Source organism: Triticum urartu, chromosome 4A (assembly GCF_056163025.1).
Source record: "Triticum urartu cultivar PI428250 chromosome 4A, HENAU_Tu73, whole genome shotgun sequence".
Taxonomy (NCBI): domain Eukaryota; kingdom Viridiplantae; phylum Streptophyta; class Magnoliopsida; order Poales; family Poaceae; genus Triticum; species Triticum urartu.
In genome coordinates this window covers 96,750,633-96,822,721 of record NC_141876.1, presented here as the reverse complement: position 1 = coordinate 96,822,721, position 72,089 = coordinate 96,750,633, and the positions used below count along the sequence as shown (strand labels likewise).

At 48.0% G+C, this 72,089-nt stretch overlaps 1 protein-coding gene and 1 pseudogene across 1 annotated transcript; both read left to right on the top strand.

Annotated features, from left to right (window-relative positions):
* Positions 1-37,808: 37,808 nt before the first annotated feature.
* On the top strand, positions 37,809-39,741 carry LOC147974952 (uncharacterized; annotated as a pseudogene).
* A 409-nt stretch (positions 39,742-40,150) lies between these two features.
* On the top strand, positions 40,151-41,033 carry LOC147974951 (uncharacterized). Its single transcript, XM_087519579.1, has 2 exons — positions 40,151-40,315; positions 40,392-41,033. The coding sequence occupies exons 1-2, from the start codon at positions 40,151-40,153 to the stop codon at positions 41,031-41,033; spliced, it is 807 nt and encodes a 268-aa protein (XP_087375705.1).
* Positions 41,034-72,089: the final 31,056 nt, after the last annotated feature.

Sequence of the window (72,089 nt, the reverse complement as noted above, 5' to 3'; positions counted from 1 at the left end):
TCTGAGAAGGAACCCGCCTTGCAATGCCGAAGACAATCTGCGCGCCAGACTATATACTTTGGCCGGACTGTTGGACTATGAAGATACAAGATTGATGACTTCGTCTCGTGTCCGGATGGGACTCTCCTTGGTGTGGAAGGCAAGCTTGGCGATACGGATATGTGGATCTCCTCCCATTGTAACTGACTCTATGTAACCCTAGCTCCCTCCGGTGTCTATATAAACCAGAGGGTTTAGTCCGTAAGACAACAAAAATCATACCATAGGCTAGCTTCTAGGGTTTAGCCTCTACGATCTCGTGCTAGATCAACTCTTGTACTACTCATATCATCAAGATCAATCAAGCAGGAAGTAGGGTGTTACCTCCATATAGAGGGCCCGAACCTGGGTAAACATATGTCCCCTGCCTCCGGTTACCATCCGCCTTAGACGCACAGTTCATGACCCTCTACCCGAGATCCGCCGGTTTTGACACCGACATCAGCCGTTAGGGCTTTATTCTCCTTGTCCAGAAATTCGCAGCGGCTAGTGGCATTTTCCAGTTCGAGCGCCACCGTGGATATCTTCTCCTCGTCTTGGCGCCGTGCAGCTTGTTCGGCTTTTAGCTTGGCCGATGCCTTTTTGGCAGCAGCATTGCTACGCCGGGCCTGCTCCTTGGCCCGAGCCAGCTCCGCTCGAAGAACTTCAACGGCGGTAGCACCATCTACAGCCACACATATTCTAGCATAAAGATTTTAGCATCATGCTTATACCACATAAAATGTATGGGGATTGCCCCGAATACATACCTTGTGACTCGTCAAGACGCATATTGATTAATGCAAGATCATCCCCTGCCACATCAAGCTTCCGTTGCAGCTCGGCAATCTCCATAGTTCGGGAAGTGGCCAAGAGGGAAGCAGCATGTGTTCAAGTTCATCAGGTTAGTCCTCAAACGGTCCTTTTTCGATCCTCTGGTGGAAACCAACCTGAGTCTCAGTGGCTACTACCTATACACAGGCACATCTTTGCAAATAAAACATATCTGATCGCAAACCTTGAAGCCTTTTAGTAGGCTCATGAAGGCTTCATTCAAACCGCTCTTCGTGGACAAAATCTTCTCAAACACTGTACCCATCAAGGTACGCTGCTCTCCCGAGACAGATGCTTTTCGCAACATGTCCCGCAATATATGTGGAGTCTTCGGTTCTTCGGAAGCCGCTCTAGGAGCACAATCATCCTTTGAAGGAATCTGCTCACCCATCTCCAGAATCACTGTCGGCTGCGAGCCAGACAGTCCGGGGCCTTTGTTATCATCAGCCCCAAGATCCTGGATGGTTGGAGATCCACCTTCGGGTACTACCTCTTTTGTCCCCTGCACAGCTTTTTGACCAACCGGGACCCTCCGCGATGACACTTCAGAGTCATCCGCCTTATTGGGCGAGGAGGTTGGAGGAGGCGTCTCGCTCTCCATCATCTGTGGGAGCAGACTTCCTGAAGAGGAGGATCGCCTAGAAAAACTCTGTGCTGACCTGTAAAAATGCATGAACGCATTACGTATATCTTTGTTAACAGCGATGGAGCGGGACGCTATCAAAGTACTCCAGATTCACTTACGGTTTGGTCGAGGGCTTGTCCCCTTGTTGGAGCCGTTCAACGACGTCCCTTTCCAACCCCAAGCCGCTCGACGGTGGCATCTTGCCCTTCTTGGAAGATTCCCCCTCCCAATCTTTGGGGCGGCCCTTTTCCTCCTACTTGGAGAAGGGATACTGGGTCCTCTTCTGCCTCTGTCTTAAGGCAAGGAAAGGTCGATTTCTCCGGACTCAATGTCCGACTTACCTCCGGAACCAAGGCCATCTTGGGTCTTCTCACTCTCCTCTTTACCCTCCCTTGCCGGCACCTGGTATGGTGCCGAGGCTAGCATCCTTGTTAACATAGGACTAGCTAAGTCTTCAGGAAGGGGAGCCGAACACCTAATCCATTCCACTTTCTTTATCCAGCCCTGAAAAAGGATGATTCGGTTAGTGTCTTGCCACTGTGTATCCGAGTATAAGGTGTTCGACGAACGGGTACTTACCGGGGTGTCCGGATGGTTGCAGTCGAGGCCGATATCTTTGGTGGTGTCCGGCCATTTCTTTCGTCTCCCGAAAAATAATTTCCACATCCCTTCGTGTGTAGTGCCGAAGAAGTGCTGAAGAGTCCGTGGCCCTTGTGGATTGAACTCCCACATGCGAAGAGGCCGTCGCTGGCACGGCAGGGTCTGGCGGACCAGCATTACTTGAACAACATTGACGACATTGATGTCCCTCTCAACGAGGCTTCGGATGTGACTTTGTAGAGTTTGCACCTTGTCTGTTGATCCCCAGTCCAACCCCTTGTTAATCCATGATGTAAGCTGAATTGGGGGGCTGGATCAAAATTCAGGCGCAGCTTCCCATTGGAGCCACGGGGCTCGGTGATATAGAACCATCCCTGCTGCCATAAGTTGGAAGATTTGGCAAAAGATCCTTTCAGCCAAACAGCACTAGCAAGCTCACTCACTATGGTGCCACCGCACTCTGCCTGCTTCCCCTCTATCACTTGCGGCTTCACATTGAAGGTCTGGAGCTATAAGACGAAGTGCGGAGGAGTTTGAAGGAAGGCTTCACATGTGACGATAAACGCAGAGATAAGAAGAATAGAGTCCGGGGCCAGATCATGAAAATCTAGCCTATAATAGAACATGAGCCCTCGGACGAAGGGGTTAAGCGCAAACCCTAACCCGCGGAGCAAGTGGGACACGAACACGACACTCTCGCCGGATCTGGGGGTGGGAATAACCTTCCCCTCTACAGGAAGCCCATGAAGGATTTCCGTGGTCAGATACCTCGCCGCCCGAAGCTTTGCAATGTCTCCCTCTGTGATAGAAGAAGCCAACCACCGGCCTTGACGGCTGGATCCGGACATAATTGGAGCTTGTGGTGATTGGAACCCGGGTGTTGGAGCTCGAGGTAGCGGGGGTTGAGAAAGAGGCAAGCGTGAAAGAAAAAGACGGGTCTGTACCCCTATATAAAGGCCGCGAATATCGAACGTCTCCTCCTGGGCCTCGAAACTTGCCTATTTCCTAGGAGTTGTACCCAAGTGACGGTTGGGTTACCCACGTCTGGGTTGATAAGAATCCCTTAAAAAAGGGAGAGACACGATCTCCACTGGGATAAGACATGACAATAAAACCACGTCTCGAGATGTGGGACGGGGGGCTAGCTAACGGTTCAAAAATAATGGCCGAGCAGGCGTGATGTCATATTACCAAAAAGTTGTCAGCGGATTGGACTCGTGAAATATTATATCCTCTACAGTTGTGTATACAGGTCCGAATACAATTATTACATCTGAAGACTATCTTGGAGTTCGGATATAAGGGAACCCGCATTACAATGCCGAAGACAATCGGCGCGCCGGACTGCTCGCCATTGAAGCCAGGTTCAGGGGCTACTGAGGGAGTCCTGGACTAAGGGGTCCTCGGGCATCCGGCCTGTTATCCGTGGGCCGGACTGATGAGCTTTGAAGACAAGAAGGCCGAAGACTCTACCCGTGTCCGGATTGGACTCTCCGTGGTGTGGAAGGCAAGCTAGGCGACCAACTATGAAGATTCCTTCTTATGTAACCGACTCTATGTAACCCTAGATCCCCCCGGTGTCTATATAAACCAGAGGGTGTATTCCGAAAAGAGGCGATACTCATTACCATAGTCATACAGGCTAGACTTCTAGGGTTTAGCCATTACCATCTCGTGGTAGATCAACTCTTGTAACAGTCATATTCATCAAGATCAATCAACCAAGAAGTAGGGTATTACCTCCATAGAGAGGGCCCAAACCTGGGTAAACATCGTGTCCCCCGTCTCCTGCAACCATCGACCTTAGATGCACAGTTCGGGACCCCCTAACCGGGATCCACCGGTTTTGACACCGACACTGGTGGTGCCGGAACGCCGCCGGGGCCATCATCACGACAACGATCTACACCAACAACTTCACCGCCGTCATCACCAACTCTTCCCCCCTCTATGCAGCGGTGTAACCCCTCTTTTACCCGCTGTAATCTCTACTTAAACATGGTGCTCAACGCTATATATTATTTTCCAATGATGTATGGCTATCCTATGATGTTTGAGTAGATCTATTTTGTCCTGTGGGTTAATTAGATGATCGTGATTGGTTTGAGTTGCATGTTTTATTATTGGTGTTGTCCTATGGTGCTCTCCGTGTCGCGCAAGCATGAGGGATCCCCGCTATAGGGTTTGCAATATGTTCATGATTTGCTTATGGTGGGTGGCGTGAGTGACAGAAGCACAGACCCGAGTAAGTAGGTTGTTTGCATATGGGAGTAAAGAGGACTTGATGCCTTATAATGCTATGGCTGGGTTTTACCATAATGATCTTTAGTAGCTGTGGATGCTTGCTAGAGATCCAATCATAAGTGCATATGATCCAAGAAGAGAAAGTATGTTAGCTTATGCCTCTCCCTCAAATAAAATTGCAATAATGATTACCGGTCTAGTTATCGATTGTCTATGTACAAATAACTTTCTCTTGACAAAAAGCTCTCTACTAAAACTAACTTAGTTGTGTATTTATCTAAACAACCCCTAGAATTTATTTACGTGTTCTTTATTATCTTGCAAAACTATCCAACAACACCTACAAAGTACTTATAGTGTCATACTTGTTCTAGGTAAAGCGAACGTTAAGCATGCGTAGAGTTGTATCGGTGGTCGATAGAACTTGAGGGAATATTTGTTCTACCTTTAGCTCCTCATTGGTTTAAACACTCTTACTTATCGAAAGAGGCTACAATTGATCCCCTATACTTGTGGGTTATCACTGAACGTGTGCTAAACTCGGAGGTGCCGTACGTTAGGTGCTTGATTGGTCGGAACAAGAAGAAGTTCGACTACATCAACCATGTTGTCAAAACGCTTCCACTTTCGGCCTACGAGGGTACGCAGACACACTCTCTCCCTCTTGTTTCTATGCATCTCCTTGATAGATCTTGTGTGAGCGTAGGAATTTTTTTGAAATTGCATGCTATGTTTCCCAACAGTGGCATCCGATCCAGTTTTATGCATAGATGATATGCACGAGTCAAACACAAAGAGTTGTGGGCGGTGATCGTTATACTTCTTACCACCAATGTCTTATTTTGATTCGGCGGTATTGTTGGATGAAGTGTCCCGGACCAACCTTACATGACCACGTTCATGAGACCGGTTCCACCGACAGACATGCAACTAGTTTTGCATAAAGGTGGCTGGCGGGTGTCTGTTTCTCCAACTTTAGTTGAATCAAATTTGACTGCGGACGGTCCTTGTTGAAGGTTAAAACAACAAACATGATAAATCACCGTTGTGGTTTCGATGCGTAGGTAAGAACGGTTCTTACTAGAAGCCCGTAGCAGCCACGTAAAACTTGCAACAACAAAGTAGAGGACGTCTAACTTGTTTTTGCAGGGCATGTTGTGATGTGATATGGTCAAGACATGATGTGATATACGTTATTGTATGAGATTATCATGTTTTGTAAAAGTTAACGGCAACTGGCAGGATCCTTATGGTTGTTGCTTTATTGTATGAAATGCAAACGCCATCTAATTGCTTTACTTTATCACTATGCGTTAGCGATAGTTGTAGAAGCAATAGTTGGTGATACGACCACGACGCTACGATGGAGATCAAGGTGTCAAGCCAGTGACAATGGATATGTTGATGGTGCTTTAGAGATGGAGATCAAAGGCACAAGATGATGATGGCCATATCATGTCACATATTTTGATTGCATGTGAGGTTTATCTTTTATGCATCTTATTTTGCTTAGTACGACGGTAGCATCATAAGATGATCCCTTACTAAAATTTCAAGGTATAAGTGTTCTCCCTGAGTATGCACCGTTGCGACAGTTCGCCGTGCTGAGACACCACATGATGATCGGGTGTGATAAGATCTACATTCACATACAATGGGTTCAAGACAGTTTCGCACATGCAGAATACTCGGGTTAAACTTGATGAGCCTAGCATGTACAGACATGGCCTCGGAACACTGGAAACCAAAAGGTGTACGTGAATCATATAGTAGATATGATCAACATAGAGATGTTCACCATTGAAGACTACTCCATCTCACATGATGATCGGACATGGTTTAGTTGATTTGGATCATGTAATCATTTAGATGACTTGAGGGATGTCAATCCAAGTGGGAGTTCTTAAGTAATATGATTAATTGAACTTAATTTATCATGAACTTAGTCTTGATAGTATTTGCAAATCTATGTTGTAGATCGATAGCTCACGATGTTGCTCCCGTTTATTTTTTATATGTTCCTAGAGGAAACTAAGTTGAAAGATGATAGTAGCAATGATCCGGACTGGGTTCGTTATCTGAGGATTATCCTCATTACTGCACAGAAGAATTATGTCCTTCATGCACCGCTAGGTGACAGACCTATTGCAAGAGCAGATGCATATGTTATGAACATTTGACAAGCTCGGTATGATGACTACTTGACAGTTTAGTGCACCATGCTTTACAGCTTAGAACCGGGACATAAAAATGTTATGAACGCCATGGAGCATATATATGAGATGTTCCAAGAGCTGAAAATGATATTTCAGACTCATGCCCGTGTTAAGAGGTATGAGACCTCTGACAAGTACTTTGCCTACAAGATGGAGGAGAATAGCTCAGCCAGTGAGCATGTGCTCAGAATGTCTGGGTACTACAATCGCTTGAATCAAGTGGGAGTTAATCTTCCAGATAAGATAGTGATTGCCATAGTTCTCTAGTCACTATCAACAAGTTACTATAACTTCATGATGAACTATAATATGCAAGGGATAACGAAAACGATTCCCAAGCTCTTCGCGATGCTGAAATCGGCGAAGGTAGAAATCAAGAAATAGCATCAAGTGTTGATGGTTAAATAAGAACACTAGTTTTAAGAAAAAGGACAAGGGAAATAAAGGAACTTCAAGAAGAATTTCAAGCAAGTTGCCACTCCCGTGAAGAAGCCCAAAGCTAGACCCAAACCTGAAACTAAGTGCTTCCACTACAAAGGAAATGGTCACTTGAAGAGGAACTACCCCAAAAACTTGGCGGATAAGAAGGATATGGCAAAGTGAACAAAGGTATATTTGATATACATGTTATTGATGTGTACTTTACTAGTGTTCATAGTAGCCCCTGGGTATTTGATACCGGTTTAGTTGCTAAGATTTGTAACTCGAAACATGAGTTGCAAAATGAATAGATACTAGTTAAGGACGAGGTGACGATGTGTGTTGGAAGTAATTCCAAGGTTGATAAGATCACCATCGCACACAACCTTTTCCTTAGGGATTAGTGTTGAACCTAAAATAAATGTTATTTGGTGTTTGCGTTGAGCATCAATATGATTGGATCAGGTTTATTGCGATACAGTTATTCATTTAAGTCAAAGAATAATTGTTATTCTATTTACACGAATAAAACCTTCTATGGTCATACACTCAATGTAAATGGCTTATTGAATCTCGATTGTAGTGATACACATATTCATAAATATTGATGCCAAAAGATGCAAAGTTGATAATGATAGTGCAACATACTTGTGGCACTGCCGTTTAGGTCATATTGGTGTAAAGCGCATGAAGAAACTCCATGCAGATGGGCTTTTGGAATCACTTGATTATGAATCATTTGATATTTGCGAACCATGCCTCATGGGAAAGATGACTGAAACTCCATTGTTCGGAACAATGGAGCGAGCCAATGACTTATTGCAAATAATACATACTGATGTATGCGGTCCGATGAGTGTTGAAGCTCACCGTGGGTATCGTTATTTTCTGACCTTCACAGATGATTTGAGCAGATATGGGTATATCTACTTGATGAAACACAAGTCTGAAACATTTGAAAAGTTCAAAGAATTTTAGGGTGAAGTGGATAATCATCGTAACAAGAAAATAAAGTTTTTACGATTTGATCACGGAGGCGCATATTTGTGTTACGAGTTTGGCCTTCATTCAAAAAAGGGTGGAATAGTTTCACAACTCATGCCACCTGGAACACCACAGCGTAATGGTGTGTTCGAACGTCATAACCATACTTTATTAGATATGGTGTGATCGATGATGTCTCTTACCAATTTACCACTATCATTTTGGAGTTATGCATTAGAGACAGCTGCATTCACATTAAAAAGGGCACCGTCTAAATCTATTGAGACGACACCATATGAACTCTGGTTTGGCAAGAAACCTAAGCTGCCGTTCCTTAAAGTTTGGGCTTGCGAAACACTACTGCAGGATGCTGCTAACGCGACACTACGATCAGAGACCCTTCGACAAACTGTGTGTGATGCCATAATCGCAAACGGTTGTGTATGAAAACCGTCAGAAATGTATAAAACATTTGCGATGACGGATGCATCACACACGGTTCAGATTTTAGTTGCGTGTGGGATGCAGGGCATACAGTTCAGCTCAGTTAACCGTTTGCGATGAGGAGGAGCAAAAGAAACGGGCAACCAGATGAAGGTGTGTGCGATGTATAGCATACGGTTCACTCGGATGAACTGTTTGTGATTAGGCAACACAAAACAAATAGTCAGCCAGATCAAAGGTGTGTGCGATATACGGCATGCGGTTCACTCGGATGAACTATTTGCATTGAGATATGAGAACAGAAATGGTTCAAATGAACAAGATGTGTGTGATACGAGGCCAACAGGTCTGTAATCGGAAACGTGTGTGAAGACTGATAACAACAAAGACGATTACTTCTAACAAGCAGTGTGTGTTGTGAGCAAACTATTGCTGGTATACAATTGTGAGTGATTGATGAAAACATCACCGACGGGTTCCATAGTTTAGTCCGTGTGAGATGTGATTTTCTTTGTCCGCACAGCATCTACGCTCTGTCTATAGAGCATCAACATATATACTTAAAAGACATCATTGCATAACCAAATTAAGCATGCAATTACAGAATTGACTACACACATAACATTTCCACACATCAAAGTAAGCAATTACATGCATACTAAAGTAGGAGAAACGATGATCTCATCATCTACTTATTGTTGCGACGTGCCATTACTTTGCTTCCGACTTGATCCCTGGCCATTTTGGGGAAGGAGGCACTTCCTCATGTCAACGATCCGCCTGTACATGTCATAGCTCGTGTACGCCTCCTTGGCCGCGTACACGATGTGAGCTTTCTCGAGTTTCTCCATCCATGCTGAGTGCCAGGCACGCTTGTCCTTGTCGCATGAATCCTTCATGTCTCTGTAGTAGGGGTTGCTACCTCTTGAGCACTGCGTTGGTTTTCCCTTGAAGAGTAAAGGGTGATGCAGCAAAGTAGCGCAAGTATTTCCCTCAGTTTTTGAGAACCAAGGTATGAATCCAGTAGGAGGCTACACACGAGGCCCTCGCACCTACACAAACAAATAAATCCTCGCAACCAACGCGATAAGGGGTTGTCAATCCCTACACGGTCACTTACGAGAGTGAGATCTGATAGATATCATAAGATAATATTTTTGGTATTTTTGTGATAAAGATGCAAAGTTAAATAAAAGGCAATGGAAATAGCTAAGTGTTGGAAGATTAATATGATGGAAAATAGACCCGGGGGCCATAGGTTTCACTAGTGGCTTCTCTCAAGAGCATAAGTATTTATGGTGGGTGAACAAATTACTGTTGGGCAATTGACAGAATTGAGCATAGTTATGAGAATATCTAGGTATGATCATGTATATAGGCATCACGTCCGAAACAAGTAGACCGGCTCCTGCCTGCATCTACTACTATTACTCCACACATCGACCGCTATCCAGCATGCATCTAGAGTATTAAGTTCATAAGAACAGAGTAACGCTTTAAGCAAGATGACATGATGTAGAGGGATAAACTCATGCAATACGATATAAACCCCATCTTGTTATCCTCGATGGCAACAATACAATACGTGCCTTGCTGCCCCTACTGTCACTGGGAAAGGACACCGCAAGATTGAATCCAAAGCTAAGCACTTCTCCCATTGCAAGAAAGATCAATCTAGTAGGCCAAACCAAACTGATAATTCGAAGAGACTAGCAAAGATAACCAATCATACTTAAAAGAATTCAGAAGATTCAAATATTGTTCATAGATAAACTTGATCATAAACCCACAATTCATTGGTCTCAACAAACACACCGCAAAAGAAGATTACATCAAATAGATCTCCACGAGAGAGGGGGAGAACATTGTATTGAGATCCAAAAAGAGAGAAGAAGCCATCTAGCTAATAACTATGGACCCGAAGGTTTGAGGTAAACTACTCACACTTCATCGTAGAGGCTTTGGTGTTGATGTAGAAGCCCTCCGTGATCGATGCCCCCTCCGGCGGAGCTCCGAAACGGGCCCCAAGATGGGATCTCACGGGTACAGAAGGTTGCGGCGGTGGAATTAGGTTTTTGGCTCCGTATCTGATCATTTGGGGGTACGTAGGTATATATAGGAGGAAGGAGTACGTCGGTGGAGCAACATGGGGCCCACGAGGGTGGAGGGCGTGCCCAGGGAGGGTAGGCGTGCCCCCCTACCTCGCGGCTTCCTGGTAGCTTTCTTGACGTAGGGTCCAAGTCCTCTGGATCATGTTCGTTTCAAAAATCACGTTACCGAAGGTTTCATTCCGTTTGTACTCCGTTTGATATTCTTTTTCTGCGAAACTCTGAATTAGGCAAAAAACAGCAATTCTAGGCTGGGCCTCCGGTTAATAGGTTAGTCCCAAAAATAATATAAAAGTGCATAATAAAGCCCAATAATGTCCAAAACAGAAGATAATATAGCATGGAGCAATAAAAAATTATAGATACGTTGGAGACGTATCAGGGGTTGATGATGGCCACGGCGAGGTGAACCAGTGAGTCCTTCTCATGCTCCTTGCTGCCTCAGATCTTTATTGGCCCTGGATGTCGATAAGATTCTGGCAGGCGATGCCCGATTTCTCGAGCGCCTTTACATCGTTAGTGATGTCCACTGTAGCGAACATGTAGTGGGGGCTATTGGCAAACCTGGCAAAACGCTCGCAAGGCCTTGTGGCCAGGCAGTAGTGGTTGTCGTGGTTCTAACTCTGACAGTGATGTAGGGGGGTGAGTATGGAGAGGCTAGATCCTAGCTATTGGGAAGTTGTTACACGTGAGGTTTACGAGTTCAGGCCCTTCTCGGAGGAAGTAATAGCCCTACGTCTCGGAGCCCGGAGGCGGTCGACTGGATTACGCGTGTATGGATTACAGGGGTGCGAACCCTTCCTACTGAGGAGGGGGGTGGCTTATATAGAGTTCGCCGACCCCCTCCTGCCCTCAGTAATGCAGGGTTTTAAAGTACATTCAAGATGGGGCGTTACTAGTAACGCCTCTAATAAAGTGCTGTAATGACCATGAAAACTACTTAACAGCTGACCGTTTGCCTACGGAGTGACTGTAGATCTCTTGGCAGTCGAGTGAATAGCTTCATGGTCGAGTGGTAGCTTCTTGGTCGAGTGTCTTGAACCCGCCGAGTGAAGTACCTTCAAGTCGATTGATGGGTGATTTCTCCCAGGGGTGTCCTAGAGTAGGACTCTTCGATCAGGTCCGTGTCCCTACCCTAGGTACATGTCTTCATCATTAGCCCCCGAATGGATCAAGGTTAGAGTGGGGAAAGGGTTGGAGATCTTTCCGACTGGTTCTTCGGGCTATGTGAGCGCCTCGTTTCGGGACAATCGCCCCGGATGACGTTGCCAACCTTTTTCAGTTGCTTTGATCCATTCCAGGCCTTCCGTCAAGTGAATTTCTTTGTTTGTGCCATACCGAGTGCCGGCGCGATCGGGGTCTTTTGTTTTTTAGCAAGTTGTTCTGCGGCCCGCGGATGTCGCGGGATTTGGATTTTGGGAAGCGCGCGGGACGGGGGCAGCCGCAGTAATCGGAAGCGATAAAGCGGAAGTTCCTCGATCTCCGCGTCGCCTTTTTCGCCACGTACTGCGCGCGCGTCTGTTGCGGGATTTGACTGGATGGCCTGGGCCTACCGGTCAGCCACTCGGGAGCGGCCCCTTATAAGTTGCCGGCTCGGGGTTTCCAAGCCGTGCGCTCTCTTCTCCTTCCTTCTTCCTCTCTCTCTTTGCCAGTCTCCCTGCTATCTCCGCTCTCACCCTAGCGCCGCGAGCCCGTGCGAGATCTCTTCGGTGACGATGGTGAAGGGAAAGACCACCGCTTTGGAGCACGCGAAGAAGGCGGCGGCGGCGGGGAAAGGGAAGAGATCTGCTCGGGGCGGATCCTCCTCCAGGACCGCTCTGCCCAAAGGTTGGATCCAGGGTGACTGGATGCCCTCAGTGCTCCAGCAAGACGATCTTGACGACATGGTCGAGGGGGGGGGGCATTCCCCACGAAGCTGCGCGTCTTCCGGAGGGAGAGATCGAACCTCAACCCCGTGACGGTGAGTGCGTGCTCCTAGCCACCCACATCGACCGAGGGTTTTCTCTGCCGCCCCATCCTTTCTTCCGGAGTTTCTTGAATTTCTTCGGAGCGCAGCTCCATCACTTTACCCCCAACTCCATAGTCTATCTTGCCGCATTCATTTCCATGTGCGAGGCCTTCCTGGGTTGCCGTCCGCATTGGGGGCTTTTCAAGCATATTTTCACTTGCCGCTCTCAGTCGGTTAAAAAGGCCAAGTCGAGTGATGAAAAGACGCAAGTGATCCAGCTGTGCGGGGGCCTGGCGATCCAGACGAGGGGGAAGAGTTGTTTTCCCTCTATCACCTTCCCGGAGTCGGTCCGCGGCTGGCAGTCGACCTGGTTTTACTGCCAGGACCAGGCAACCCCCGGACAGTCGACTGGTCTTCCTCCTTTTTCCCTCGACCGAGCCGAGAAGCCTGTCTCTCTGAAAGTCACGCCGGAGGAAAGGGCCCAGGTCAAGGTGTTGGCGGGTCGAGTGGTTGAACTTGTCCGTGAGGGGGTGACTGGGATGGACCTGTTAGAGGTCTTCCTCCAGAGGCGCATTCAACCGCTCCAGGCGCGAGACCACCCGATGTGGCTGTATTCTGGCCTTGACGACACCACTCGGATCCACCCGGAGGAGGTCACCGATGAGATGCTGGCGGGGTGGCTGTCAAGTATCACGGGGAACAAAGACAACCCCCGAGGAGCCAGAAGGGTGATTCCACTCGACAACTCATATGAAGTGGATCAGGTATGTCTTTCTGTCGGATATCTGGCCTTCTGTATTAGTCTTCTTTGTATAAGTCGACTGACTTTCGTCCTGTCCGTTGTCCTCCAGGCTACCACTGAGATGTACTCGACGCCCAGCGGGGCACAAGGGTCGACCGAGGAAGGTGAGGGGAGCGGAGGCGAGAGCGGGGACGACCAGGTCGAGTGGGAGTCCGACGACGAGGGAGAGGAGGGCGACGACATCTTCTCCAGTGAGGAGGAGGAGGAGGAGGCTGAACCCTCCCGCCCGGAGGGACGGTCCAAGCTCGCCCACGATCCAGCGCAGGAACGCGGCAAGGCGGCCGCTCCTGTTGGGCAGTCGTCGAAACGCCCTCGGACTTCTTCTCCTCCGCCGACCAGGAAGGCTCCCAAGCACCCACGAACGGCGCCATCTAAGCCGCCCAAGGCCTTGTCCAAAATGAAGATAGCTGTTCCCACCATTTCAGGGTAACAACAATACTTGCTTTCCTTTGTCGACTGTGGACGGATCCTTGGTCGATTCACTGGGCCAACTGACTAACTTTCGAGATTTGCAGTGGTGCAACTTCTGAGGTCTCCGCCAGGAACGAGGACCAAGAGATGGAGGACGCTGTCACCTCCAACCCTGGTACGATCACTGCCGACCTGCTTACGAGTCGACTGAAGAAGGTGTTGGTCGATTGAATGTTTTCCTTGCAGCTCCTCCTCATGTTATCGACCTCCCGGATGACGACGACAACACACCACTAAGGGTGAAGAGGAAGAAGAAGGTGTTGGCTGGCAAGGCTCCGCAATCCACTCCCGCGCCTGAGGCTGCGGTTCGGGATGATGGCGAACCCACTCGGGCTTCCGTGACTTTCGCTGTTCCTTTGACGAGTGTGCAGCCTTCAGCGTCGACTGCAGATCCGTCTTCGCTTTTTGCTGCGTACCCCGTCCCTGAGGACCAAGCGGCTGCTGCGAAGGAGGCTGTACGCCAAGCTGGAGTCATGATGGAACAGGTGAGAGTGGCTCGGGAGGCTTGCCAGGCGGCTTATGACGCAAGCTCGGCTCTTCAGAGCAATGTCCAGGTCAGTCGACTTCAACACTTGGTATGTTTTGATATGTCCTTTGAAGAATCTCTTTTCCGAAGGTCTTTAAGTTTGTACACCCGGTGGGTGTGTTTGCCAATTCTTGGACGAGTGGGGGCACGCTAAGTGCACCCACTGGGTGTAGTCCCCGAGACTACGATCGACTGCTGGCAGTCGACTGTAGTCTTTTTAAATTGAGTCGTAGTTGAGTTTCTTCACTCTGTCTGATCGGGTACAGTCTTTTTAAATTGAGTCGTATCGAATGGAACCTCGTCGACTGCGGGCAGTCGACGTCTTTTCTCTCTTTTTTTACTGTGGGGGCACGCTAAGTGCACCCACTGGGTGTAGTCCCCGAGACTACTGTCGAATGTTTTGCTTCGGCTGTAGTCTTAGAAACTCTGTTATTGTCTCTTAACTGCTCAGAAGCAGCTTGTCTTGGACTCGACTTTAGGGAACGGTCGAGTGGGTTAGGAACAGGTGGGGGCACGCTAAGTGCACCCACTGGGTGTAGTCCCCGAGACTATGGTGGACTGCTGGCAGTCGACCGTAGTCTTAGTATTTACTGCCTTTGTTGCTTTTCCTTTTTTACTGAAATTGTAACTCCTCCTCTTTGACTTCAGAAATCTTGTGATCTTGGAACCCGCTTGGCTGACTTGGAGAAGCAGCAAATTCAAATGAACCTTGATCTGGAGCTGGCCAGGACAGAGCTGCAGAATGTCAGAGACGGCGCCGCAGGTAAGACACCTTTGTCGACTGGTTGGTTTTTAGGCTTGAGAATCTTTTCGCTTTCTCTGACTCAATCGTCATCTTTTGCAGAAAAACTGAAAGAAGCTCTGGCGAAGAAGGATCAGGACTTGGCTGCCGCCCGTAAGGAGGCTGATGACAAGACCGCTCTGGCCGCGCAGAAGCTGGCTTCGGTCGACCAATTGGAAGGGAAGAACACCAAGTTGAAGACCGCTCTGAAGGAAGCCAACAGGGAGTGTTCGCGTTGGAAGAAGGAGCACCTCACCCTGAGCGAGAAGCTGGAAGGCCTCGCTCGCGGGAGAAACGACCTGGAGAGCTACTTGGGGAGCCTTGCCAAGAAGTTGTACCTTAAGCTTGAAGGTGCCCATTCAGTTCTGACTGGTTTTTGAGTCGACTCATTCTATGAAAATTGTCTTATCCTTGAATCTTGTATGCAGAGCTTTGCCAGAATTTTGAAGAGGAGACCAGTCAAGTGGAGCCGAGCTTGGACCCTGTTAACTCTCTTGTGAAGGACGAGGCCGCAATGAACGTGCTCCGTCTGGAGTCTCGTGTTGACGGCGTCGTGGATTACTTAGCTCGACTGAAGGTTGCCATGACGCGGATCGACTCGACACTTTGGCCGGAATCTACGCTCCAGAACGATCTCGAGTCTCTGATGACTCGACTCAATGGAATCTCTGACCGAGTGCAGGAGTGGAAGAAGTCTTCAGCTCGGTGTGGCGCTGACGTGGCTCTGTCCCTGGTCCGCGTCCATTGTAAGGAGGTGCGGGAGGAGAAGCTGGCCGCCATCCAAGTTGCCAACACGAGGAAGCACAACTTCCAGGACTTCATGGAGACATTTATTGCTGCTGCTACCCGCATCGCAGATGGGATCGACTTGGATGAGTTTGTGGCCCCTGCCAGTCCTCCTCCTCCTGAGGAATGAAAAAACTTGCCTCGGAATGCCGAGTGTATTTTGTAAACCGTTAAACTCTGCCTTAAATTTTCCTCGGAATGCCGAGTGGAAGTGTAACAGTTAAACTCTGCCGAGCCGGGGGCTCGAGTACTTTGACCTGAGGTTTCTAGGACCTTTTAGGCTTTATCCGTAATTGATTTGTCATTGAATCTCTTTGTGGATGACCCGTCGAGTGGGATTTGATCTTCACTCGAAGTAACTTTGTGTCTGTGGTGCAGCTCCGAAGGAGAAGGTGGCAGTCGACCTGCCCCTCGTCGCCCTTGGGACATGAGAAATGTTTTCACACTTAGGCGAGCGCTGGGCTGCAGCTAAGTCTCCGGGCGGGAGGTTTGCTCTCGCTCGGTAGGATTTTAAACTTAGGCGAGTGCTGATTGCAGCTAAGTCTCTTCGTAGGAGAACTTAGGCGAGTGTTGGACTGCAGCTAAGCCTCCGAGTGGGGGGTTTGCTCTCCACTCGGTAGGATTTTTCAAACTTAGGCGAGTGCTGACCGCAGCTAAGTCTCTTCGTAGGAGAGCTTAGGCGAGTGCTGGACTGCAGCTAAGCCCCCGAGTGGGAGGATCGCTCTCCACTCGGTAGGATTTTTCAAACTTAGGCGAGTGCTGACTGCAGCTAAGTCCCTTCGTAGGAGGCCTTAGGCGAGTGCTGGACTGCAGCTAAGCCCCCGAGTGGGAGGTTTGCTCTCCACTCGGTAGGATTTTTCAAACATAGGCGAGTGCTGACTGCAGCTAAGTCTCTTTGTAGGAGAACTTAGGCGAGTGCTAGACTGCAACTAAGCCCCCGAGTGGGAGGTTTGCTCTCCACTCGGTAGGATTTTTCAAACTTAGGCGAGCGCCGGACTGCAGCTAAGTCTCTTAATGAGAGAACTTAGGCGGGTGTTGGACTGCAGCTAAGCCCCCGAGTGGGAGGATCGCTCTCCACTCGGTAGGATTTTTTGAAACTTAGGCGAGTGCCGGACTGCAGCTAAGTCTCTAAACGAGAGAACTTAGGCGAGTGCTGGACTGCAGCTAAGCCCCCGAGTGGGAGGATCGCTCTCCACTCGGTAGGATTTTTTGAAACTTAGGCGAGTGCCGGACCGCAGCTAAGTCTCTAAATGAGAGAACTTAGGCGAGTGCTGGACTGCAGCTAAGCCCCCTAGTGGGAGGATCGCTCTCCACTCGGTAGGATTTTTTTGAAACTTAGGCGAGTGCGGGACTGCAGCTAAGTCTCTAAATGAGAGAACTTAGGCGAGTGCTGGACTGCAGCTAAGCCCCCGAGTGGGAGGATCACTCTATACTCGGTAGGATTTTTTGAAACTTAGGCGAGTGTCGGACTGCAGCTAAGTCTCTAAATGAGAGAACTTAGGCGAGTGCTGGACTGCAGCTAAGCCCCCGAGTGGGAGGATCGCTCTCCACTCGGTAGGATTTTTTGAACTTAGGCGAGACGGATTTGCAGCTAAGTCACCCACTGGGGGATTTCGTATGTAAACAAAAGTGACAAAAATTAATGGAACACTCTTGCCTTTGACAAAAACGAACTGCGGGAATTTTTCTTATTACATCTCGTCCAAGATTGAGCTCAAGTGTAAAAGGGGCGGAGTAGTTCCGCATTCCAAGCTCGAGGCTCGTCGATCTGGCGATCAACATTGAAGAGGTGATACGCTCCATTGTGGAGGACTCTGGTGATGATGAAGGGGCCTTCCCAAGTAGGAGCAAGCTTGTGTGGTTTCTGTTGATCCACTCGGAGGACCAAATCTCCTTCTTGGAAGGCTCGACTCTTCACATGCCGGGCATGGAATCGACGCAAGTCTTGCTGATAAATGGTCGATCTGATCATGGCCATCTCTCTTTCTTCTTCCAGGAGGTCTACTGCATCTTGCCGAGCCTGTTCTGCTTCATCTTCGGTGTAAAGCTCGACTCGGGGAGCGTTGTGAAGGAGATCACTTGGCAGAACGGCTTTGGCTCCATAAACAAGAAAGAATGGGGTTCTTCCAATCGACCGGTTAGGGGTGGTCCTTAATCCCCACAGAACTGACGGAAGTTCGTTGACCCAGGCACCTGCTGTGTGCTTGAGATCACGCATTAGCCGAGGCTTTAGTCCTTTGAGGATCAGACCATTTGCTCTTTCAGCTTGTCCATTCGACTGGGGATGGGCGACTGACGCATAGTCGACACGAGTGCCTTGAGAGGCGCAAAAGGCTCTGAACTGGTCTGAATCGAAGTTTGACCCATTGTCAGTGATGATGCTGTGAGGGACTCCATATCTGAATGTTAGTCCTCTGACGAAACTAATAGCAGTGCCAGCATCGAGGTTCTTGATGGGTTTAGCTTCAATCCACTTGGTAAACTTGTCGACCGCCACAAGCACATGGGTGAAACCGCTCCTGCCTGTTCTCAGAGGACCGACCATGTCCAGTCCCCAGACAGCGAAGGGCCAGACGAGTGGAATGGTCTTCAGGGCTGATGCGGGCTTGTGGGACATGTTGGAGTAGAACTGACACCCCTCACACTTGTCAACTATCTCCTTTGCCATCTCATTTGCTCTTGGCCAGTAAAATCCCGCCCGGTATGCTTTGGCCACAATGGTTCTGGAGGACGCATGGTGACCGCAGGTCCCCGAATGGATCTCATCAAGGATCATCTGACCTTCTTCCGGAGGTATGCACTTCTGACCGATTCCAGTCGCGCTTTCTCTGTACAACTGCGCCTTTATGACTGTGAAGGCCTTGGATCGGCGGACGATCTATCGAGCCTCTTCCTCGTCCTCTGGGAGCTCTTTCCTTAGGATATACGCGATGTATGGTATCGTCCAGTCGGGAGTGATGGCCAAGACTTCCATGATCAGGTCGACCACAGCAGGAACTTCGACTTCAGTCGGATCTGTGGCACTTTTTGGTTGTGGGGCTTCTTCTGTGAAAGGATCCTCCTGGACTGATGGCGAGCGGATGTGCTCCAAAAACACATTGCTGGGAATGGCTTCTCTCTTGGAGCCTATCTTTGCTAGATCATCGGCTGCTTGATTTTTGAGTCGGGGGATGTGATGAAGCTCTAACCCCTCGAATTTCTTTTCTAGCTTTCTCACTGCATTGCAATAACCAGTCATAGCTGGACTTTTGACGTCCCACTCCTTCATCACCTGATTAACCACCAAATCTGAGTCGCCATAGACCATGAGGCGACGGACGCCGAGTGAAATGGCCATGCGCAACCCATACAAAAGTGCTTCATACTCTGCTTCATTGTTGGAGGAATCGAAGTGAATCTAGAGAACATATCTGAGCTTATCTCCTCGGGGGGAGACTAGAACTACCCTAGCACCGGAACCATTCAGCATCTTAGATCCGTCGAAAAACATGGTCCAGTGCTCCGAGTGAACTTGAGTCGGAAGTTGTTGTTCAATCCACTCGGCGATGAAATCTGCGATTGCTTGGGACTTGATAGCCTTCTTTGCTTCAAACTTGATATCTAAGGGAAGGAGTTCAATCGCCCACTTGGCCACTCGACCAGTTGCATCTCTGTTATGCAGAATCTCTGACAGTGGGGCGTCGCTGACGACTGTAATGGAATGGTCAGAGAAGTAGTGTGCAACCTTCTTCGTGGTCATGTAAATCCCATATACAAGCTTCTGGTAGTGAGGGTATCTTTGTTTTGAAGGGGTCAAAACTTCAGACAGATAATAGACTGGGCGCTGAACTCTGAAGGCCTTTCCTTCTTCTTCCCGCTCGACCGTGAGTACTGTACTGACAACTTGTCCCGTGGCCGCAATGTACAGCAGCAGAGGCTCTTTGCTGATTGGGGCAGCAAGCACCGGCTGGGTGGAGAGCAGAGCTTTGAGTTCTGCAAACGTTGCGTCAGCTTCTGGAGTCCACTCGAACTTGTCAGACATCTTCATCAGTCGGTAGAGAGGCAACGCCTTTTCACCGAGACGAGAAATGAATCGACTTAAAGCGGCCAAGCAGCCTGTAAGCTTTTGGACATCGTGCACGCGTACAGGGCGCTTCATCTGGAGTATGGTGCCAATTTTCTCAGGATTGGCGTCGATCCCTCGTTCGGAAACGAGAAAACCGAGTAGCTTTCCGCCTGGAACTCCGAATGTGCACTTTGATGGATTGAGCTTGATATCATACCTCCTGAGGTTGGCAAAGGTTTCGGCAAGGTCAGCTCGCAGGTCGGAACCTTTGTGTGACTTGACCACAATATCATCCATGTATGCCTCCACATTCCGACTGATTTGAGTGAGTAAACACTTCTGAATCATTCTCATGAACGTGGCTCTGGCGTTTTTGAGGCCGAACGGCATAGTGACATAACAGAAGCATCCGAATGGGGTGATGAAAGCTATTTTGATTTCGTCGGGTCCATACAGACGGATCTGATGGTACCTGGAATAAGCATCTAGAAAAGACAATCTCTCGCACCCCGCAGTCGAGTCGACTATTTGGTCGATGCGAGGGAGAGGAAAATGATCTTTTTGGCAGGCCCGATTGATATGTTTGAAATCAATGCACATACGAAGAGACTTGTCCTTCTTGGGGACCATGACGACATTGGCGAGCCACTCGGAGTGGTAAATTTCTTGGATGAACTCTGCTGCTAAGAGCCGAGCCACCTCCTCGCCAATGGCTTGCTTCTTCTGGACGGCGGACCGTCGAAGATGTTCCTTCACAGGCTTGAATTTTGGGTCGACCCGTAGACGGTGCTCAGCCAGCCCCCTGGGAACTCCAGGCATGTCGGAGGGTTTCCATGCGAAGATGTCCCAGTTCTCACGGAGGAGCTGGATGAGCGCTTCCTCCTATTTGGAGTCAAGCGTCGTTGAGATGTGAGTCGGGGCAGCATCGGGGTCGGTCGGGTGAATGTCGACTGTCTTTGTTTCACCGGACGACTGAAAAGCTGATTCTGAAGCAAGCTTCTTGGCTCGTAGCAATTCGCTTGGGTCGGCAGTCTTTTGGTACTCTTGCAGCTCGACCACTGCCATCTGAGCATCTGCAATCTTTGAGCCCTTCTGAAAGCACTCTTCCGCCTTCTTCCGATTGCCTGTGACAGTGATCACACCTTTGGGGCCAGGCATCTTCAGTTTGAGGTACACGTAACACGGCCGGGCCATGAAGTGTGCGTAAGCTGGCCTGCCCAAAATGGCGTGATAAGCACTTTGGAAGTCCACAACCTCGAATGTCAACTTTTCCTTGCGGTAATTCTTTGAATCACCGAAAACCACATCTAGTGCGATCTGGCCGAGTGATTGGGCTTTCTTCCCAGGAATGACTCCATGGAAACTCATGTTACTGGTGCTGAGTCTGGACATCGGAATGCCCATTCCTTTCAATGTTTCAGCATACAGTATGTTCAGGCCACTACCTCCATCCATCAGGACTTTAGTCAGTCGAGTGCCTTCAACAATTGGGTCGACCACCAAAGCTTGCCTCCCAGGGGTGGCAATGTGCGTCGGGTGATCAGACCGGTCGAATGTGATGGCAGTCTGGGACCACTTCAGGTAACTGGGTGTTGCTGGGGCAACTATGTTCACCTCTCGGTTAATGACTTTCAGTCGACTTTTGCTTTCGACATCGGCAAAAATCATCAGGGTGGAATTGACTTGGGGGTATCCATCGTCGCTGTCTTCCTTGTCCTCGACCCTGTCCGACTCTTTTTCCTTATCCTTGGACTGCTTCCCTTGGAACTGCTGGATCAGGAGTCGGCACTGTCGAGTGGTATGCTTCGGGTAAATAAAATTACCCTCTTCATCCTTCTTGGTGTGGATGTGACTTGGCAAATCCAAAACATCATTTCCGTCTTGATCCTTGACTTTTTTGGGCTTCCAGGTGCCCTTGGGTTTTCCCTTGAAGTTTCCCTGGGCTACGGCCAGGGCCTCCCCAGGAGCGGCTGGCTCGGCCTTCCGCTTCTGCTTCCGACTGGAATTGCCTCCAGTTTCCTGGGCGACTACTTTCTGCTTGCCACTCCGGAGTCGATCTTCGTCTTCTCCGTTAGCATACTTGGTGGCAATCTCCATCATCCGATTCAGAGACATTTCTCCAGTTCGACCGAACTTCAGATTCAACTCTCTGTATTTAACACCTTCCTTGAAGGCACAAACTGCTTGATGGTCCGGCACGTTTTCAACCGAGTGATGCAGCGTGATCCACCTCTGGATGTATTCCCTCAGAGTTTCATTCGGCATCTGCACGCAAGACCGCAGCTCGGTTAGGACCGCGGGTCGCTTGCATGTTCCTTCAAAGGTTGTGATAAACACTTGGGAGAGGTCCTCCCAAGTGTAAATGCTGTTGGGTGCTAACTGATTTAGCCATGCTCTGGCCGAGCCCTCTAACATGAGAGGCAAATGCTTCATGGCCACCTCGTCATTGCCACCACCAATCTGTACAGCCACTCGGTAATCTTCGAGCCAGGTGTCAGGCTTAGATTCACCGGTGAACTTGCCGATTCCAGTCGCCAACCTGAAATTGGGAGGTATCACTGCGGCTCTGATGGCTCGACTGAAACACTCTCGTCCTGAAGCACGTACTCTGCTGCTGGCAGGCGCATCTCTGTTGTGGCCTTCTCGATGAGCTCTGTTCCTGTCAACCAAACCTTGAACGAGGATGGATCTCGCATCAAAGCCTGGGTCTCTGGGGTCGACTGGAATCCTCTGCCGAACACTATGAGGGCGCCTGCCATCTTGTCGTCGAGGCGCATATGACCCACTCCTCGGGGGAGGGGTTGGCACTCGACGTCGATCATCATGGTCGAATCGGTGATCATACTGCTCATTCCTCCTGTACTGATCATGTTGGCCACCACGTCCCTCACGCCTCGTGGGCGATCTCGGGCTGTGAGCTGACTCGACTGTATTTGTTGCGACAGACCGACTGTGGATCCTATTCCGCGATTGCGAGACTGCGGAATTCTGGTCTCCCGCCGCCTGGAGCAATGCTCTAATCTGTAACAAGCCCCTTCCCGCCTCCGACTGGGAGGGCTGAATTGATTCTGCTATACGGGCCGCAGCGGCCAAATTCTGAACTGGGGTTCGGTATACATGCGTCGGCGGGAAGAGCTGGCGTCGACTAGACTCGGGAGCCCGCCGACATGCTTGCTCGTCGAGTGCTCGCTGAAGATTCTCCAATCGAGTGCGCTCGGCCAAGTTGGCCAAACGTGCGTCCTCCAAGGCCCGGGCCTCGGGGGTCTCTCCGATGATAGGAGTGCGGAGCGCGTCCATGTTCCGGCGGCGAAGCTCCTCTCGCTGCAATGACGTGAGAGGTTCGGGGAGATACTCGTCGTGGGGATGCGACGGATCGCCCCCACCCGCGCCTCCATCAGTGCGAGGGAAACCAGGGGGACTGTGTGCTCCATCGACCGCCAGAACCTCAGCCGCTGGATCGCTGCTGTCGCACTCGGATGCGGTCTCCACGGAGCCAGTTGACAGATCGAACAGGCCGTAGAGGGATTCGACGGGCTCGATGGCCGCGACTTGCGGGGCTGCTGATTGGCGGGCCACGGCGTGCCTCACCCACCACTGAAGTCTTGACCGACCGGAGCGCTTGCGCTGGTGGGAGACAGGGCGGGGAGACGATACGGGAGCCGACCCATATTGGGTCGACGGTTGCCGCAGGAGGACGCCACGAACGCATGCGTGGAAATGTGTCGCACCGCGGGCGGGGAGCGCGTCGATGTCGAGCGGTGCCTCCTGAAGCCAGGCGGAGTCGTCGACGATGAAGGTGAGCGCCGAGACGGATCTCGCAGTCCTCCACCAAAACTCCGCAAGAAAACATGATCAAAGGGATCGAGAAAAATCACAACTTCTCCAACTAAGCGCTAAGATTCCTGCCCCACGGTGGGCGCCAACTGTCGTGGTTCTAACTCTGACAGTGATGTAGGGGGTGAGTATGGAGAGGCTAGATCCTAGCTATTGGGAAGTTGTTACACGCAAGGTTTACGAGTTCAGGCCCTTCTCGGAGGAAGTAATAGCCCTACGTCTCGGAGCCCGGAGGCGGTCGACTGGATTATGCGTGTATGGATTACAGGGGTGCGAACCCTTCCTACTGAGGAGGGGGGTGGCTTATATAGAGTTCGCCGACCCCCTCCTGCCCTCAGTAATGCAGGGTTTTAAAGTACATTCAAGATGGGGCGTTACTGGTAACGCCTCTATTAAAGTGCTGTAATGACCATGAAGACTACTTAACAGCTGACCGTTTGCCTACGGAGTGACTGTAGATCTCCTGGCAGTCGAGTGAATAGCTTCATGGTCGAGTGGTAGCTTCTTGGTCGAGTGTCTTGAACCCGTCGAGTGAAGTACCTTCAAGTCGATTGATGGGTGATTTCTCCCAGGGGTGTCCTAGAGTAGGACTCTTCGGTCAGGTCCGTGTCCCTACTCTAGGTACATGTCTTCATCAATGGTAGACGAGGATGTGGTGGTGCATGCATATCTGGGCGATGGCGACCGTGGGACGAGACCCGGCATGAGCGCGGGTGTACTCGAGGTCGAACACGACCACCTTGTACTTCTCCTCGGCAAACAACAGCTCCATGATGTGGCTGGAGTGCTCCACCCAGACCGGGTCATTGGTGTACACCACGGAGAGGTCCATGAACCTTCTGTGGGTGTCCACCACGGCACGCCTGGTGAACTGATGCTCGTCGTCGGCAGCCGCTCGGAGCGCCATTGGAGCCGCACAGGATAACCTCTAAGAATTTCTCGTGGTGGGTGTGCTTCTTGCAATGGTGGGGCGCGATCGAAAGGTTGAAGAGACACAAGGGTAGGTTAAATGGATGTTGTAATAAATGGGGGCCGGCCGGCCTATAATCTTCACGTCTTGTCACGGCGTTCATAACGGAGGATTCAAGTGCACGCTTGACAACACCGCACCGCATGCGTGAGCTCGAATAGGCACCAAATGTATCATCAGTGAGCCTGTTCCCGTGCTACCGCGCTGTTTACTGCGCAAGCTTCCCGCCCGGCTAGTTTGGCCACGCGTCGGTGGAATGACTTCGGTGATAAGTTTACCCTTGGGTGATGAGGTCAAAGTTACACAGAAGGGTGATGATGGACACTCGAGATAATTAATTCTGCACTCTACAGTGCAAACGGTGGAAGAAACCAACTGTGTGCAATAATGTCAAAGATCGCAGTCAAGTTAGCTATACAGATTGTGTGCTGTGAGATCGTCAAGGTAAACTTATTCGAGAATGGTTAATAAAATCTAAGACCATTGCATATTAAGGTCAAAATAGTGCTAGCAATATAGGAGTCTCATACGATGCCATTTCAATGATTGTACCACAAAAGCTTGAAATGTTACAAGGTTCAAATTCCAGAGTTATATGGCTCAAATTCGAAGATTACAAGGTTCAAACTGATATTAGATATGAAATTCAGCTCATCAGCTGCAAACGCTCTCGCTGATCCGCTGAACATGGATATCAGAGAGGTTCAAACTGATATCACTGCTTCTAAGTCTGGCTTCGAAACGTCACAATTTTTGCAAAGGGGTCAGCCACTGAGAAGTCATGTATGGGGTTGACATGATGACTTCCGATTACTCTGTCATCTGAAGTTCCAAAATGAAATTCAGCATTTTTGGAGCCTACCCCATTCTGCCGCAGGCGCCGGCGCTGACCAAGAAACCATTCATTTTAGCGAAATAAATGTAGGGTAAACCTCATTTCCTTCAGCACCCTTGCTCTAAGAACAAAGAACCTGGCAAATATAATCTCCTGTAAGGTCCCTCAGTAGGAGTTCAAAGTAATTTCTGAGAGATGTAGATCTAGGCATTCGACGTGACTGTTATATTGTATCACATTATCCACCACTGGGCCTAATCTTATCTGCAAAAGAAGAAAACGTGTTAGTGCCTACATGCAGCTTTGAACAGTACTACAGGCCTAGCTATTTGGTTTGTAGGATTTGTAAAATGCACTAACATTCCATCTTCGATCTGACATGATTCATGGGCATTTGATTACATTCTAGAAAAATGTAGCCTTCTTCACAAGAGGTTGGAGTGGATGAAAAGTTCCCTAAGAAAACTAGTACACATGAATCCAAAGGAGAAATGCTTATTGATTGTAACCATATGGATCAAGCAACCAATATGGGGGGACATGTATTTAAAGAAATCCTCCCAAAGAACATTCAGAAATCGTAGTACATTGTCATTGTAAACTTGGAAAAAGGTGTCACAAATTGAACTCCCTTATGGTTAACATTTAACAGGAAAGGAACATCACCTCGATATATAGCTTGTCCAGGCACGGAAAGCATCTCATTAAACTATCAACTTGCTTCATGTCGGGCCCGATAGATTCTAGTGCCAAGACCTTTAGTGTGCGCAGTTTCGGGGTCAAGCTTGTCAGAATCATTTTCTAAATGATAGACGAACAAACATCTTCAAAATTACAAATAATGTTAATTTGTTGAAGGAGAGTTAGAAGGCGGCTGTTGTACCTGAACGGGTGTGGATCCAATAACACGTTCGGCGTATTTGTCAGACGAGTAGCCCACCACTATCAATTTCTGCGCTGAAATGCCATTGATTCTTGTTGGACCTTATTGATCAACTACAACTAATCTCTCAAGTGTAGGTGTGTCCTGGATGACCATACCATGGTCCACCTTTTGTGATGTCTTCCTGCTGCACCAGCAACACACATAAATAGTCCAGAGAGTCATGGAGGTGATGTGGAAGGTACTCAACCCATTGATTGCCTGAAGACGAAGGTACTCGAGTGCAGTACAGCCACGGAGCAGGCGCTCCATGTCACCCTTCGAGAGGTAGACGACGACAAGATCGAGGTGCTTCAGTCGTCGTAGAATAAGAGCGGGCGCGTCATTAAGGGGCAAGAAATGGCAGTTCCTGAACTTGGGGATGCACAGCGTGGGCGCGAGGCAGAGTGAGGACGTTGGCAGCGACTGCATATGCCCATCATCAAAAGTGAGCTCCTCGAGCTGATCTAGGGCGGGGATCGGAACCAGTCGTCAAGCTTGGCTCGGTCCTTGCCGTTGGAACGGAACTTACCCATTCTAAGGCCTTTGGTTGGGCCAAGGTGACTGCCGAGGATCTTGGAGAACGCATCCAAGCTTTTGCGATAGCCATGGCAGAGCTCGTGGGTGTCGATGAGGTCGAGAGGGCTGGAGTTCCGTAGGGGGCACCACCGCCGGGAAAGGAGGGTTGTCCGCGCCCCATATTTGATTGGGAGGAGGGAGATGATGACTCTCAACATATCATCAGGGAGGCTGCTGATTAAGTCTAGGCCTGCTAGAGTCGCTTGCGGTTCAAGCTCGCCCCGCCTCCGCTTGTTGGCAGCCCCGTTCTCCACCTCCGGAGTCTCCTTGTCAGCGGCGCTTTCTGTTAGAAATGGGAATACATGGAATAGTTAGTTAAAACAGGGCAATAGAAAAGTGTATTGGTAACTAGAAGTTGTTAGGTAGGAATATAGTAAGAAAAGGGAATAACAATTGGTTGCTTAAATACTACCCAATTCATTTGACATTCCTGGGTAAGTCAACATATGCAGATAGTTGAAAATAAAACTTACTTCGAACAAAGTCTGGATGGATTATTTTGTCGAGGAAGTTAGCATATATCTCATGACCAGGCCCTTCTATGTGCAGTGCAATATTAGTGCCAGCTTTCAGTACATACAACTTTGCAATTTCATTCCAAAAGCCAGTGCCAAAATAGGAGTCACCACGTTCATCAAGTTTTACAGTAGCAACGATTGTAAATCCATGGTTTGTGTGAAGTATGACATCTGTGGAGCCTTGATCTATGTAAAGGGAAAAATTGTGCACTACATAATCTGTTGCAAAGCGAGGGATGTTCTGCAGAAAATGGTAGGATTGTTAAAGAAAATATGGTAACATGCAAATATGGGCCCAAATTGAAAGAACTGTACAGCAGTTGAAACCGAAGGACAAAAATCTATAATTAAACAGATAGGGTAAACATGATGTCATGGAAAAATGAGATTAATCGAAAGAACAATACATCATTAATTTGCCTAATATAGAAAGAAGAGGGGGGAAATCCCCTTTGATGTATATGGTGCATGTGGCACCTTTTATCCAAATGTAGCAATATTTAGAATATGTTCAGGAAAGTAGGCCATGCCAACCGATTTAGGGTGAGATTGAACATACGGTGCGCATCCTCAAGTTATCTGGTACGGTGAGATCGAATCTCTGGTGGCGGTTGCAAAGTCCTGAAGTGTCGGTGCACTGTACATTCTATGAATAAAAGAAAACCCTCATATCTGCTCGAATAAAAATGAATTCACGGAAATTTCCGCCGGGTGATTAAAGGAGGCAGATGAACTGGGATAAGAGATGAGATAATATCTCATTAAATTAGTTAACTCGTCATCCATGAGAAAGAACCCTCAGGACGGCAGATTCCCCAACCGAGCGGAGCTTGGTCGGCCGCGAGAAGCGTCGAGAAAGTCGATGGTCATAGGCGGCGGCAAGCGGAAGTGGGAAAATGCGGTGGGCTGTGCCGGCAGCCTGGTGGTGGCGGCAGGTGTCAAGCTAAGTGTTTACCGCCACGATGAGGATGGCAAGCGGGGTGAGGGTTTTTGTGACGTGGGGATGGTGAGGGTTTTCTTTTTTCTTTTTTGAATTGGGTGGTGAGGGTTTTCTGTCCCACAAAGAATTTTGAGGGCGACGGTTTGCTAGAGCGAACCGTGTGTGATTGATGCAACAGGCAAAATGAAAGTCATTGCACATGGTTCCAATTTTGGGAACCGTGTGTGATTGACGTACTACCTCCGTTTCCTGGTTTATTGGTCCTGCTTTGAAATTTTTACCAAATTTTGACCAAATATTTAACATACTCAGACATAGATAATAAGCGTACACGTACATATGAATAGTTCAACCATCATTAAGCATACTCAAGCGTACATAGTTCGATCCATCCCACATCTCATCTCACATGCGGCCGGCACGATCCTGAACCTTCTCCAGGTACTCGGCGTACGCGTCATGCGCCAACCTGCGAGAATACTTCTACCTGAAGGAGCCAACGGCCCGTCCTCTTGCATGCGCCAGAACACTTAGATACGCGTCATGAAGCTTGTGGTTGCAAAATGGGCATCCATAGTCGTCGTTCCAGGTCCTAATACGCCTGTTATGCACTCTCGCATAAAGCTCCCTCAGGATTCGCCTCTTGTACCTCCTCTGGGCATCTTCATCCTCGATGTCCACATTGTCAGACAACACCTATACAAATAGTAAAACAAACTTGGCATCAAATCACTGATTACATGCCGTGAAGTAGGATTAGGAATTTATGGCTATTTATTTATACATATCCAGAGATTATGGTTCGATTTTTAAGCATAGTCGTATATGTACAGACCAATCTTGAAGAAAATAATGGCACAAATATATGTCGGTCATTCAAAATCAATTGTCAAGTCCTGCCTAGGAATTATTAGCATGAACACTAACCCTAGTCGGATTACTAGCAGAAATCATTTGCACAGATGAAGCAACTAATCACTTATCACCTGTACCATTCAAACAATCAATACACTACACGGTTCTAACGAAACTTACTCAGATTTCATGGATTGGGAGAACATAACCACATGATTTCTATTCCAAAAAGGGGGAGGCAGGAGTAACTAGAGAAACCCTATGATCTATTTAACACATAAATGGGTACAGATGACTAACCAGTTGTCCGTCAACGTCGGATTCGTCACCGGAGTGGCCGTCGGAGTCCTCGCCGGAGTGGTCGTCGGAGTCGGTGTGGAACTCCACCTCCGGCTGTGGAAGCTCGACACCGTCGATGACGTCACAGTGCAGCAATAACTCGCCGGCGGTGACGGCAACCTCTGTCTCCATCTCCACGCCGTGCTACGGTGCTTTAGCAGCCCCGGCGTCGCCACTCCCTCCGATGGGGCGCTTCGGGGGCATCCTCATACACTGACGGCTTTGAGGACTGAGAGGATTGTGTGTGCGTAGCGAGGATGGGAGGTGCAGCCGCTTAGGCGCACCATTAATATGGAGTAGTGGGAGTTGTGGGAGAGAGGCGGGCAGCGGTCAAACCAATGGCTCGCCTCCCGGTGAGCCTGCGCACCGGACTACTGACATGCCTACCAAAGTTTCACACAGCTACTCGCACGCCTCTCGGTGAGCACGCCTCCATCAATTCACACACCTGCACGCACGCCTCCCCGTCTGCCTGCGCAGTGGACTGCTCGCATGCGTCCCGTCAACTCACGCCTGCTCGCACGCCACACGGGTCGCACGGCGGCACGTATATTATTTTTCTATTTGGATGATTAATGTTGCCGCTTTATTACTTAACTGAAGCATGTCACGTATCCATTATTGGTCTAACACTCACGGTTCAAATAAATAATCCGTTTGGGATATTGGTTCCCAATTATTAATAATCTCCCGTTTGTAATTAGATAAAGATTACATCAAAAATGGTCTCAAATTTGACAAAAAAAGTACAAATGCCAGTTTGTATTGGTGTCCATATGACAACACGATAAGTTTCATGAACTTCAAATAAGTTTTGGATGTACTAGAATATAAAAATCAAGATTCTCAATGTTTGAAATTTGTTGCACGGGGAGTAAACATGCACCCAGTGAGACACATGTGTTTTTGCAATCCATTTAGGTGCACTGTCACGTGTGCATGTAGCTCATGTTTAATTTTTGCAAATTATACCTGTAGAAAATCAATCAATCAATGTACTAAAACGTCTTAATGATCTCTGTGTTTTTTTTGAAAATAAAATGTCCCTCCATTGGTAACATGTATGTTCATCGCGGGATAATTAATTTAACATGCATCGTAGTTGCGGTGGATTTGCGGTGTGTGTGGGGGTGTGTGCGTCTGGGCTGGCGGGTGGCTCGCAGTACACTAAGAGTTGTGAACCACCGTGTGGGTTGGCCATTTTGTTAGGCAGGCCCGTGCCACATCAGAGTCGTGAAAATCGTTATTTAAAACATTACACGACCCTTTCATACATAAATGTTTTGGCCACATGCAGTCGATGGTTGTCCTACACGACACTCGATACTCGCGTGTGACGCTTTCTGTGGGCCCGCGAGGTTCGTCGTCCATCACTTTGACGAACAGTCGGTAGTGAGGTTAATTTGACCGGCAAGGTAGAATCTTTTTTGTTTGTGTTATGGTGGTATATAGTACGCGTCGAAGAGGTGGGAGGGGACTAACATATATACTATACGTACGCGTCCATGAACAAGTACACCTCACTCAGTGTCGGGAGTTTTTGGTTACCAAGGCACGTGCCACATCAAAATTGTGAAATTGGTTATTCAAACATCACACAACACCTTTTTGGGCCACATGGATATCCTAGCTAGGACACTCACGTGTGACGCTTCCATCTGTGGGCCCACGAGGCCATCGTCTGTGCATGCATGCGTCACTTTGACCTACATCGGGAGAGGTTAATTAATTTCACCATCGATGAGGATTCTTTTGGGTTGTACATATATTACGGCAGGAGCATATAGTATGCGGTGAAGACGGGGGAAGGGGACCATCATATGTAGTACGCTTGATATGAACCTCACTCTGTGTGGGTGCATGGTTTACGGTTTTTGAGGCATGTGGCACATCAAAGTTTTGCATTTAGAGTATTCAACATATATATGTTTGGCCCACATGCAAAGCGGTGGTGGTTGTCCTCTCGCACCCACTTATGTGGTTATCAGCGATATCGATGCTTTCCATCTGTGGACCCGCTTGGTCCGTCACTACTTTTTGCCTGACAACAAGAGAGATTAATTTGACTTAGGAGGGGATTGTTATTTTTGCTCTGGGATGACATGCATGATACAGTTTGAACACACACACATGCATGTGTATGCATGAATCCCTCCCATCGTGTCGAAGTGGCTAGTACAACGACACATCATGAACCGATCTCGCTCTGTGTGGGGAGCTAGTGTACGATTTTTGACACACGCGCCACATCAATGTTGTGTATTCAAACATGCATGCACGCATCACCGCCATACATATGCATGTACTGGTTGCCTTCGAATGATACACTCCCTCGCGTGGTTATCGGCGACAAGCCTATATATTCGTGGGCCCGCGTGGACATCCATGATCACCTTGACCAACAACATGATAGGTTACCATGGTGGATTCTTCATTTGGTTCATGTTATCGTAGTATAGGTCATGGTGAGATTCAGACCTAATTAAGTTTGAGCACATATACTATGCATGCATGCATGCATGAATCCCTGTCGTTGGCTTGAAGTGCGGTGTAACATACATATGCATCATCAACCTAACCCTCACTCAGTGTGGGGATTTCAAGTTCGAAATCATGGTGCCACATCAAAGTTTCTCCATTGTTACTCACAAACACACCTCTCCATACATATGTTTGGGCCACACGCATGCAGTGGTTGTCTTCGGGGACTAGCTACTTGCGTGATTATTGGCGAGCTAGCCCATCTCCGAAGTCACATGGACGGCCATCACTTTGACCAACAACAAGAGAGAGGTTGTATGACCAAGGTGGATTATTCTTGGTCCGTTTTACGATCCATCTTGGTGAGATATATGCCTCTCTAGCCCGCCGACTGAAAGTGTGTGTGTGTGGGGGGGTGCTACTTTGCACTTTGCTAGGTGAACCTCAGATTGGGGGGGGGCATGCATTCATAGCTTAGGATTCCCTTCGCGGCGACACGATGGGGGTGGGGGCCTGCAAGCTACTTCGCACTTTGCTAGGTGAACCTCGGTTGGGGGGAGGGGAAGGGGGCATGCATTCATAGCTTAGGATTCCCTTCGTGCGGACACGTGGGGGGGCTGCTAGCTACTTCGCACTTTGCTAGGTGAACCTCGGTTGGGGGGCATGCATTCATAGCTTAGGATTCCCTTCGTGCCGACACGAGGGAGGGGTGGTTGCTAGCAACTTCACACTTTATTAGGGTGAACCTCGGTTGGGGGGCATGCATTCATAGCTTAGGATTCCCTTCGTGCCGACACGAGGGGGGGGGCAAGCAATATCGTCCGCTTTGCGAGAGAGGTGCCACATCGATGTTGCATTTGGTATTTGAAAATCAAACCACCATTTTGATACATAAATTTGGTCCACATGCAAGTGTGTTCGTGTTCTGACCCTCTCCCGCGCCATTTTTCGACAAATGTATGAACATAAGACAAGTCAAATGACGCACCAGACACGGTTCACTCAAACTAACCGTGTGCCACACCGGTGCACCTGTCACATACACATCCGCACACTACATTGGGCTCCACGAGGCTCCCCCTCTCAAAAATATCTGCCCGACTTGAGGGTTTTTCTATTTCATAACACATGGTTGTTATCTCCTGACCGTGTGCGATGTTTCTTGTTCCCAATCCCGCCTGCATCCCTAGAAAATATCTACCCGCCATGAGAGATTTTTTGTTTCATAACACACGGTTGTTATCTCCGGACCGTGTGCGATGTTTCTTGTTCCCAATCCCGCCTGCATCCCTAGAAAATAGCTGCCTGCCTCGATGGTTTTTCTATTTCATAACACACAGTTGTATCTCCAGATCGTGTGTGATGCACTATCATCAAAATTTTCAATAGCTCCGCATTTCACTCCCGCATTTGACTCCCGCGTATTAAAATTTTCAGTACCCGCGTCATTTCCTCAAACACCCCACGCCACCCCCCTTCACACACACACACACACCAAAACCTCCTTGGGCGTGCGCGCACACACACACACACCCTCCCTCGCTCGAAACCCTAGCAAGGTCCCCGCCGCCGCAAGGCCTCCATTGTCAACATCTGCCAGTTTTCCCGTGCAGCTTACCCACCGATCTCATACTGAGGCCACCCGGACTTTCTTAGATGACACCTGCCAAACGCCCCCTTTCCCACAGATCTCCATCCCCATCCCCACCCCCCACTCCAGAGCATCGCAATCTAAGCCCGGCTATGCTTCCCGTGCAGCTTGAGGAGCGACTGGCCCAAAAGAGGTGTATAGCGGTCTCTTCGCCTGACGTCGCCGAGGAAGCTGACTACCATTACTGGTGGCAGGCACTCAAGCAGCGGGCTAGAGTATGCGGGCATGTCTCGGCCACCTGCTACGACATCGAGGTCAGTGACAGCGACGGCCTGAGGCGGGCTATGTCACAGGTTAAGTGGCCCACCCCCAACCCCTTGGGTTCAACCGCCGTCGATCTCATCCATGGCCCCGCCGCTGATCTCCTCTGGCTCGCTGTCAACAATTTGCCATTCTACATCGCCATCGAGCCCCTTTTGTCATTTCTTAAGGACACGTTCTGCGACGCTGGCTTGGGATCCACAACTTCCAAGTCAGACCTCATCAACGGCGACCATGAGGAGGGCACCCTCTCCGGATCTTCCAAGGGGAAAGAGCACATCTGCTCTTCCAAAGGGAAAGCGCCCGTCTGCGACATCAGGCAGGCACCCTACCGCCATGCTCTTCCAAGGGGAAGGAGCCCATCTGCGACAACATGGAGCGCATCCACGGTCCGTGCTCTTCCCACGGGAACGAGCCCATCTGTGACAAGTGAGGAAACCCATGATTTGTTTATTTCAGTTGTTCACATTGTGATGCTCTATATGTGCAATTATTTACTATGCCGTACATTTCATCAATCCAGTTTTAAACACACCGATAGGAATGCATATATTTTCTTGCTGTTAAGCCTGTTATAGCTAGCATATGCCTCTGTTCGGTAGTTTGTAGTTAGCATATGTTCAGTTTCAAATGCTATCTTTGGTTGTTCGTAGTATGCCTTGTTCATTCAAGTTATTCACAACGTGATGTTCTATATGTGCAAGTATGAACTATGCAGTTCAATTTCATCAGTACTAGTTTCAACAATACCACTATGAATGACTACATTTTGTTGCTGCATCTTGTAGTTAACACGACTTTCCATTTCTATTTAACCATAACCAGTGTACTTAGACCGGCATAATACCAGTTTGAATGACTATGTTTGCTTGTTGTTAAATGTTAGGCCTATTGCTGTTAGTAAACATTTCCACTTGTTTTGCTTTACTAGCGTGCTTAAACCTGCACACTAAAGCTATCTTTTGGAGATTATTTTGTTTGTCATGTATAATTTTGGTTGATGTTTAGCCTGTTGTGCTTAACATGCTTCTCGATGTACCTACACAGGACAATTTTGGGAATGATTGTTGTTTTTCATCAAGGTTAGTTTCATCCCATGGCTTATATCTGCTCACTATTCAGGATATCGGTAGCTGGTACCATATAGGCTAGCAACTGATAAGGGACTAATCAGCGAATTGGACTTTTAACTAAATATATCTACAACCCATTTTTCGATAGGTTAACTAGGGCCATATGTACTATATTTGAGGCTACATAGCAACATGCACTGTACTTAATGCCTAAATATGCAATCCTAGGCTACATAGCAACAAGGAAGAGTGTTACATTAATGTTCTAATGATGTCTAGATATACGCAGAAGAGCAGTAGCAGCAACAACAACAACACAACCCTGTTTGGACACTCAACTTAGCTAGAGGTTAGAGTTAGTTTCTAGCTCATTACGAACCTTGAACTAACTCCATCCAAAGAGTAGTTTGGATGGAAGGGTTAGATTGACAATAAATGCACTAGGAGAACTAGCTCCAATTAGCACCTCTTGGGTTGGATAGTTTTTTTGGGTGGGTTATAGATGCAACTAGCTCAAACTAGCCCTCATGTTTGGATATACTTTAGGGTTATTTGAGCCCACACTAGCTCAAACTAACTGTAACCCATAGATACAGCAGCAGTTAATCAGCCGATAATTTGTAAGAACGAACTAAAATCCTTCCGGCCCATCATATAAGATGTTAATTCATCTAATATGTGAGTATATTGGATGTTATAAGATACTCCCTCTGTCGTGGTTTTGTCACGGCAGATGTCCTAGAGAAAGTACTTAGTCGTGGAGCCATCACGACGGGTTAGCTTAACGGGGTTAAAGCGGACAAGGGACACAGAGAGTTTATACTGGTTCGGCCCCATGCGGTGAAGGTAAAAGCCTACGATCCAGTTGTTGTGGGATTGCTTGTTTCGATGACCAGGGAGCGAATACGCTTTTCCTGGGTCTCGATTTGTTGTATGTTCCCCCTAAACCGCCGCCGGGCCGTCCCCTTATATACATGGGTTGATGTCTGTCGGTTTACAGGGTTCTGAGGCCGGCTCATAAATGTGTCCGGCCCGAACTCTACTTATTACTGCCTTATAATACAAGCTTACATATCAAGGTCGGTTTATGACTACAGGCCTTAATCCGCCTTTGGGCCCTCGGCCTTCATAAAGCGCCATCATCTCTGTCTTCATGGGCTTCAAGTATAATAACTACTAATAGGGATAACCCGGCCTCTCCTGGCCGGTTTACACCCAGTAGTAATATCCCCAACGTTAGGCCCCAGATTGATTTGAACTGGTTCATGTCAATCCTCAATACTTGAGAAAAATTATTCTTCAACACCTTCGCATAAGTCTTGTAAACCGCCACAACGTCACCTTCCAGGTCCATGATAAATCGCCATGACGTCATCCGTACTTAAAGATTTGTACATAACCCACCTTTATTAATGAGCCTCCAACAATCGAGGCGACTGAGCCGTCATATATCCCATTTTTCGGGCTCCTCGCTTCTCGCGCCTGCTACTTATCCATTCACCTTATAAATAAGGATGAAGGGTCCTTTCACTTTTCCCCTTCGTGCCCCTTCGCATTTTCTTCTTCCTCACGCCGCCCGGCCATTGGAGCTCTGCCGCCGCCGTCGACCTTCGCTTCCGCCCCAACGACGGCCGCTGCATCAACCTGACTATACCAGAGATACGCGGCGCTCCACCGCTGCTCCCTCAGCATCAGTAAGTTCCTTCTTTTCCTCGCTCTAGATCCAACATTAGGGTTTCAGTGTTCATCGGAGTTTATTGAAACTCCGGCGCCGTTCTTCCCTGTTCTTCTTATTAGCACAAATGACTAGCTTGGATCTGATACTTCTTGTGCGGCCGTAGCCATGATCCCCTTTTTCCTTGTTGGGGCATCTCCTTTATATAAAAACTCATCTAAACTTGACGAACTTGTTCAAGCACTTGAAATTAAGTCTGAATATTTTCTAGTTTTCTGTCATTCCGCAGATCTGAAATTTATCACATCAATCTGCGAAACTTGTTTGTCCTTCACTTAAGTACTTTAGAGTTGTACCTTTCATACCAATATAGGTGGTTTAGCTTTGAAAAAATTCTAATCCGGTAGGTACCATTTGTCCCCTCTTAACCGCCGATTCATTTATATTTGCATCTTCTCCATCATAAGACTCCGGCTTGGCAATATTAGACTCCGGCTTAGTAATGTTATACTCCGGTTTAAAAATATGCATACACCTCTTCTTTAACTTGTATCGCCTTTTACTTGTTCCATATAACCTTAAACTGGCAATAACTTTGTTTCAGTTTCCCTTGAGATGGCCAAACAAGTCTATGAATGTAACTGGGTTCCTTCCTGGGTCACTGAAGTTGAGTTAAATACATGTGTCGCAACTGGCTCTTTAGCCAAGAAGGAGGTCATCCACTGGAGGGCCCCCGGTCCAGAAAATCACCCTGAAGCCAAGGACAGAGAAGTAGTTGTTTTTGTTGACCATCTGGGTCGAGGCTTTAGCCCTCTTGGTGCAAAATTCTTCTGAGATGTGCTCGCCAGTTTTCAGCTCCACCCTCAGGACATCGGTCCAAACTCTGTGTCCAACATCTGCCATTTCCAAGTCTTTTGTGAGGCTTATCTTCAAGAGGAGCCCATAGTTGAATTGTTTAGGGACTTCTTCCACTTAAACCGTCGCATAGATTTCACAGATGGACCCACTACTGAGCTTGGCGGAATGGAGGTTCAAAAGAGGAAGGAGGTCAGCTTTCCTCACGCCAAGCTTCACAGTCACCCCAAGGAGTGGAACCAGACTTGGTTTTACTGCAAAGATACATCTCCAACTGATGAAAATCCCTTGCTGGGTTACCGCCCTCACCGTCTCAGCAATACACATCCCTTTCCTCAGAGATTGACTTCAAAGGAAAGGGCCAATTATGCTCCACAACTGTCAAAGCATAGAGCCTTTATGGCAAACAGTTTAACGGGTGTTGACTTTGCTCGTTGTTGGATAACTTGGAGCATATTGCCCTTAAGCCGATGCCCCGGTTTAATGTGTGAATATACCGGAAGCTTGAAGGACCCTCAACGACACATTGATATCCAGCTTACAGATGCTGAAGTTACTGAGGCTGTGAAGAAGATGCTGACTGAACCGGAGGCTGTCTGCAGCGAGACCGGATTAAGTCCCTTCTGTGTTTCCAACAAACCTCCAAAGGTAAAGGTCAAATAACTTTCCTTTGTTTTAACTTGCTCCTTTCAAATATTCTCTGAAAATCTTGTCATCTTTGTCAGGGCGATGATCCGTTCTAGAAGAAAAAACCACAAGATAAACCGGCGAAACCGCAAGATAAACCGGCAAAGCCACTTCGCCCGAAGACCAAGGTTGTTAAAAAACCTGCCAAGAAAAGGACCACTGCGTCTTTCGAGCCAAATGCAGATGGCGATGAGGTTAATCCGGACTCAGAGGTAGAACTTGACTCTCTTGGTTCATTTTTCATACATCTCATTGACAACGACTATTATCAGGATGACGCTGAAGGCAGTCAAGCTAAGGACATTGAGGTAATTATTCTTTCCTCCGATTCAGATCCTCTGCCAACATCAAAAATCTGTCGAGCAAACCAGAAAGTAAAATTTTCTCACCCCTTGCTCACTTGGACCCAAACTTTCTTTTGAAGATGCAGCAACACGAAGCTCACCGCACAACCCGGCACAGCGGCCAGGTAGTTACCTCTGCTGGTTTACCGAACACTCCGATTCGGAAAAGCCGATCAGAGGTCTCTTATACTCTTGATACTTCTTGCCCCAAGGCGGGTTGTTTCCGACAGCCTCTTAATCCGTCTGATTCAAATTATCAGGGAACACCTCACTCATCCTCTGGCAAATCAACAACCACACAGCTTCCACCCCTTAAGACAGTTCTTGGGTGAGCTATGCACTTGATTTTATCCTTGATGTGTTATTTTTGCACTGTACTGATCTTCATGTTTCTTTTTCTCAGTGCCAAGCCTAGACCCAGCAAGAAGGCTCGGTTAAACAAACCGGTTGATGATAATGTGGTTGTTGAACTGGAAAAGACTCCAGATCTGGAAGAAACCGATGCTGATGCCATGCTTAATGATCCGCCGCCTCAAGACCATGACTTGTTTGCTGAACAAGTAGAAATTGACACCACAAGCCATGCTGACAAACCGACCAGCCCGGTCCGACCTGATGATAAATCGGCCAGTCCAGCTAAGGCTACTGATAAACCGCCAACTCCAGTGAGGGCTACTGATGATAAAGAGGATGATGTTATGATCACCGGCGTCAGCCACACCGCTCCTGGCAACCCGTTCGCTTTATCCAAACATAGCGCCAAGGATGAGCTTGTTGCTATGGGCAAAGGCAAATGGAGCGCCGATTTGTCCAGCTACGCCCATCTCAATGCCCAAGATATTCACTCTGGCTTCTTGAACCGTCTGTACACCAGTCGCGATTATGAAGCCGGTTTAGTAAATCTGATGAAGGAGCGATATGAGGTAATCACACAACTTCTCTTATGTCTAATTGCAAACATCAACTCTAGTAGCCCCCAAGTGACGGTTTACGATGTCAATCCAAACCGGGACTTAGTAATAACTTCACTTTTGCATGTTTAGCCTCCAGGGACCGGGTTATCACTTTAAGATGACTTGGTATTTTGAAATTGCAATACTGTATATTTCACTGATGTAGCCCCCAAGGGCTGGTTTAACTTTTTAAAGATGAATCAGGACTGTAGAAGAATTCCCATATCAGTATTTTGAGCAAACATACATTAGCCCCCAAGTGCCAATAGTAATACTTGTATTGTGCTTGGGACTTGTAGAAATTTCCGAGAACAAGCAAATATGCATTAGCCCCCAAGTATCAGGTGCATAACTTGTTATGTGTTTGGTACTTCAAATATATACCGTCAACTCATAATATGTCTGTTTCTTATAGGCTGAGCTGAGCAAAAAGGAATCTCAAATCGCCGATCTGCAAGAAAATATCAAGTCCCAGCAAGCCAAAACTTCCAAGGCAAAGGATGAACTGTCTAGCGCTTTAGCCACTATGGAAAAGCTAAAAGAGAGTTTTAACAAGGAGCGGGCGGATTGGAACACAGAAAAATCCACTTTGCAGAAAAGAGCCGGGGACGCAGAAGCAGCTCTTAAACCGGTGGTAGACGAACTAACTGGTGTAAAGCGGCAAGTACATGCTATGACTGCTGTTGTGTTCGGTAAGCCTCCGATCTTTAAATCCTCATCATATCATCTCATTAATTGCCGATTTACTAATGTTTGCAACGATATAGGGAACTCGCATTAGCCACCTGGGCTCTGATGTACAGAAGAAGCTAAAGGCTGCCTATGCTCTTATAGAGCAGTTATATACCGGTGCGCAACGGATTATCTGCACCACTTCTCACAACAAACCGCCCCCAACTTTAATCAAGGAGACCTTAGAAAGGATGTCAATGCTGCCTGCCCGGGTAGAAGAGTTAAAGAGATCTGCTGCAAGAGCTGGTGCTCTGACCGTGCTAACCCGGGCAAAATCATGGGTGCCCGATCTTGATCCGGAAGATGTCAGCAAAGGCTATCCGAGCTTGAAAGAAGACGGATCAGAATTTGGCAATGAGGACCTCCGAGCCATAAATCGGGAAGTACGTCCGCTGGCTTGCCAATTAGCTGAAGAAGCTGATCTTTCACATTATCAGGCAAGTTATGATGTTAACAACAAACGGATGGCCGCACCAACTCCTGAGGTTCAAAATCTCATCCCGCCAATTTGTAAGCACACTTATGCCCCTGACATTGAACCGTCCACCCTTATAAGCGACGAAGCTGTGTTTGAAGCCCTAACTGGGATAGACTGGACAACTATTGACTTCCAGCCACTGGGTAGAGACGAAGGGGATGATCCGCAGCCGTCAGGTCAAGCTGGAGCCGAATCATGATCCGAAGGCCGGTTTAGTATTCCACGTGCTGCAATGCTTATTGAGAAAAAATTATCCTTTTGGGAACTAAAACGCCTTGTAATAGGCTAGTTAAAACTCTTGGTCTATTATGCCTTCGTGCATATTTATTTGTGCCTGACACTTGTTAATCCGCCATGCTTAAGACATATTATATTCATAATCCGTAGCGATTTATTCCTACACACAAAAAGTTGATAGTGTCCTGGCGGTTTACCGCCAGACGGGTCATGATACCCAGATATATAGCCAGGGTTTATAACCAAGGTTGTGAAAAGATAATCAAATATGAAAATAATTGATACCTGTGACCTTGAATCACAACTTTGGATGACCCGTTGCTAGTGAGGGTGATAACCCCAATCTTGAGTAATGATAACTCCTTTCATACCATGCCGGTTTATGATAAAACCGTGCCAGGTTGTGATAAACACCAGTTTATTCAATGCTGGCGACCTAGAGTCGAAACTAGACCGGGTTAAGAAACTCCGGGTTATAAGTGATTACATACTGACGACTTGTAGTTGACAGCCTAGCCAGGTTGATGAACACCGGTTTGTCAAAAAATATCCTAAGTGTTATCAAGAGAGAGAAAAACTTGGCAAAAAGCAAATGAAAACTTGTAGTCGAGGCTTTTCACGGGCTGCCAGGCCCCAAATTCGAGGCTTTTCATGGGCTGCCAGGCCACTGAGTTAAACCATTTTGCGAAGCCTTTTAAGATGGTCCTCAATCCTTAACCAATCGTCGTTTTAACTTGACAAGTTTAGGGTCTTATCAGAGTAACTTGTCAAAGTTCGACGGGCCATACCAGGTTTACCTGGGCGGAGTGACTTACTTAAAAAGGCAGGCTAACCCAGGGTTTTAGGTGTATACACCAGGCTTCCAAGCCGTGGCTTGATAGCCTATTACAAGTCTAGATTCTTTGTTCATTGCGACAGCAAAGAATCCCCAAGTAACATTTTGAGCTGTGCTCAGTGGGTGCATATGTTTGAGTTGTTCTTTTGCAACACTCTCTTTGGCCCCGAAGTAATTTGGCATTAAACCGATCAAGAGGTGTGACTATGGTTCAGATACGACCAAGCCCCCAAGTGATTTTTCTGGTGGCCTTGTGCCGATCAAGAGGTGTATCTTTAGTTGAAGTACAACCAAGCCCCCAAGTGATTTTATAAAGCTTTGATAAGCTGAATCAAGGGGTAAACCGGAAGCCGCTTTACAAAATAAAAGCCCCCATGTAACCACACATGATGTAACAAAAACAATAGATACCCCGCTTTAGCTGAGGCTTCAGTTTATCATATTGATCATAATATATACATTGCCATATCTATGTACATAAGCAGAGCATATGGCTCAAGTATAATAGGGCCAAAGATGAGTGATATTCCACGGCCGGTGGGTCTCCTCCTCTGATTTACGTGAGTCTTCGTGCTCTCGAACATCGATTAGGTAGTACGACCCGTTGTGCAGATTCTTGCTGACCACAAAGGGTCCTTCCCAAGGTGGGGATAACTTGTGCATATCCGTCTGATCCTGTATGAGTCGGAGTACTAGATCTCCGTCTTGAAAAGTTCTGGTTCTAACCCGGTGGCTGTGACAACGATGCAGATCTTGCTAATAAATCGCCGAACGGGCTGCTGCAATGTCACGCTCCTCATCTAACAGGTCAAGTGCTTCTTGCCATGCTTTCTCATTATCAGCTTCGACATATGCCGCCACACGGGGCGAGTCATGACGGATGTCACTACGGAGAACCGCCTCCGCTCCATAAACCATGAAAAAAGGCGTGTAACCCGTTGCTGGGGATATTACTACTGGGCGTAAACCGGCCTACCTGGGCCGGGTTAACTTCATCAGTAGTTCAAAGGTGTTAAAGCCCAAAGAAGCAGATAAGGGCCCAAGGCCTGTAGTCGGCTTAAGACCTGTAGCCGTAAACCGGCTTTATATGTAAACTTGTATTGTAAGTTAGGAATAAGGAGAGACCAACCCGAATACGAGTATGAACCGGTGATTGGGACTCTGTGAACCGACGGGCGTCACCCGTGTATATAAGGGGACGACCCGGTGGCAGTTCAAAGACAGACAACAACAACTCAAGACTTAGGCGAAGCTTGTTTGCTCCCTAGTCATCGAAACCCCATCAATTCCATCACAACTAGACTTAGGCTTTTACCTTCATCGAAGGGGCCGAACTAGTATAAAACTCTCTGCATCCCTGTGTCCGCTTTAACCCCTTCAAGCTAACCCATCGCGATGGCTCCACGACTAAGTCCTTTCACTAGGACACGTGCCGTGACAAAACCACGATAGTTGGCGCCCACCGTGGGGCCATTGCACGATGGTTTCATGTTCTTGGAGGGCCGCTTTGAAGGACTCGAGGGCTACGCTGCGTGCCGGATGACTAAGAGTCGTCGCGGCAAGCTCTACATCGATGATGCAGGCTGGGGCCTCGAGGCCGGCTTAATTGAGTACGGGTACCGGGTCCCCTTTGGTGGCATACACATTTTCATCGGCAAGATCGGTGAACCGGGCCCTGAGCCGGACATCTACACCGACCTCGTCGAGACGGCTCAGCGAGCGCGATCTGCCCAGGTTAAACCGGCCGTGAAGCGTGCCTTCGTGGGAGACATCCATGGAGGAAGTTATGAGGATAGATCAGAATCTGGTGGCGAGACCGTCGTTTACTCCGGCAACAAGTCGTCAACCGGAGAAACTGAATCTCTATATCAGCTACAAGATGGCCGGATTGGGGGCTGTTCCGATGGTGACAATATTCCGGACCCCTCCGATCTGCCCAACCGGGTTGGAATATTCATGGCCGGTACGCAAGCAGCGCTTCATTCTTCAACCGCTGCGGCAATGATCACCGGTTCAGTAGCGGCGACGGCTGCCGGGGCAGGACGCTCTGTGCGCCCGTTGGCTCAAGTTTTATCGGATCTGTTCAATGCGTTGGCTGCGCTCATGGCGGAGGCTAACCCGGCGGATCAGGACGCTCACAACACGGAGATTGCAAAAGTGAGGGAGCAAATCACTCAAGCTAAAGCAGACCTAGCAGCTGAAGACGCCAGGATGACTGCAGAGCGGGCCGCCTTAGATGCACAGGCCTACAGGCTCATGTTGGACCAGAATGCGTCGCAGGAAGTCATGAGGAGGAAGTACCGATCTCGTCTGCCTTCAGTCTTCGAAGCCAGAGACCTCTTCAACACCCCCGGAGCGGGAACCAGTAATCCGCCAGTGGTAAACCGGGCGGAAGCACCTGGGACGGGCGCGCCGGTCCAGCCCCGTTTAATAGATCTGCCCCATCATAATACTGGTGTACCTCAGGCCGTGCCAACACCTCCGGGTCACTACTCCAACCCAATGGACAACCTTGTTGCGGCTGCGGCACGGCTGGAGGCCATTCCAATTGAAGGTGATTCGCCACAGGCGGTAGAGATGCGCCGGTTCAAGGAGCTCCTTAGGACAGCTTTGGTCCAACAGGAAGCATATTCGTACAGCCACGACCAGATCCACTCAACCCCTCGTCCGAGCCAGAGCTATAGCAGGCATATGGATGAACCGGCCGTGTCAAGTAATGCGCGACGAGGAGCGCCCCATGATAACAACCCGGCAGGTGGTGTCGATAATGCTCAGGAAGTGGTGGACCGGGCCCAAGCGCGCAGGGAGGCCGAGTTAGCGGCACAGTATCAAGATCGTCAGCTTACGCTGGTTCGTCCGACCACCATGGTCGAGCCTGGAGTTACCTCTAGTGCTTTAGGGGTGACTTGCCTTGTTCCCGCTTTACGCAATGTGCGCTTGCCCAAGGATTTCAAGGGCCCGCGCAAGGTACCAAATTATACGGCGGATCAACCTCCAGAGACATGGGTGGAGAGCTATGAGATGGCCATGGAGATTCTTGATGTGGATGATGCGGCGTGTGCAAAGTATTTCACCATGATGCTTGAAGGAATGGCCCGTACGTGGTTAAAAAGCTTACCGGCCAATTCTATCAGTTCATGGGCCCAGTTACGAGCCCGGTTTATCAGTAATTTCAAAGACACGTGTAAGCAGCCGATGTCGATAGTGGATCTAGCTGCCTGTGTCCAGGAGGAAGGAGAATCAACGATGCATTGGGTGCGCCGGGTCTCGCAAGTTCTGCATTCATCAGACCGCATCAACGCTGACACCGCGGTTATAACCCTGGAAGGCAATTGCCGGTTTGGGCCCCTAAAGCTGAAGTTAGGGCGGATGAAGCGCCACTGCACTGACATAGGGACTCTCATGGGCGCTTTGGTAAAGTATGCTGATTCTGATAGTACCAAGGATCCCGAGTCTGATGATGACAAGATAGGGAAGGGAAAGAAGAACGGCAACTCCTAAGGCCAGCAACATCACTCGACAGGTAATGGTGGCGGAGGCAAGCGCAAAGAGGATGGCAACATGGACTTCGTGGCTAATACCAACGCGCAGGACAAGGGCCAGCGATGCAAGGGTAAACTGCAGAATCGCAGTGGAGCGCCTAACCCTAACCCGGACCGCCTAAATTATCTGTTGAACCAGCCCTGTCCGAAGCATGGGACGAAGGAGGTGCCAGCAAACCACCTTTGGAAGGATTGTTACATTATGCAGGAGTTCAAAAATTCTAATGCTTTCCGGTATGATCACGGCTCTGGCGGTGGCTCAGGATCCGGGCCAGGTTACGGTGGAGGAAATTCCGGTTCAGGATTTAATGGTAATCCGGGCGGACATAATAATCAAAATAATCAGAATAACCAGGGTGGTTACAACCAGCAGTAGCAACAGTCGGGTTACCAGAGCAACCCAAAGCATTTGAACAGTGGGCAGTACCATGTCTTCACCACTAGCTTGGACAAGCGAGACCGGAAGGTTCAGAAGCGGGCAGTCAACTCTGTTGAACCGGCTGTGCCCTGTTACTTACGTTGGTCTGAGCAGCCAATCATATGGAGCAGAGAGGATCACCCACCCCGGGTTGATAACCCGGGTTAGCTAGCATTGGTGGTGGCACCGCAGGTGGGAGGTTATAAGTTCACCAAGGTACTCATGGATGGAGGGAGCAGCATTAATATCTTGTACTATGAGACCTTCCGTCGTATGGGACTGACAGATAAAAATCTCAAACCATCCAATACGGTGTTCCATGGTGTGGTACCTGGCAAATCAGCATATCCTGTTGGTAAGATAGCTCTGGAAGTGGCATTTTGAGATGATCATGATTCCAAGACGGAGACACTGACGTTTGAAGTGGTAAAAATCCAAAGTCCGTATCACGCCCTGTTTGGGCGACCGGCCTATGCCAAGTTCATGGCACGGCTTTGTTATGTGTATTTGCAGCTCAAGATGCCGGGTCACAAGGGGACAATAACGGTTCATGGAAGTCGTAGAGTCGCTTTGGAGTGCGAGGAAGGAGATGCGGCCTACGCAGAGTCGGTTTGTGCCACCGAGGAGCTGAAATTTTATAAAGACAATGTTGATCCGGCAGATATGACTCCGTTGAAGAAGCCAACTACGGAGCATGATCCGGCCTTGAAGTTCAAATCGGTAGCTGAGACTAAGCTTGTTGAATTCGTGCCTGGCGATTCGTCCAAGCAGTTCAGCATCAGTGCCAATTTGGATCCGAAATAGGAAAGCGCGCTCATCGAGTTCATCCATGAGAATCAGGACATTTTTGCATGGAAGCCTTCTGACATGCCAGGTGTACCGAGGCAACTCGCTGAGCACACTCTTAATGTGGATCCTAAATACAAACCGGTGAAACAGTTCCTTCGCCGGTTTAACGAAGAAAGACGCAAAGCTATTGGAGAAGAGGTAGCCAGGATTTTGGCAGCTGGTTTTATTGTTGAAGTTTTTCACCCTGAGTGGCTTGCTAATCCGGTGCTGGTCCTTAAGAAAAACGGCACCTGGCGTATGTGTGTGGATTACACAGACCTTAATAAGGCTTGTCCAGCAGATCCTTTTGCCCTCCCCCGTATTGATCAAATCATTGATGCTACGGCGGGTTGCGAGCGTTTGAGTTTTTTGGATGCATATTCTGGTTATCATCAGATCAAAATGGCAGTTAAGGACCAGGAGAAGACGGCGTTCATCACTCCATTTGGAGCCTTCTGCTATGTGTCTATGCCTTTTGGGCTCAAGACTGCCCAGGCAACCTATCAACGGTGTGTACAAAATTGCCTTCACAAGCAGATTGGCCGTAATGTACATGCTTACGTGGATGATATTGTGGTTAAGTCAAGGAAGAAGGAGACTCTGGTTGACGATTTGAAGGAAACCTTTGGTAACTTGAGGACGTACAAGATGATGCTCAATCCGGCCAAATGTGTTTTTGGTGTACCGGCAGGCAAGTTATTGGGTTTTCTGGTGTCCAACAGGGGAATTGAGGCTAATCCGGAGAAGATCACAGCCATCACCTCCCAGGATAAACCGAAGTGTATCAATGACGTTCAATGTTTGGCTGGCCGGATTGCCGCGTTGAGCCGGTTTATCAGCCGCCTTGGTGAGAAGGCAATTCCTTTGTATCAGATGTTGAAGAAGACGGATCAGTTCGTCTGGAGTTTCGCTGCTGATCAGGCATTTGAGGACTTAAAGAGGCAATTGGCCAACCCGCCTGTGCTTGTCGCTCCTGTTGCTGCTAACGCTCACGCAGTCAGTGTGGCTATTGTGGTGGAGCGGAAGGAGGCAGGCAAGGAGCATCCGGTTCAGCATCCGGTTTACTATATCAGTGAGGTACTTATTGAATCCAAGCAAAGGTATCCACATTGGCAGAAGCTGGTATATGGAGTTTTCATGGCAAGCCGGAAGCTGAAGCAGTATTTCCAAGGGGACCCCATCATAGTGGTCAGTTCTGCTCCCTTAGGCGATATCATCCAGAACCGGGAAGCGACTGGCCGGATTGCCAAGTGGGCTATAGAGCTTGGGCCGCACGGGTTGAAGTATGTGCCCCGAACGGCGCTGAAGTCTCAAGCACTTGTTGATTTCATCGATGATTGGACGGAGTTGCAAGCACCTGAAGAGAAGCCGGATCACACATATTGGACCATCCATTTTGACGGGATCCAGGCAATTGGAGGGCTCGGGGGCTGGAGTCGTATTAACTTCCCCACGAGGTGACAAGTTCTGTTACGTTCTCCGCTTAATGTTCCCTTGTACTAACAATGCAGCTGAGTATGAAGCCTTGCTCCATGGTCTCCGGATGGCTAAGGAGATGAATCTAAGCCGGGTTAAGTGCTTCGGTGACTCGGACCTAGTGGCTCAACAGGTGTCCGGCACTTGGGATTCCAAGGACCCACTCATGGCTGCGTATCATCGTGAGGTGGATATTGTTGTAGGTCACTTCAAGGGTTATCAGGTGGACCACGTGGACCGTCGGAAGAATGAAGCGGCGGACGCTTTAAGCCGGTTGGTCTCTCAACGTAAACCGGTCCTGCCTAATGTTTTTCTTGATGTGCTACACAACCCGTCGGTCAAGCTCCCTAGTGAAGCGGATTTGGCTATTCCTGATCCGGAGGCTCAATTGGTGGCAGCTCTGCACGTCATTCCGGATTGGACGCTTCCTTATCTTGCATACATGAACCGGGGCGAGCTACCAGAGGATGAAACCTTGGCCCGGCAGATAATCCGACAATCCAAGTCTATGACTATTATTAATGGCAAATTGCATCATTGCAGTGTGTCAGGGGCGTTTCAACGCTGTGTGTCTCCTGAGGAAGGATGTGAAATTTTGCGTGAGATCCACGAAGGAGATTGTGGTCATCACGCCGGTTCAAAATCTTTGGTGGCTAAAGCGTTCCGCCATGGTTTTTATTGGTTAACTGCTCATGCTGATGCGGAGGATCTGGTCAGACAATGTGACGGTTGCCAAAAGTTTTCAAGACGCGCTCATGTGCCGGCTCAAGAATTGAGGATGATTCCGATCACTTGGCCGTTTGCAACTTGGGGGCTGGATATGGTTGGGCCTTTCAAAAGGTCCAAGGATAAGAAGACCCACCTCCTGGTGGCGGTTGACAAGTTTACAAAGTGGGTGGAGGCAGAACCTATTAGCAAGTGTGATGCGGCCATGGCGGTTCAGTTCATCAAAAAGGTGATTTTCCAGTTTGGCTTTCCACATAGTATCATCACAGATAATGGTACCAATTTGTCCAAGGGGCCATGAAGGAGTTCTGCGAACGTGAGCACATCCGGCTTGACGTTTCATCAGTAGCCCACCCACAGTCCAATGGTCAAGTAGAAAGAGCTAATCAAGAGATCTTGAGAGGCATCAAACCCCGGCTTATGGTTCCTTTGCAAAGGACTTCGGTTTTTGGGTAGAAGAGCTACCATCTGTGTTATGGAGTATCAATACTACGCCCAACAGATCCACAGGATACACACCGTTCTTCATGGTCTACGGAGCGGAGGCGGTTCTTCCCAGTGATATCCGTCATGACTCACCTCGTGTGGCGGCTTATGTTGAAGTGGACAATGAGACGGCACGACAAGATGCTTTGGACCTGTTGGATGAGAAGCGTGACATAGCAGCTGCCCGCTCGGCGATTTACCAACAGGATCTTCGTCGTTATCACAGTCGCCGAGTCAGAACCAGAACCTTTCAAGAAGGAGATTTGGTGCTTCGGCTCATCCAAGATCAGACTGATATGCATAAGTTATCCCCACCTTGGGAGGGACCTTTCGTGCTCAGCAAGAATCTGCACAATGGGTCATACTATCTGATCGATATTCGAGAGCATAAAGACTCACGTACATCAGAGGAGGAGACCAATAGTCCGTGGAACATAGCTCATCTTCAGCCTTACTATACCTGAGCCATCGGCTCTACTTATGTACATATTATGACAAGTGTATATATTATGATTAATATAATAAACCGGAGCCTCAGCTAAAGTGGGGTATCTGTTCTTTACATCATGTGTGGTTACATGGAGTTGTTCTGTCTTAAAGCGGCCTCCGGTTACCCCTTGAAAGTTTTATAAACATCACTTGGGGGCTTGGTCGTGTCCGAACCAATGCAACACCTTTTGATAGGCGAAAGCCACCAGATCACTTGGGGACATGGTCAAGTCTGAACCAGTCACGCCCCTTGGTCGGCCTAAGGCCATAGAATCACTTGGGGGCTTTGTCAAACCTGAACCATTGCCACGCCTCTTGATCGGCATAATGCCACGGTTTCATTTGGGGACCTGGCTGACTTGAACCATAGCTACACCTATCGGGAGCTTGGTCGTGTCCGACCATGGTAACACCATCTGATCGGCTCAATAAAGCCTCTTTTTGCAAACGGTTTTATCATTGCTTTTGCTTCAACATTTTTCTTACTATTGCTTTGCGTTTTTTAAACCGGCAACATTTTAAACCGGTTCAAACTGTCAATCGACGGAACACGGTCCATTTTTAATCCGGAGATTATTTGCCCGGTTTGACTTTTTCTGTTAACATCCCATTATGGAGTAGCAGGGTGTTTTTCATAACCCGGCATGGTTTACATGGTAAACCGGCATTGTATACACAGGAGTTGTTTTCTCCATTGACGGTATAGGTTTATAAACCTCCGTTTCAAGATTGGCTAAGCCAACTTCATGCCCAGCGATGGCAGGTATTTTGTATCACAAAATTTGATCATATACCTCAATTTCATTGCATTTATATATAAAGGTAATAAACCGGCTGGCGGTACGGCCGCTGCGGCAGTTTAAGATTTTGTGATTGCAGGAAATATAGATTGAAGGTTTCGCCCATTCAAACAAAAGTATCAGTGCCTATGCACGAAGGCATCTCAGAAGCAGGAGTATTGGCTATCCTATTACAAGGCAACATGGTGCCCAAATAAGATCATTGTTTTCTTGGCGGAATATAACAAAGCAGCCATTTAAACCGGCCTCCGGTTCAAGCTTGGTCACCGCCCTGATTTGATGGTTGTGGGTCGTCCTTCGCCGCTTCAGCTTCTTCTTCCCTACCCAGTGGCTGGAAGTCAACAGTGGTCCAGTCGATTCCCATTAAGGCTTGAAAGACAGCTTCATCATGGATCAGTGACGATGGTTCAATCAGGAGTGTAAGTATGCTTACGGATTGGAGGGATCAGATTCTCCGCTTCAGGAATCGGTGCAGCCACTCGTTTATTCTGGTTGTTATATTGAGCTTGATCATGCGACAAGTCTGCCTCTTCCAGCAATTGGCAAGCTAGAGGGCGCACCGCCCGGTTTATCGCTCTCAGGTCATCCTCATTGAACTCCGAACCATCTTGCTTCAAACTGGGATAACCCTGAGCTGCCTCAACAGGATCAAAATCCGGCACCCATGCTTTTGCCCGGATTAAGGCATTGATGGACCGGTTCGAGCAGCAGATTTCTTCAGCTCTACAATACGGACGGGAAGCATTGACAACCTCTTAAGAGTATATTGAATTAAAGTGGGCGCCGGATTGTTATGTGATGCAGTAGAGATAATCCGCTGCGCTCCAGTATACAGCTGTTTGATTAATGTATAGGCGGCCTTCAATTTCATCCGAACATCTGACCCCAAGTGACCAATGCGTGTACCTGCAACATTTCAAGGAGATCACAAACCGGACCTATCATAGGAAGGCCAAATTATTACAGAAGTCAAAGGAAGCTTACCAAAGATGGCGGCAGTCATAGCATGCACTTGCCGCTTTACGCTGGTCAGCTCATCTACCACCGGTTTAAGGGCAGCTTCAGCAGTTTCAATTTTCTTGGTCAAACCGGCCTTCTTAGTGGCCCAATCCGCCCGCTCTTTGTTGAAGCCCTCCTTCAGCTGTTCCATGACGCTTAAAGCGTTGGTCAACTCCTCTTTCGCCTTTGAGGTTTCAGCTTGTTGGGATTTCAAATTTTCTTGAAGATTGGCGAGTTGGCTTTCTTCGGTTTTCAGCTCAGCCTGCATACAGACAGTCATATGATTTAACAAATGGTACAAGAATTGAAGTACCAACCACATAACAAGTTATGCACTTGGCACTTGGGGGCTAATGCATATTTGATCTTCATCTGTCAATTGATTGCAAAGTCCCAAGCTCAATACAAGTATTCAACTTGGCACTTGGGGGCTAATGGCTATTTGCTCAAATAAGTTCTGATGTTGCCATATTAAACTACTTAAGTGCCCAGTTTAACTACATTAAGTTGAACCGGCCCTTGGGGGCTATATCAGTGAATTTCGAAGCATTCAAATTTATATTAGTAAGTCCCGTTTGAAAGAGGATTGCAAAACCGGCCCTTGGGGGCTAGGAGAGTTAACAAAATTGAAGTATCCAAGCAGGAAACAGCACATGGAAGTTACCTCAAATTTTTCCTTCATCATATTCACCAGGCCGGCTTCATAGTCACGGATGGTGTACAGCCGGTTCAAGTAGACGGAATGAAGATCTTGGGTATTCAGAGCAGCGTAAGTCGCCAGATCAACATTCCACTTGCCCTTGCTCATAGTAGCGAATTCTTCTTTGGCAGTATGCCTGGATAAGGCAACCGGATTACTTGGTTCAGCACGGCCAATGCCAGTAATCACAACATCATCATCCTTGGCATCACCAGTTTGACCAGGGGCAGTTGGTTTGCTAGCAGGCCGGATTAGAATGGTGGATTTCTCAATCCGGATGGGGCTTCCGGGATGGTCAGCAGGCCTTTCTTCGGTAATAACATCATCACCTTGCAGTGGGGGGTCGTTGGGTATATCTTCGCGAATGACCACTTCAGGATCCGGTGTTTTATCCGGTTCAGGAACGGCATCCTCCTCGGCCGCTTTATCTAGGCGGGCCTTCTTGCTTGGCCTAGGCTTGGCCCTACAATGAGTAATCAAAATCAAATACAGCATATGTTCCAACGTGATGTATCAGAAACATTATGATAAGTATAGCTTACCCAAGCACCGTCTTGAGCGGTGGCAGCTGAGTAGCTGATGACTCGCCAGAGGATGAGTGGGAAGTAACCTCATAATCGGAGTCAGACGGATTAAGAGGTTGACGAAAACAGCCCGCTTTAGGAGAAGCACTGACAAGCAAATTAGAGACCTCTGAACGGCGTTTCCGAACCGGACTGTTCGGTAAACCGGCGGAGGTAACTACCTGGCCGCTGTGCTGGGTTATGCGGCGAGCTTCGTGCTGTTGGGTCTTCATAAGAAATTTGGGATCCAAGTAAGCAAGAGGATGAGAAAATTTAAGTTTCCGGTTTGCCTGACGGATTTTTAGTGAAGGCAAAGGGTTCGAATCAGAAGAGAGAGTAATTACCTCTGCAGCATCAGCATGACTAGCTTCGGCATCATCCTGACAAATATTATCATCAATAAGGCGTGTGAAAAGTAAGCCAAGTGAATCAAGTTGTACCTCAAGGTCCGGATTACCCACATCGTCATCAGCGGACGGATCAGAGGATGCAGTGATTTTCTTCTTATGAGCAGGCCTCTTAATGACTTTGGTTTTTGGCCGGGTTGGTCTTTCCGGTTTGTCTGGTTTCTCCTGCGAAAGCTTCTTGCTCCAAAACGGATCATTGCCCTGTTTCAACAGATATTGGTGTCAAATAATAGACAGATATAGCAATGTCAGGATCAATGAAAGGTGAAATTAAAAACTTACAACTGGCGGTTTGTTGGTGGCGCAGAAAGGAAGCAGGCCGGTTCGGGCACAGATGTGTTCCGGTTCGTTCAACTTTTTCTTCACAGCTTCTGTGACTTCTTCATCGGTGAGCTGGATGTTCATGTGTCGCAGTGGGTCGTCAACACTTCCCGTATATTCACACATCAAACCGGAGTGTTGACTAAGGGGCAGTATGCTCCATGATATCCAACAACGAGCGAGATCAACTCCTGTTAAACCGTTGGCCATAAAGGCTCTGAGCTTGGACAGTTGAGGAGCGTATTTACTCCTCTCCTTGGCAGTCAACCTTTGTGGAAAGGGGTGCGTATTGCTAAGCCACTCCGGACGAAAGCCAGGCAAGGGATTTTCATTAGCAGGGGAGGTGTCTTTGCAATAGAACCATGATTGATTCCATTCTTGGGGATGGCTGTGCAGTTTTGCGTGAGGGTAAGTGACCTCTTTCCTTTTCTGAATCGCCATACCACCCAATTCCATATTGGAACCATCAGTAAATTCTGTGTGGCGGTTTAGATGAAAACAATCTCTGAATAACTCGACTGTGGGTTCCTCTTGAAAGAACACCTCACAGAGTACTTGGAAATGGCATATGTTGGTGACAGAATTGGGGCCAGTATCTTGCGGACGGAGTTGGAAATTGGCCAAGACATCCTGGTAGAATTTTGAACCGGGCGGATTAAAACCTCGGGCTAAGTGGTCTGCGAAAACGACAACCTCTCCTTCTTGAGGTGTGGGAGGACATTCTTTGCCAGGGACCCTCCAATGGATGGTGTTTTTGCTGCTTAAAGCGCAAGTCAGGACTAAGTTGTTCAGTTGAGTTTCTGTGACGCGAGAAGGAGCCCAGTTGCACTCATATACTTGTTTGGCCATGGTGAAGTCTACAAAATAAGTGATTCCAGTTCAAGATTGTGTTGGGTAAAAGTATACATCGGTATGAACAATGTTAAACCGGAGGTAACTATATCTAAACCGGAGTTCTATGAAGCGGCATCATATGGCTAACGAGTTCTGGCGGTTCAACAAGGGGACTAATGGTATATACCGGTTTATTAACTTTTTCTATATTAAGTTAAACCACCTGATCTAAACATTGAAAGCAATTGAGGTTGCGGATGGCTAAGTATGCAGAAACAGGTTTCACAAGGTCTTATTACAGCAATGGATCTGAAACAACTTCAGGAAAGAAGACAAAATATTCAAAGACTTAAAGCAGAGCGGAAGTGAATCAATGGGCAGATATATAGATGAGATCTACGAACTTGAGCATGAAACTACAGGCGGATGCTAAGAGCTACTGCTAATCAGAGCAGGGTTTCACAAATCTATCCAGGAGTCTGGGTACGAGCATGAACAAGCGATGAACACGGAAAGAACACGAAACCATAAGAACAGATCTATGCTAAGAAGAACAGAAGGCTTACCAGAATCGAGGAAGATGCGGAAAGCTACCGCAGTGCTCTGGTACATTCAGGTTGATGCAGCGGCCCAAGACGGTGCAGAGGTCAATGACGGCGGCGGAGCTCCGAGGCTGGCGACGCGAGGAAGACGAAGAGAAAAGGGACGAAGGGGAGAAAAGAAATGACCCTTCGGTCTTATTTATAAGGCAAGAGACACGTGTCAGGCGCGTGAATCAAGGAACCACAAATCTTGGATTCGGAGCTGTCGCCTCGGTTATTGTGGATTCATTAAACAAAGAAGATATCATGAATGTTATCTTTATGATGACATCATGCCGGTTTACAGCAACCAGAGAAGGTGACATCACGGCGGTTCAACAACTACAAGAAGATGTTGAAGACGAATATTTTTTGCTAAGGATTGACATGAACCCGTTCAAATCAATCTGGGGCCTAATGTTGGGGATATTACTACTGGGCGTAAACCGGCCTACCTGGGCCGGGTTAACTTCATCAGTAGTTCAAAGGTGTTAAAGCCCAAAGAAGCAGATAAGGGCCCAAGGCCTGTAGTCGGTTTAAGACCTGTAGCCGTAAACCCGCTTTATATGTAAACTTGTTGTAACACCCTCGATGAGACTATATCTCCCACGTGCCCAGGCATGACTTAGAGGCATAATCGCATTGAAGCCATATGTCGCAAGTTAGGCAATCTTCACAACATCCCATGTAATATATATGTAATAAAAGGGGAGATAACATAGTTGGCTTACACTCGCCACGTCAATCAAGTACATAAATAACATTACATCATCCAAACACTCATGGCCTGACTACGGCGCCAAAATAAAAGATAACCCATCATGCGACACGGTCTCGATCACCCCCAACTGGGCACCACTACTGATCATCAGGAAAGGAAACATAGTATCGTTGAGAGTCTCCGTCGAACTCCCACTTGAGCTCAAGCGCGTCTCCTGGAGCGGAATCATCAGGCCCTGCATCTGGTGTAATAGTAATCTGTGAGCCACAGGGACTCAGCAATCTCGCACCCTCGCGATCAAGACTATTTAAGCTTATAGGTAAGGCAAGGTACAAATATATGGAGCTGCAGCAAGCGACTAGTAGATATGGTGGCTATCCTATTCGCAAAAGAGAGCAAGAAGAGGAGGCAAAGCGCGAGCGAGAAACTAGAGGACAACCTGCGCAAACATTACTCCAGCACCGTGTCCACTTCCCGGACTCCGCCGAGAAGAGGCCATCACGGTAACACACTCAGTTGATTCATTTTAGTTAAATTAAGGTTCAAGTTATCTACAACCGGACATTAACAAATTTCCATCTGCCCATAACCGCGGGCATGGCTTTCGAAAATTCAAATCCCTGCAGGGGAGTCCCAACTTAGCCCATGACAAGCTCTCACGGTCAACGAAGGAATAGACCTCCTCCCGAGACGTTCCGATCAGACTCGGTATCCCGGTTCTTCAAGACAACTCCGACAATGGTAAAACAAGTCCAGCAACACCACCCGCTGTGCCGACAAATCCCGATAGGAGCTGCACATATCTCGTTCTCAGGGCACACCGGATAAGCTAAGCGTACGGGAGCCAACGTAACCCAAGTTGCCAAGGGACGGCCCCGCACGGTGCTCTAGGTTGGACCAACACTCAGAGGAGCACTGGCCCAGGGGGTTTAAAATAAGATGACCCTTGAGTCCGCGAAACCCAAGGGAAAAGGCTAGGTGGAAAATGGTAAAACCAAGGTTGGGCATTGCTGGAGGAGTTTCATTCAAGGCGGACTGTCAAGGGGTTCCCATTATAACCCAACCGCGTAAGGAACGCAAAATCCGGGAACATAACACCGATATGACGGAAACTAGGGCGGAAAGAGTGGAACAAAACACTAGGCGAGAGGCCGAGCCTTTCACCCTTTACCAAGTATATAGATGCATTAAGATAACAAGATAATATAATGATATCCCAGCAAGTAAATAAATGTTCCAACAAGGAACGGCCTCCAATCTTCACCTGCAACTATCAACGCTATAAGAGGGGCTGAGCAAAGCGGTAACATAGCCAATCAACGGTTTGATAGGACAAGGTGGGTTAGAGGTTTGACATGGCAATTTGGGAGGCTTGAAAGAAAGTGGTAGGCATCGTAGCATTGGAATAGCAAAAGAGCGAGCAAACTAGCATAGCAAAGATAGTAGTGACTTCGAGGGTATGATCATCTTGCCTGCAAAGTTATCAGAGTTGACTAGATCCTCGAAAGCAAACTCAACGGGCTCCTCATTAGTGAACTCGTCTCCCGGCTCTATCCAAACAAGACAAACAAGCAACAAGGACAAAATCAACCACGTGCAAGGATCAAACAATATGATGCAATGATGATATGCCATGCGGGATGCGATGCGGGATGCAAACTGCAAGATTTAACAAGGGATGCATGAACCTGGCCTTAACTTGGGAATCCAAGTGTGCCACTAGAAAGATGAGATGAAATCGCTTGAAAACGATATAAAGAACGTCGGAATCGGAGTTACGGTTTGGAAATGGCAAGCGATTTAAATATGGCACCGGTTGCGATTTACCACAAGTAGCCATCTAAATGCAACGAGATGAACATGCTACAGCACCCAAAAATGACAAAAAAATACATGGAAGGGATGCATTCATGATTCTTAACAAAAGTCTAGCACTGAGCTACGGCCAATTCATCCATTAACAGTTTCAAACAAGCATGGCAAAAATGCATATGGAAAAAAGATTTCAGACTTAGTGAAATCAACACTTGTCTGGAATTTCAGATCAGGTAGCACTCTTCGGAGCAACAAAACTACATGCTACAGGACCTGAACATGGCAAAGTAAAGCATGGCATGGAGCTACTCAAAGAGCTTTACAAAAGTCCCTTAGTGACCTTGAGCCAAAAGGGATCAGAAAATACTATTGCAAGCATGTGAACAAAGCAAAAACATAATCAGTTCTCAGACTTAGTGAAAACTGGCACATGCTGAAACATAACTCAAGTAGGCATGTTTACGAGCTCGATGCACTCACTACGGAGCAAGTCATGATAAGCTAAGCATACATCTATCAAGAACACACAAAATGCAAGCTAGACATGGCAAGATCAATAGCATAGTATGCACAGATCAACTACAACATCATCGGCAAAATTGCAAACAAGTTGACAATCTGCCCAGATTCACAAAGTAGCAAAAGTAGAGCTCGATTGGCTCAAGCTAGGGTGCTCCATAATTGCAAACAAAGACATGGATGGATAGAGCACTACAAGATAAACAAAACATCCTTACTGATCATTCTCAAAAGAGGCACGGATCACTAGGAAACAACATGAACATATGGCCATATGAGATAAACAGCTCAAGGACTTGGTGGAAAAGCTAACTCCCTGAAAACAGAGTTACCAAGTGCCTCACTTGGCAAGCTTGTGCTAGTCACCACACACATCACAAAAATGCATGGGTTGCACCTCGAGAGAGATGACAAAACCCTTAACAAAACATATGTAGAACTCATGGGCATATCATGCACACAATAATCATGGCAAAAATGACAAAAAGCTAAATGGAGCAGCAGATCTGGCAATTATCTCAAGTAGCCCTCTTCTAACAGCATTTAGGGCATCAAGATTAACTCAAATGAAAATGATGCAATGGAATGAAATGATATACTCTCTGACATGAACATTTTATGCCAAAAACGGAGTTACGGATGCAAAGTTACGAGGCTATGAACATGAGCACTTGGATCTGAGATTCGGGGACTTAGAAGAAAAAAACAACCCTGAGATAAAAGTCAAGGGTGCACGGAAGCCGAGGCGGTGGCGGATCTCGCCGGAGCTTCTCGCCGGAGAGGGGATCCGGCGACGAGGTACTCGCCGGAGAGGGAGGCCGGGGAGGCGCGGCCGGGCGCGAGACCTGAGGGGCGGCGAGGGGCGCGGGCCCGGGGCGGCGATGGTGGCCGCGGTCGCCGGCAAACTGCGGCAGCGGGGCGGCGATGGTGCGGCGGCGCTGGAGGGCAGGCGGTAGCCGGCTTCGAGGGAGGTGGCGGCACACGGGCGCGGGGATCCCGGGCGGCGGGGGCGAGCGATGATGAGATCTAGGGTTTTTGTCCGGCGGCGCGCGATGATGAGATCTAGGGTTTTTCGGGAGGAAGGAGAAGGAGATTTTCGGGGGCTCTTTAAGTAGGCATAGAGGGACCTAGGAGAGTCCAAATGAGGTGCGGTTTGCGGCCACGCAATCATGATCGAACGCTCTAGATTATGGAGAAGGTTTAGGTGGGTTTTGGCCAAATTGGAGGGGTGTTGGGCTGCAACACACACGAGGCCTTCTCGGTCCCTCGGTTAACCGTTGGAGTATCAAACGAAGTCCAAATGATACGAAACTTGACAGGCGGTCTACCGGTAGTAAACCAAGGCCGCTTGGCAAGTCTCGGTCCAATCCGGAAATGTTTAATCCCCACACACGAAGACCACCGGAGGAGAACGAAGCGCCGGAATGCAAAACGGACAACGGGGAAAATGCTCGAATGCATAAGACGAACACGTATGCAAATGCAATGCACATGATGACATGATATGAGATGCATGACAGCGACAACAACACATGGAGGCAAAAACCCGAACCCGAGAAAATAAAATAACTTAACGCCGGAAACGGCAAGAGTTGGAGTACAAATTCGGAAAGTTACATCCGGGGTGTTACAACACTCCACCACTACGAAAGGATATCGTCCCAAGATCTAGGACTGAAAGAACGCCGGGTACTCAGAACGGAGGTGATCCTCGCGTTCTCAGGTAGCTTCATTGTCGGAATGGTGTGACCACTTGACTTTGAGAAATTTGATTGACTTATTGCGAGTCTTGCGTTCAGTCTCTTCAAGAATAGCAACAGGGTGCTCACGATAAGAGAGATCTTCTTGGAGCTCAATGTCCTCGAAGTTGACGGTGCAGTCAGGAGTTTTGAAGCACTTTCGAGGCTGAGAGACATGGAACACGTCATGGACATTTGCAAAGTTTGAAGGAAGCTCGAGTTGATAGGCGAGGTCGCCTCTCTTGCTGACAATATTGGAAGGTCCCACGTATCTAGGGGCAAGCTTCCCTTTGATACCAAAGAGATGAGTACCTTTCATAGGAGAGACGCGGAGGTAAACATGATCTCCGATCTCGAAAGCCAAATCACGGTGCTTACTATCATAGTAGCTCTTCTGGCGGGATTGGGCTGCTTTGAGGTTATCTCGAATGACTTTGCACATTTCCTCTGCCTCTGTGATTAAGTCACTTCCCAAAAGCTGACGTTCACCGGTTTTAGACCAGTTGAGAGGGGTACGGCATTTCCTGCCATACAGAATTTCAAATGGGGCCTTGCCCGAACTTGCTTGAAAACTGTTGTTGTCGGAGAATTCAGCATAAGGAAGACAATCCTCCCACTTCATGCCGAAGGAGATCACACAAGCCCTGAGCATATCTTCAAGAATCTGGTTGACACGCTCGACTTGACCGCTAGTTTGAGGATGGAAAGCTGTGCTGAAGCGGATGTTGGTGCCCATGGCCTTCTGAAAAGAATCCCAAAACTTGGATGTAAAGATGCTGCCATGGTCTGAAGAGATCACTTGTGGAATACCATGCAGAGAGACAATTCAAGAGGTATAGAGTTCCGCCAATTGAGCTGCAGTGATTGACTCTTTGATAGGCAGAAAGTGAGCCACTTTAGTGAGTTTGTCGATGACAACGAATATAGCATCATTGCCACGCTTGGACTTTGGAAACCCAGTCATGAAGTCCATCTCAATGTGGTCAAACTTCCATTCTGGAATGGCAAGAGGTTGGAGGAGACCAGCTGGCCTTTGGTGTTCTGCCTTCACTCTTCTGCAGACATCACACTCATTCACGAATTGAGCAATCTCGCGCTTCATTCGAGTCCACCAATAAGCCTGTTTGAGGTCCTGATACATCTTCGTGCTCCTAGGGTGGATGGAGAGGAGAGAATTGTGAGCCTAGTTCAAGATCACTTTACGAAGTTCACCTTTGGGTACAACAATACGATCCTCGAAGAAGAGAGTGTCCTTGTCATCAAGGCGGTAGCACTTGTACTTGGGTTGACTCTTGGCAATCCCAATCTTCACCTTTTTCACCATAGCATCAAGAAGCTGGGCTTGGCAAATCTGGTCTTCCAAGGTAGGAGAGACTTGAAGGTTGGCGAGGAAACCTTGAGGAACAACTTGCAGATTAAGTTTGCGAAAAGCTTCACAAAGCTCGGGTTGATAAGGCTTGAGAATCAGACTGTTACAATAAGCCTTCCTGCTCAATGCGTCAGCAATCACATTGGCCTTGCCTAGAGTATACTCGATACTCGGATTATACTCTTGAATCATTTCGACCCATCGAGTTTGCCTGAGGTTGAGATTAGGCTGAGTGAAGATGTACTTGAGACTCTTGTGATCAGTGAAAATGTCCACTTTTCTTCCCAATAAGAGATGTCTCCAAGTCAAAGGAGCATGCACAACTGCCGCCAACTCGAGATCATGAGTGGGGTAGTTCTTCTCATTGGGCTTCAACTGGCGAGAGGTATAAGCAACAACTTTCTTCTCTTGCATCAAAACTGCGCCAAGACCTTGGAGAGAGGCATCACAAAAAACCTCGTACGGCTTGGATTCATCAGGCGGAGTCAGAACTGGAGCAGTGATCAATTTCTCTTTCAAAGTGTTGAAAGCAATGTCACACTCCGGAGACCAAACGTACTTGACGTGCTTCTGGAGAAGATTAGAGAGAGGCTTCGCGATCTTAGAAAAGTTTTCAACGAATCTTCAAAAATAGCTTGCGAGACCGAGGAAGCTACGGAGTTGCTTCACGTTCTGAGGAGGTTCCCAATTCACAATTGCAGACACCTTCTCAGGATTCACGGCAATGCCCTTGGCAGAGATGATATGACCAAGATAAAGAACCTCATTGAGCCAAAATTCACACTTGGAGAACTTGGCGTAGAACTTGTGTTCCCTGAGCTTATCGAGCACCAAACGCAAGTGCTTGGCATGATCTTCCTTATTCTTCGAGAAAACCAGAATGTCGTCGAGATAGACCAAAACAAAGTCATTGGTGTAGGCGTTGAAGATGAAGTTCATCATGCGAGAGAAAGTCGGAGGAGCGTTGACGAGGCCAAAAGACATGACAGTGTATTCATATGAACCATAGCTTGTCCTGAAAGCCGTCTTCGGAATATCTTGCTCACGGATTTGAATCTGATGATAACCCATACGGAGATCAAGCTTGGAGAATACTTGGGCACCTTTAAGTTGTTCGAATAGCTCATTGATGTTGGGAAGTGGGTATTTGTTCTTGATGGTCTTATTGTTCAATGGACGGTAATCAACACAAAGTCGGTCCGTTCCATCCTTCTTCTTCACAAAAAGAACACCACAACCCCACGGAGAAGAACTAGGCCGGATGAGACCCATTTTCTCTTGAATATCGAGTTGCTTCTTCACCTCCTTCAACTCTTCAGGTCCGAGCTTGTAAGGACGTTTGCACACAGGTTCCGTGCCAGGCTCAAGATCAATAACGAATTCAACTGGCCGGTGCGGAGGCATTCCTGGAAGCTCTTCTGGAAAGACGTCTTGATATTCGCAAATGACTGGAATTTGCGAGATAGCATCGAGTTCACCCTTCTCATTGAGAGAAAACAGACGGATGGTATCATCATTCGCGGCAAAGACAATTACATCCTCAGACGAATGAGTCAATTGAATCTGCCTGGCTGCACAATCTAGCTGAGCCTTGTGCTTAGAAAGCCAATCCATTCCGAGAATAAGATCAATATCCGAGTTACTCAAAACCATTGGAGAAGCCAGAAACTTGAAATCACCCAACATGATAGAAACATCCGGGACTATTGAAGTAGCCCTCATAGACTTAGTCGGAGAAACTACTCCCATAGGTTTACCCAACATTTGCGAAACGAAGTCATGCTTGGAAACAAATGATCTTGACATGAAACAATGCGATGCACCAGTGTCAAAAAGAACTTTTGCTGGAAAAGAGTTAACTGGAAAGTTACCCATGATGACATTTGAGGAATCCTCTGCCTGAGCTGCATTCAGCAAGTTGACCTTGGCGTGCTTGGGGTTATGCTTGACCACAGTTGTACTTGCCGATCTGACAGGAGGAGGAGGAAGACGCCTCTAGTTGAAACACTTGTTGGCATAGTGACCCTTCTGTTGGCACTTGTTGCACGTGACCTCTGAAAGCAGACGGTGATACGGAGCACTCGATCTTGGGGCTTGAGACGAATTCTTGTTCTGAAAGCCAGGGTTGGGTGGGTGGGAAGAACCACTACCACCTTTGCTCTTCTGCTGATACGGCTGACGGAACGGAGGAGGAGGAAGCCAAAACTTCTGCTTCTTGGCCACTTGAGTAGAGGAAGAAGGAGTAACATCTCTGACTCGCCTCTTGGAAGCATCACACCTCAATTGAGCAGCCTCTTGCTTCAGTGCCATGTTGTAGAACTCATCGTATCTCAAGGGCTCAAAGAGGACAAGAGCTAGCTGAATTTCTTCTCTGAGACCACCCCTGAACTGGTATATCATGCTCTTCTCATCAGGGACGTCCTGCTTGGCAAAGCGGGCGAGCTTCTGGAACAACTTGTTGTAGTCATAGACAGACAAAGAGCCTTGCTTCAGGTTGCGGAATTCCTCACGCTTGCTTTCAACCACACTCTGAGGAATATGATGAGCTCGGAAATCTTGACGGAATTCATCCCAAGTGATAACACGTCCACCTCTGGAGTCCTTGTACTGCTGGAACCATTCTGCAGCTTGATCTTTGAGTTGGAAAGAAGCGAACTTGACAAAGTCCTCAGGCCTGACATTACCGCACTCGAAATGCTTGCACAGATCCACAAGCCAATCGTCAGCATCGGTTGCCTCAACACAATTGCTGAAAGTCTTAGGCCCGTTAGCAAGGAACTTGTTGAGTGTAGCATAGTGATTCTGATTGTTCCCTTGGTTGCCTTGATTGCGCTCTTGAAGAATTTGCATGATCAACTGTGTGTTTGCGTTGGTTGCGGCCATCATAGCTTGCCATGCCTCCGGAGGAGGTGGTGGTGGCGGATTAGGATTCAGAGTCGTGCGCGTTGGAGGAGGCATCCTGAAGAGGTTGACATCCATTAGCACATTGATAGACAAATATTGAAGCTGAATCCAATGAAATGAAAATTGCAACATATAGTCTTCACATCCGAACAAAATGAACGAATGCATTCCTCTTGAAATGGTCACATATCCACAAATTGAGAAGCCACTTAGAATTTAGGTAGAGAAATAAATCAACAAGGTACGGATCAAGAACGAATAATCGGTAAGAAATCCCAATCTCAAACCAATATCCGTGGAAGAAGAACTAGAGCTACAAGAATTCCCACCTATGAAACTCTTGAACCTTTCCGGTTATGCAATCAGGTGTTGGGGATACAGGGGAAGCATAATATCTCACCCAAATCTAGCAAATCCTACATCCAGCTGTATCCATCCTTCAACACATAACCAAGAAACCTTCGTAAACCATCTACCTCAACCTTCGAAAAGCATCCGTTATACAAGTTATGGCGATACTCCCGAACTCCCGCCCTAGTACTGGGTGGCGTCGAGGTTATCTCACCAACGAACTGCATAAAAGAGATTTTCGATGTCAGCGTACTAAACTCAGGTATTCCAGAACTGCAACGATAAAATTATGACGACAACACCTCAGAGCTCAACTCCCCGGGACACTTCCACAAAACCCCTGACAGGAGGCACCAAGACAATGTTCTCATCATAAAACCATCGGAACGATTCCAAGATACCCGCGTGATCCTAAAAAAAATTTAGTGAAATTTGAGAAGAGAAGAGTCAAAACTCTACGTCAGGATGCCTTACCAGAGCGATGAGGAGACTGGGAAGTAAAAAGAATTCCTAAACTCTCCGATATATAATTCCTAAAAGACTCAAAACATTTTTCTAGACACAACTCGGCTGCTAAAAACGATCAAGCAATGGGGCTCCTAAGGTCGGGGAAGGCTCTGATTACCAACTTGTAACACCATCGATGCGACTATATCTCCCACGTGTCGAGGCATGACTTAGAGGCATAATCGCATTGAAGGCATATGTCGCAAGTTAGGCAATCTTCACAACATCCCATGTAATATATATGTAATAAAAGGGGAGATAACATAGTTGGCTTACACTCGCCACGTCAATCAAGTACATAAATAACATTACATCATCCAAACACTCATGGCCCGAGTACGGCGCCAAAATAAAAGATAACCCAACATGCGACACGGTCCCGATCACCCCCAACTGGGCACCACTACTGATCATCAGGAAAGGAAACATAGTATCGTTGAGAGTCTTCGTCGAACTCCCACTTGAGCTCAAGCGCGTCTCCTGGAGCGGAATCATCAGGCCCTGCATCTGGTGTAATAGTAATCTGTGAGCCACAGGGACTCAGAAATCTCGCACCCTCGCGATCAAGATTATTTAAGCTTATAGGTAAGGCAAGGTACAAATATATGGAGCTACAGCAAGCGACTAGCAGATATGGTGGCTATCCTGTTCGCAAAAGAGAGCGAGAAGAGGAGGCAAAGCGCGAGCGAGAAACTAGAGGACAACCTGCGCAAACATTACTCCAACACCGTGTCCACTTCCCGGACTCCGCCGAGAAGAGGCCATCACAGTAACACACTCAGTTGATTCATTTTAGTTAAATTAAGGTTCAAGTTATCTACAACCGGACATTAACAAATTCCCATCTGCCCATAACCGCGGGCACGGCTTTCGAAAGTTCAAATCCCTGCAGGGGAGTCCCAACTTAGCCCATGACAAGCTCTCATGGTCAACGAAGGAATAGACCTCCTCCCGAGACATTCTGATCAGACTCGGTATCCCGGTACTTCAAGACAACTCCGACAATGGTAAAACAAGTCCAGCAACACCACCCGCTGTGCCGACAAATCCCGATAGGAGCTGCACATATCTCGTTCTCAGGGCACACCGGATAAGCTAAGCATACGGGAGCCAACGTAACCCAAGTTGCCAAGGGACGGCCCCGCACGGTGCTCTAGGTTGGACCAACACTCAGAGGAGCACTGGCCCAGGGGGTTTAAAATAAGATGACCCTTGAGTCTGCGAAACCCAAGGGAAAAGGCTAGGTGGCAAATGGTAAAACCAACGTTGGGCATTGCTGGAGGAGTTTTATTCAAGGCGGACTGTCAAGGGGTTCCCATTATAACCCAACCGCATAAGGAACGCAAAATCCGGGAACATAACACCGATATGACGGAAACTAGGGCGGCAAGAGTGGAACAAAACACTAGGCGAGAGGTCGAGCCTTCCACCCTTTACCAAGTTTATAGATGCATTAAGATAACAAGATAATATAATGATATCCCAGCAAGTAAATAAATGTTCCAACAAGGAACGGCCTCCAATCTTCACCTGCAACTATCAACGCTATAAGAGGGGCTGAGCAAAGCGGTAACATAGCCAATCAACGGTTTGATAGGACAAGGTGGGTTAGAGGTTTGACATGGCAATTTGGGAGGCTTGAAAGAAAGTGGTAGGCATCGTAGCATTGGAATAGCAAAAGAGCGAGCAAACTAGCATAGCAAAGATAGTAGTGATTTCGAGGGTATGATCATCTTGCCTGCACAGTTGTCAGAGTTGACTAGATCCTCGAAAGCAAACTCAACGGGCTCCTCGTTAGTGAACTCGTCTCCCGGCTCTACCCAAACAAGACAAACAAGCAACAAGGACAAAATCAACCACGTGCAAGGATCAAACAATATGATGCAATGATGATATGCCATGCGGGATGCGATGTAGGATGCAAACTGCAAGATTTAACAAGGGATGCATGAACCTGGCCTCAACTTGGGAATCCAAGTGTGCCACTGGAAAGATGAGATGAAATCGCTTGAAAACGATATAAAGAACGTCGGAATCGGAGTTACGGTTTGGAAATGGCAAGCGATTTAAATATGACACCGGTCTGTGATTTACCGCAAGTAGCCATCTAAATGCAACGAGATGAACATGCTACAGCACCCAAACCTGACAACAAAATACATGGCAGGGATCCATTCATGATGCTTAACAAAAGTCTAGCACTGAGCTACGGCCAATTCATCCATTAACAGGTTCAAACAAGCATGGCAAAAATGGATATGGCAAACAGATTTCAGACTTAGTGAAATCAACACTTGTCTGGAATTTCAGATCAGGTAGCACTCTTCGGAGCAAAAAAACTACATGCTACAGGACCTGAACATGGAAAAGTAAAGCATGGCATAGAGCTACTCAGAGAGCTTTACAAAAGTCCCTTAGTGACCTTGAGCCAAAAGGGATCAGAAAATACTATTGCAAGCATGTGAACAAAGCAAAAACATAATCAGTTCTCAGACTTTGTGAAAACTGGCACATGCTGAAACATAACTCAAGTAGGCATGTTTACGAGCTCGATGCACTCACTACGGAGCAAGTCATGATAAGCTAAGCATACATCTATCAAGAACACACAAAATGCAAGCTAGACATGGCAAGATCAATAGCATAGCATGCACGGATCAACTACAACATCATCGGCAAAATTGCAAACAAGTTGACAATCTGCCCAGATTCACAAAGTAGCAAAAGTAGAGCTCGATTGGCTCAAGCTAGGGTGCTCCATAATTGCAAACAAATATGCGGATGGATAGAGCACTACAAGATAAAAAAACATCCTTACTGATCATTCTCAAAAGAGGCACGGATCACTAGGAAACAACATGAACATATGGCCATATGAGATAAACAGCTCAAGGACTTAGTGGAAAAGCTAAGTCCCTGAAAACAGAGTTACCAAGTGCCTCACTTGGCAAGCTTGTGCTAGTCACCACACACATCACAAAAATACATGGGTTGCACCTCTGGAGAAGATGACAAAACCCTTAACAAAACATATGGAGAACTCATGGGCATATCATGCACACAATAATCATGGCAAAAATGATAAAAAGCTAAATGGAGCAGCAGATCTGGCAATTATCTCAAGTAGCCCTCTTCTAATAGCATTTCGGGCATCAATATAAACTCAAATGAAAATGATGCATTGGAATGAAATGATGTACTCTCTGAGATGAACATTTTGATATGCTATATGCCAAAAACGGAGTTACGGATGCAAAGTTACGAGGCTATGAACATGAGCACTTGGATCTGAGATTCGGGGACTTAGAAGAAAAAAAACAACCCCGAGATAAAAGTCAACGGTGCACGGAAGCCGATGCGGGTGGAGGATCTCGCCGGAGAGGGGATCCGGCGACGAGGTACTCGCCGGAGAGGGAGGCCGGGGAGGCGCGGCCGGGCGCGGGACCTGAGGGGCCGCGAGGGGCGCGGGCCCGGGGCAACGATGGTGGCCGCGGTCGCCGGCGAACTGCGGCAGCGGGGCGGCGATGGTGCGGCGGCGCTGGAGGGCAGGCGGCAGCCGGCTTCGCGGGAGGTGGCGGCGCGCGGGCGCTGGGCTCCCGGGCGGCGGGGGCGAGCCGAGCGGGCCGGCGGGGATGTGGACACGGCGTGCGGGCGAATGGCGTGATGCCACGTGGCGGCGGCGGGGTCGGTTCGGACGTGTCCGTCGGTGGGATTTTTGTCCGGCGGTGCGCGATGATGAGATCTAGGGTTTTTCGGGAGGAAGGAGAAGGAGATTTTCGGGGGCTCTTTAAATAGGCATAGAGGGAGCTAGGAGAGTCCAAATGAGGTACGGTTTGCGGCCACACGATCGTGATCGAACGCTCTAGATGATGGAGAAGGTTTTGGTGGGTTTTGGCCAAATTGGAGGGGTGTTGGGCTGCAAGACACACGAGGCCTTCTCAGTCCCTCGGTTAACCGTTGGAGTATCAAACGAAGTCCAAATGATACGAAACTTGACAGGCGGTCTACCGGTAGTAAACCAAGGCCGCTTGGCAAGTCTCGGTCCAATCCGGAAATGTTTAATCCCCACACATGAAAGAAAGGTAGAAATGACCACCGGAGGAGAACGAAGCGCCGGAATGCAAAACGGACAACGGGGAAAATGCTCGAGTGCATGAGACGAACACGTATGCAAATGCAATGTACATGATGACATGATATGAGATGCATGACAACGACAACAACACATGGAGGCAAAAACCTGAACCCGAGAAAATAAAATAACTTAACGCCAGAAACGGCAAGAGTTGGAGTACAAATTGGGAAAGTTACATCCGGGGTGTTACACTTGTATTGTTAGTTAGGAATAAGGAGAGACCAACCCGGATACGAGTATGAACCGGTGATTGGGACTCTGTGAACCGACAGGCGTCACCCGTGTATATAAGGGGACGACCCGGCGGCGGTTCAAAGACAGACGACAACAACTCGAGACTTAGGCGAAGCTTGTTTTCTCCCTAGTCATCGAAACCCCATCAATTCCATCACAACTAGACGTAAGCTTTTACCTTCATCGAAGGGGCCAAACTAGTATAAAACTCTCTGCGTCCCTGTGTCCGCTTTAACCCCTTCAAGCTAACCCGTCGCGATGGCTCCACGACTAAGTCCTTTCACTAGGACACCTGCCGTGACAAAACCACGATACCCGTGGATCTGCTGGGCGTGGTATTGATGCCCCATAACACAGAAGGTAACTCCTCTACCCAACAACCCGGCGTCCGTTGCAAAGGTACCCTAAGCTGGGGTTTGATGCCTCTCAAAATCTCTTGATTGGCCCTCTTTGCTTGACCATTGGACTGGGGGTGAGCTACTGAGGATACGTCAAGCCGGATGTGCTCACGTTGACAGAACTCCTTCATGGCACCTTTTGACAGATTGGTACCATTATCTGTTATAATGTTGTGTGGAAAACCAAACCGGAAAATCACCTTCTTGATGAATTGAACTGCCGTGGCCGCATCACACTTCCTGGCTGGCTCTACCTCCACCCACTTTGTGAACTTAGCAACCGCCACCAAAAGGTGGGTCTTCTTGTCCTTGGATCTCTTAAAGGGCCCAACCATATCCAGCCCCCAAGTTGCAAACGGCCAAGTCATTGGAATCATCCTCAATTCCTAAGCTGGTACGTGAACGCGCCGTGAGAATTTTTGACATCCATCACACCTTTTGACCAAGTCCTCAGCATCAGCATGCGCCGTCAGCCAATAGAATCCGTGATGAAATGCCTTGGCTACCAGAGATTTTGAACCGGCGTGGTGACCACAATCACCTTCGTGGATCTCACGCAAAATTTCACGGCCTTCTTCAAGACCTACGCAGCGTTGAAACGCCCGTGTCACACTGCAATGATGTAATTCTCCATTGATAATAGTCATGGAATTGCACCGCCGGATTATCTGCCTGGCCGAAGTTTCATCTTCTGGCAACTCGCCCCGGTTCATATACGCCAAATATGGAACTGTCCAATCCGGGATAACATGAAGAGCCGCCACCAACTAGGCCACCGGATCAGGAACAGCCAAATCCTATTCACCAGGGAGCTTGACGGATGGATTATGCAGCACGTCCAGGAAGACATTGGGTGGAACCGGCTTACGTTGGGAACCCAAGCGGCTTAAAGCGTCCGCCGCTTCATTCTTCTACCGGTCCACATGATCAACCTGATAACCTTTAAAATGACCCGCAACAATATCCACCTCTCAACAATACACCGCCATGAGTGGGTCCTTGGAATTCCAAGTACCAGACACTTGTTGAGCCACCAGGTCTGAGTCACCGAAGCATTTAACTCGGCTTAGATTCATCTCTTTAGCCATCCGAAGACCGTGGAGTACAGCCTCATATTCAGCTGCATTGTTAGTGCAAGGGAACATTAAACGGAGAACATAACAAGACTTATCACCTCGTGGGGAAGTTAATACGACTCCAGCCCCCGAGCCCTCCAATTGCCTTGACCCATCAAAATGAATAGTCCAGTAAGTATGATCCGGCTTCTCTTCTGGCGCCTGTAGTTCTATCCAATCATTGATGAAATCCACAAGTGCCTGAGATTTGATCGCCGTTCGGGGCATATATTTTAATCCGTGTGGCCCAAGCTCAATAGCCCACTTAGCAATCCGACCAGTTGCTTCCCTGTTCTGGATTATATCCCCCAAAGGAGCAGAGCTGACCACCGTGATGGGATGACCTTGAAAATATCGTTTAAGCTTCTGGCTTGCAATGAAAACTCCACATACCAGCTTCTGCCATGCGGGTACCTTTGCTTGGACTCAATAAGTACCTCACTGATATAATAAACCGGTCGTTGAACCGGATACTCCTTTCCGGCCTCCTTGCGCTCCACCACAATAGCTACGCTAACAGCCCGGGCATTAGCTGCCACATATAGCAACAATGGCTCCTTATCAACAGGAGCAGCAAGAACCGACGGATTAGCAAGTTGTCGCTTTAAGTTCTCAAACGCTTCATTGGCAACGTTACTCCAGACGAAGGTATCCGTTTTCTTCAGCATCTGATATAAGGGAATGGCCTTCTCACCAAGGCGACTAATAAACTGGCTCAACACGGCAATCCAGCCTACCAGGCGTTGAACATCATTGATACACTTCGGTTTAGCCAAAGAAGTTATAGCCTTGATTTTCTCCGGATTAGCTTCGATGCCTCTGTTAGATACTAGAAAGCCCAAGAGCTTGTCTGCCGGTACACCAAAGACACACTTGGCCGGATTAAGCATCATTTTATAAACCCGGAGGTTATCAAAAGTCTCCTTCAAGTCATCAATCAATGTCTCCTCCTTTCTGGATTTCACCACAATATCATCCACATAGGCATGAACATTGCGGTCGATCTGATCATGAAGAAAATTCTGCACACACCGTTGATAAGTCGCATGGGCACTCTTGAGCCCAAAGGGCATAGACACATAGCAGAAGGCTCCAAAAGGAGTTATAAACACTGTCTTCTCCTGGTCCTTAACTGCCATTTTGATCTGATGGTAACCAGAGTATGCAAACAAAAAGCTCAAACGCTCACAACTCGTCGTAGCATTA

What these genes read in the sequence shown, in the direction of transcription:
- LOC147974951 (XM_087519579.1), top strand. Translation starts at nt 40,151, where the DNA reads ATGGAAAAGCTAAAAGAGAGTTTTAACAAGGAGCGGGCGGATTGGAAC. An exon ending in CTATGACTGCTGTTGTGTTC is followed by an intron (nt 40,316 to 40,391) that starts GGTAAGCCTCCG and finishes GCAACGATATAG; the next exon opens with GGAACTCGCATTAGCCACCT.